Source organism: Syzygium oleosum, unplaced genomic scaffold, assembly GCF_021117445.2.
Source record: "Syzygium oleosum isolate NSW1041296 unplaced genomic scaffold, Sole_v2.1 Sole_v2.26, whole genome shotgun sequence".
Taxonomy (NCBI): domain Eukaryota; kingdom Viridiplantae; phylum Streptophyta; class Magnoliopsida; order Myrtales; family Myrtaceae; genus Syzygium; species Syzygium oleosum.
Window position 1 is genome coordinate 281,715 of NW_026607510.1, and position 60,948 is coordinate 342,662.

Here is a 60,948-nt window from a genome sequence, read left to right on the forward strand (position 1 = left end):
AGGGGAGACAAAGAGAATCGTCTTACGCAATCTTGAAAAGACAAGGACCGAGAAGGCGTCGCAAAGAAAAGAACAAAAGAGGAGGGACCGACCTTAGAGCAGTGGAAGCAGGAGCCACAGGGCATGATGAAGGCCCCGACGACGAGAGACCCAACTGGGAATCTGTGGACGATCTTGGGATCGGTGAGGGGGTGTTGCTCGACGACCTCGCCGGTGATCTCGTGGCCGACCACGCAAGGCGAAGCGAAGGGGAGCTCGCCCTTGAGGACGTGGAGGTCGGAGTGGCAGACCCCGCAGGCTTTGGTGCGGATGAGGACCTCGCCGGGCTGGGGGCGAGGGATTTGGAGGAGCTCGAGGGAGAGGGGGCGGGTGGGATCCCGGAACACGGCCCCCTTCATCGACGACGACGGGCTGACGTGGTACCCAGAGGAGGAGGAGGGCGAAGAGTAGTGCCTCCTACCGATCCCCGCGTCGCGGTGGGCGGTGGGTTCGATGGCATGATGACGAGCAGGAGCTAGCCATCTCCAGGCGGCGGCGGAGGAGGGACGACGAGGAGGAGGTGCAGCGGCAGCGGAATACGACGACCTGGACAGCAACGCCACCCTCTTTGCCAATCTGCTCATCCCTTCTTCCTTCCTCGCAATTCGACCGTCACGCACCTTAAAGGACTGAGCTTGGATTTGCTGTCAAATTTCGCAGACGACGACGACGACGGCGACGACGACCACTCCCAGGAAGTGGAGAGTGCTAAATAGAATACGACGACGACCATCGGAAGAGGGTGACGCCTGGCTGACTCGCTGTCCCCATCCCGGCTGCGGCTAATCTCTGCCGTTGGTTTTGAATTTTGCGTCCAGCGGCTCCTCTCTGCCGTCGATTTTGGATTTACATTGCGGCCCTCTCTCTCTTTCTCTATCGTGCAAGTTTTCCTCTGTTTTTTCAATTTCAATTTGCACCGGGAACCAATGATTCTCTCTTCTTTCTTTGTTATTTTATGACGAGTTGGTGGAGATTCTTGACATTTAGGATAACGATCGCTTTGGAAAATCTTTTAGAAAGATGGGAATTACTGGCCGTCACCATTGCTTTTTTTTTTTTTTTGGTCGAAGTATTACTTTCCATTCAAACACTAGGAAACGTATCACAAGAGAGAATATGACTAGAGTCAATACAAAATAAATCCCATAGAGGTAGGGGTGGTCTAGACATCCAGTTGGATGGTAGAAATCCTTTCTGATGTTTTTTGGCTATCCAGTCTGCTGCTTGATTGCTGTTTCGTGGACAGTGGACCAAGGAAATCGCCTTTAATTGGGAGAGCAGTACATTGCAATCAACAAAAAGGCTTCTCAAGGCCCATGGGCTTTCTGTCAGATTATAAGCGAGAAATACAGAGGCTTCATTGTCTGACTGTAAGCTAATCTTCTCTGCTGATATTTCCTTCTTCTTCGTTGTCTCTGCCCGCAGACAGAGAAGTGCTTCTTTTACAGCGTTGCCTTCAGTTTCCAACGGGGAGGAAGCAGACACAGATTTGGCGAACCCCACAATAATCACTCCCCTGTAATCTCTACATATCCCAGCCACCGACCCCTCTGTTTTACCTTCGATCCAAGACCCATCAATGTTGAATTTCAGAATTCCCGGTTCTGGGGGCGTCCAGCGTTCTGTCTTAGCTTTCGCCGTCTAGCTCCTCGATTCAGGTAAGTTTTGCTCCCGATAGTTTCTGTTTAGATAAATAGCTTCTTCCACAATTGTTTCGGAGCTTAGACTAATTTGATTGAATACCCAGGCGTTCCTTACCTTCCAAATTTGCTAGAGGACTCCTGCAAGCATTTCCCGACCCGATTGTACTGAGCTTTTGGGGAGTGCTTCGTTGATCCATTTGTCCATCCTTGTTAGATTTATCAGTGATACGTCCATCTGGATTCTCGGGTCTGACCATATGTTGTTGGTCCAGTCACAGAGGGTGAAGATGTGCTCCATCGTCTCAGGATGTTTTTGGCAAATTGGACAAAGTGGGTCAGGTAAGGCCCTTCTTTTATATAGATTTTCCGAAGTTGGCAGAGCATTACTACACACACACCATATGAAAAATCGAATTTTTGGTTCTGTGCGTAATTTCTATATCTCTGTCCAAAGTGAGCGGGGCTACTGGTAAGAGGATGACGCGAGTTCTGTATTTTGCTTGGAAGGAACTGCTCGAAGTCTGGAGTAATCGTGTTTTACCGAATATTCTCCTGTTGTTGCTCCATTCCATATTTGTCTATCGGTGTCCTGGATAGGATCGATCCTTATGGCCTGGATTTCGGACACAATCTCCTCCAGAAACAGTCTTGTTAGCTGATTAACATCCCACGTTTTTGTCTCTTGATCTATCAGCTCTACGACTCTCTGTGGGTCCTCCCGGTTTGCTGGACCTCCTATGACTCTCCTTTCCAACCATTTGTCCTCTCTTATGTTGATGCTCTCACCATTGCCGACGTGCCATCTCACATCAGGGCATATGGTATCCCTTCCCATTAATATACTTTGCCACCCCCACGAGGGCCGGGAGCCCTTAGTTGCTTTCCAAAAACTTCTGTTTGGGAAATAAATGCCTTTTAGTAGTTGGCACCACAACACAGTTGGATTTTGCGCCAGTCTCCACGCTTGCTTTCCTAGCATAGCCTTGTTGAAGGTAACTAAGTCCTTGAAGCCCAATCCCCCATCTATTTTCCTTTCTTTAAGGAGTTCCCATTTTTCCAGTGGATGCCCGATTTTGAAGAATTCTGTTTCCACCAAAAGGAAGCTATTTTTTGTTCAATCGCTTTGCACACGGAGATTGGGATTTTGAAAATAGACATTGCATATTGGGGAAGTGATTGTACCACTGTTTTGATTAGAATCTCCTTACCCGCCTTTGAGAGCAGCTTTTCTTTCCAGCCTTCCAACTTCATATTTACCCTTGCCAATATCCACGCGAACATCTGTTTTTTTGTTTGTCCCCAATCTGATGGGATACCCAGATATTTCCCGGTTTTCTCCATAATTGGAACTCTTAGTTCATTCGCCAAATTTCTTTTGAGGATTTGAGGGCAGCCCGCACTATAAAAGATTCCGGATTTGTTTAGATTCATTGCTTGTCCTGAAGCGAAGCAGTATTGGTTTAAGATGTTTGCCAGATTTTGGCATTCCCCTATTGTCCCATCCAGGAAGAAAATAGCGTCATCAGCAAAAAGTAAGTGTGACAACGTTGGGCAGTTCCTATTCAGTTTGATGCCTTTCAGACTCCCATCCTCAACAGCCTTTCTTAGTAGAGATGAGAGCATATTTGCCATGATTATAAACAAATAAGGAGATAGTGGATCTCCTTGTCTAATACCCCGTGATGGTTGGAAGTACTTTAAAGGCTCACCGTTCACTTTAACGCTGAATGTGACTGAGGAAATACATTGCTTCACTAATGACACCCACTCCTGGCTGAAGCCCATTTTCACCATGCTAGCGCAAAGGAAGTCCAACTCCACTCTGTCGTAAGCTTTTTGCATATCCAACTTTAGGATCGCCTGAAACTTCCTTTCCTTTCCCGAATTCTTAGTTGATGTAGGACCTCCTGGACTATGATTATATTATCTTGAATCAACCTCCCACTCACAAAGGCACTCTGTTCTGTGGCAATTAGATTCGGAAGCCAGGGTTTGAGGCGATTCGCCATCACCTTTGAGATTATCTTGTAGCTGAAATTGCATAGGCTAATGGGTCTAAATTGTGTGATGCTTTCTGGATGGGTGACTTTAGGGATGATCACAATGTGTGTTTTGTTGAGTTCTGGATTAAGGTAGCCTGATAGGAAGAAATTGCTGACAAGACTGTGTAGATCATGTTGTAGTTCCTCCCAATGGTGATGGTAAAATTGGCCATTCATCCCGTCTGGTCCTGGGGCTTTTGTTGCTCCTAGCTGAAACACTGCTTGTTTGACCTCTTCTACGGTAACCGCTGCCATCAATGCCTCATTCATCTTATGTTGGCTTGGAAAAGAGCATTGGTCTAGAATTGGGCTGAAGTTCCTGGTACCCACTGTTTCGAACAAGGATTCATAATAACTGGCGATGTGCTGGTTTATGTTGTTGGGATCTCTACACCATGTGTCTTCAATTTTCAACATTGAAATTTTATTCCTTTGTCTTCTTTGGACTGTGGCGGCGTGGAAATATTTCGTGTTTTTGTCTCCCCACTTAATCCAATTAATTCTTGATCTCATGCCCCAATATTGCTCTTCTTGTTTCCACAAATTCTGGATTTGCACTTTGATTTGCTGCATTTCTTTTCTGTCGGAACCACCATTACCTGCATTTGTAAGGGTCAAGAGTCTTCTTTTTAAGAACTCGATCTTGTTGTGGGCATTGGAGAATTTCTTTTTACTCCACAACTCTAGAGCATCTGAGGTCTTTTTCAATTTTCCAGCAAACGAAATTGGAATGACTTCCGGTACACCCCAAGCTTCCTTCACCAACTCCTTGCACTCCACATCGGCCAGCCAATACGCCTCAAACTTAAAAACTTTTTTCCTTTTAGTCCTGTTTGGTTGGAGGGACAGCAGAATAGGACTATGATCGGAACCTATAGCAGGTAAAGCGAATGCTTCCGCATTTGGGAACCTCACTTTCCAATTTATGTTGCAAAGTACTCTATCTAATCTTTCCCACACGAGTGCATTTCCTTCCCTATTGTTGGACCAGGTGAATGCGCATCCCTTACTTTCGATATCCATTAGTGAGCATCTATTTAACAGTCTTGGAATGCAACTAGTCTGTAGTGCTCCGCCCCATTACCACCTGATTTTTCCCAATGGTACAATATTTCGTTAAAATCTCCGGCACATATCCAAGGGAGGGGATTAGCTACCTTTATTACTTGTAGATATTGCCACAGCCTGAGTCTTTCCTGGAAATTTGTGGGAGCATACGGGAAAGTGATGCGCATGAGAGTCCCACTATCTTGATCTCTACACAAAATGTCTATAAATTCTCTAGAGGAATCTTCCACCACCACCGTCACCCCTTCGTTCCACATTATAGCCAAACCCCCCGCGATACCTTCGGGGTCTATTATCTCTATGTTTTGGAAGTTGGTTCTTCTTTTCACTCTGTCAACGACCGGTCTCTTGTTTTTAGTTTCCATCAGGAAGACTAAGTCAAGCCTTTCTTGAGCCACTAAGGCTCTGAGATGCTGGACTGTCAGGGGATTGCCTAGCCCCTGGCAGTTCCAGCTCAAAAGTTTCATATAATCCCCGGTGGCTTATTAGGGCTAGTCACCGTCGCTTCAAAGCATATTAAAATTCAAGAAATCTCTCTGTACAGATAACATGTATCCATGAGGGGCTCGGCCCATGTAAAATGGTAGAGTCAAATTGTTACGATTAGCGCCAGAACAGGACTCTTTCCGATAAATATGGACCCGAGCACACGCTCGAGTGGATGGTGGAGACATGTGGTTCTTTATACAGACATGATCGAAATCACAAAGTCACCGTTCTAAACATGGACCGCTACATCGATGCTGACCCAATCCGGCCACACATTCTACTCTGTTACCCCTCCATGTTGCTAACAATACCATTTTGCTCTAATTCTAGTGATGCTATTCATTTCCTTATGTTCTCCTGTTAGTGATATTAAGATATCTATTTGATTATGTATATCTCTCGGGTTTATGCATATATCTTTTGATAATGCATATCATTGATTGGTTAGATTTGATATTATGTTATCTTGTTACCTTAAGTAGTTATCTAATAAGCCTATAAATAGGCTCTCCATGTACTCTTTTATATATAATATCGAACTATAGAGAAATTTCATATCCCTCTCTTTTGCATATTAAGGTAAAAGGTACCAGAGCCTCCTTTCTATTTCTCTTTCCCTGACGATTTTCTAAGCAAAAAGTAATATTTGATAAAAACATAAAATTTCTATTCCCGAAATTGAAATTCGTTTGATAACGATGCAAAATTTCTATTCCCACTAGTCAGTGAACGGCGATGGTGGCGACAGGCGACGGCAGACAACCGGCAGGGGGGCAGCAGTGGCGGGCAGCCAATGAGCGGCAACGAACGGCCGGCAAGCATCGGCGGACAGCGAGCGACGGTAGGTGGCGATGATCTTTAACTTCTCATTTCTGTTCTAAATCTATTTATGGGCCAAAATTTGTTCCTGAAATAAAAAAAATGAAATTATTTTAACAAACGGATTTATGTTCCAAATATGTTCCCGAGAACAAAAAAACTGAAAAAAGGGAAACATAATGGTTATCATTTGTGCCCTTAGTACACCGGGTGCACTTCACACTCGGTTCACCTTACGCACCCCAGAAATTTGCCCAATTCTATTTTTCCACTTTATCATTCTCAGTGCAAAATAAATCCATCCCCGCTCGACAATGTTCATATGGGTATCTTATTTTCGTCTAAATAAGCACCATCGTGGTTGTGTGTTATGACGTCCACAACACATCATCAAGTCAATGTTTTCTTTTTTCAAGGAGGTAATTTTCATCGCATAGTAACTTTTCCCTTAGCCAAGTTTGGCTTATTCCGCTTGTCGTAACCACGCCAGCCGTATCGGCCGTGTTTAAGTTACAATCCATACAGCAAAGTCAACTGCAAAGGACGCATGTTGCTCGGCTCTAATATCTCTGATTCTCGACTTTCACTTCTCGTTTCGAGAAGCCAACTCCACCATTAGATTCGCCGCCATCAAATGACAAACATATTAAAATCTCACCGTCATTGGAAGCCTAGAGCCAACGCACGCACCCTATGTGCAGCTGCGCCACGCATCCTCCATTGCCAACCGTGCATTGCCGGTTCCGCTATCTGATTTCATGTCGATCGAAGATTTTGGGACACTGTCAACATTATTTTTCAACTCGAGTTGATTTGTTCCAATTTACTTGCATTGGAGGAATGTTAGCACTATTATGATATCTATTTAATTCTGCATATATCTCGGGATTATGCATGTCTCTTTTAATAGTGCATATCTTTGATTGATTAGATTTGATATTATGTTTATCTTGCTACCTTAAGTAGTTATCTAATAAGCTTATAAATAAGGTCTCCATGTACTATTTTATATAAGATATCAAACTATAGAGAAATTTCATATTCCTCTCTTTTGCATATTATTTATTACATTTAACTTGGTATCAGAGCTTAGTGTACCCGGTTCACCTCACGCATCCCAAAAATTTCCCCAATCCTATTTTTTTGCTTTATCATTCTTAGCACAAAAAAAATCCATCCTTGCTCATATGAGTATCTTATTTTCGTCTAAGGAAGCACCACGGTGATCGTGCTACGACGTCGACGACGCATCGTCAAGTCGAGGTTTTCTTTTTTTAGGGAGGTATTTTTCGACGCCGCGAAGACGCGTCTTCGCACATTAAGTTTCCCTTAACAAAGTCTAGTTTATTCCACTTGCTGTAACCATGCCAGGCGTATGGGCCATGTTTAAGTTACTGTCCCGACAGCAAAGTCAATCGCAAAGGATGCACCCTGCTCGACTCTTATACCTCCGATTCTCGACTTTTCACTTCTTGTTTCGAAAAGATGACACCACTATTAGATTCACCGCTGACAAATGATCAACATATTGAAATCTCATCGTCATTGGAAGCCTGGAGCCAGCACATGCACCCTACGTGCAGCTGCGCCACGCGTCCTCTATTGCCAATTGTGCATTGCTGGTTCCGCTATCTAATTTGATGTTGATCGAAGATTTGGGACATTGTCCGAATTATTTTTCAAGCTCAAGTTAATTTGTTCCAATTCACTTGCGTTGGAGTGGATGTTAGCGATATTACAATATTTATTTGATTCTGCATATCTCTCGGGATTATGCATATATCTCATTTGAACAGCATATCCTTGATTGATTATATTTGATATTATGTTTATCTTGTTAGCTTAAGTAGTTATCTAATAAGCCTAGAAATAGACTCTTCATATACTCTTTTATATATTGAGCTATAGAATTCCATATTCCTCTCTTTTGCATATTATTTATTACAGTTAACTCCCCCTGTGAAGTTGAAGAGGGTACTCGCTTTTGATTTGATATGCATGTTTTCCTATCATTTTTTCCGGTTCTATGTTGAAACCCCATAATAGCTTAAACAAACATTGATCGTCTTAAAAGAGATATTGATTTTGCGATACATAAATCACATTAAATCATGAAAACTTTGGCCTAATTCCCTAAAAAAACCCTTAACTTTAAGTCTAATCCAAATTCTATCCCAAACTTTTTTTTGTCTCAAGAAAACCCTCAACTTTCCCTTTAGTCCCAAATTTATCCCGTTGTTAACCCTTAATCCAAAGTTAACATTATTTGTCCAACGTGGCATTTGCACATCAAGAATAAATCCAAATCATTTGACTTGGATTTAAAACACTGTTCATCATTCCTATCCTCCCAACCTCATCTGGATCTTTTTTCTTTCTTTCTCTTTCCTTTTTATTTTCTTTTTTCTCCTTCTTCTCCTTTTGACTCCGCAATAGGCGACCTTCGTACGAACATTTGGAAGTTGCGACCTCAAATTTATGCTGGATCTGAGGTTGACCTCCAAATCTAGGTTTCGAAGCTTCAAGGGAGGGCTTGGGCTTGTCCCAGAAGAAGACTTTGATCGTGAGCTTGGTGGTGGTCGCCAGCTTCATATTTTGACGAGGCGGCGAAGATTGGCCAACTACCCTTTCTCGACTCCACACGAAGCTCATTTCAGCATAGCTCTTTCTTGACTCCACACAAAAGCACCACCATCACCACTGGAGAACTATAGGTAGTGGGTTGAGCCAGTTCTTGCTCAAAGAGACGAGGCCGAGCCTCGGCGGTCGGCCCACGAGCAAGGACAAGACAAGCTCGGCCAATGGCCTCGTCGAGCAAAAGCAGTATCTTTATGTGAAGGTCGTGAGGCTGGGGAGGTCTCGACGTCGTTCGGGGATAGAGATGATGTGATATCCCGAATTTGGACCTAGATGACCAAAGGTAGAATGGGCGAGCAGTCCGAGCCGAGGATCGGTAATGGAACAGATAACATGGTCGGAACGAGGTAACTGAGGGTTGGTCATGGTTCGATCGAAAGATTGCCCATGGATTGGCTTAGGGATCAACAATAGAATGACTCCCCGATCACGTAATTTAATTAGAGTAATATGTCTATGGATTGACTCTTCGACCATAAGGGCCATTAGTGGAAAGGTCAGGGATGACCATGGATCAGTACCGTGTCGGCATGCGTCGGTCACGGCTGATTCCGCACGACTATGCATCGGCCACGGATGATCATGGAATAATCTCGTGATACTAGATTCCACGAGGCTACATGACAACTAAGAGTTGACCATGGGTCATTGATACTCGAACGTGGCCCGGTCACGAATCGGCCATGGATCGTTGTGTTGAGTCGGGTAGGCCATAAACGAGCCATGTGCTAGGTCACAAGTCTAGTGGCTTGGTCGTGGACTAGGCTATGTGCTAGCCACGCCGGCCAGGCCTTGTACCTGGTCATGACCGGTCAATGTGCTCATCAGCTAGGTCACAGACCGACTACGTGCCTAGCCGTGTGCCAGTCATTGTGCCTGATCCTTGTACCAAGCAATGTGCCCGTCAGATCCGGCTCCTATCTAGTTTTGTGCCCAATAGACTTGGCCATGAGCCATGCATTGTGTCCATTCATGAGCCAATGCATGTGTTTGGTCCATGAACTGGCCCCTTGCTTGTGTGGCTCGGCACCATGCTTGGCGCACCACTCGTGTAGCCCGTGTGCTCGGCCACGCACCCGGCCATATGCCCAGCCGTGTGCCCATGTGACCCGACAGTGTGCCTGGCCCTGCGCCCGATCAGGCCCGACCGCACAGGCCACGCGCCTGGTCAATCCGACCGGCCCGTGCTTGCACCAATTGACTTGGACTTGGGCTTGGTTATGTTTGGTAATATTTGAAAGTAATCCTACACCGAACCTCAATCCGGATAGGTTGGTCGATCATTTTTTTTAAATTCGGAATTTCCTCGTTTACTTAGGCATTTTGCTAAGTATACTTATAGGTTTTGGAGGATTACAAACCGATTGTCCTTAGTGTATAATTAAACATTTTAGAAGGGCAAGAATCAGCAAGTTTTGGCCAAGCCGTGGGGAACAAGAAGAAAAATTTGACCAAGTCCATATTTGACCAATAATTGGAGGGTCATCATTAAAAGGATCTTATGACATAAGATCTTCATTAATTAAATGTGACATCTGAATTTCGATCCACTTTTGGGATAAATGAAATGTGTATATTCTTCAATGCATTTGTAGTTAAATCTCGCCTGGAACTGATCATTCTCGGGATACTAACCTTTAGGGAATGGCTACCTAGGGAAATGTACATGGACCTAAGAACTCGACCATGAGTCGACCTTTGGTGACGATCGAGGTCGCCATGACTTGAGTAACCGCAGGTCGATACGCGTAAACCTTAAAAAGTCGCCCGTTAGTCAGAGATATACTAAAGTCGCATTTGAGTGAAATTGACTGTCATTTGAATTCGAACTTGGATGTCGAATTTCTCGAAGTGTCACGACTAATTTATTTGGACGACGTCACATAAGCGTGGCCAACCTTAAGGTTTATTGGATTTGTCGGAAATTTGGAATTTGGACCGGGAGTGAAAAATTACCATTTTGCCCTTGGGATTTTGTGAATGAATTTGATTAAGTGAAGGTTATAATGGTCTTTGGCTGCCCCCTCTCCCTATAGTGTGGCCGAAAATCACAAGACAAGAATGCCCCCATCAACTTTGCTCATTTCCCTCTTTGCCCTTAGATATTTTGTGCAAGATGCAACCTTAGCCATTGATTCTTGATGGATGTGATGTGTGCTTGAATTTGGACCATTGGATGAGAGTGTGAGTGGGGTGGGTAGTTTGGTCTTTGTAGTGGGGTGGTTGACCCACTCTCACTCACCAAAGATGACAATTCTTCTAGTCTCTCTCTCTCTCACTTCTCTCCCTCATTTTCCACCCTCCCCCTTTTTGCTTCAGCCAAATTCTCTCCTCTCTCCCTCTCCCTTCTACTCGGCCACCACCAGCAGCCACCGCCGGAGCCGCTGTCCAGCTGCTGCCGCCTCTTTCTTTGCTCGGTTTGCTTAGCTCTCTAGGTAAGTGGCATTCTAAACCTTGTCTAAGCTAAGGGGTTACCAATGGGCTTATTAGGGGTTGATTAGTGGCTGTGATTAGTTGGTTTAAGGGCTAGACAAGTAGATTTGCTTGTTGGTTGTTTTCCCAGATGTTGTTGCTGTTGTGCCGCCGAGCTTTGCTATTTTTTTCGAGACTTGTGTGGGCCGAATCTAGGGTAGTGTCCTTCATGAAAGTTGTTAAAAACATCTTGAAGTATAACATAATTTAATTTGGAAATTTTTGGAAGTCATTTGAGGCCATTTTGGAAGTCCATCTTTGGATCGAAATTAGTCTACCGGAAACACTGTTCCTCCGACCTTTGGGTCTGTTCGAATTTTTATAAATTTTTCCTGACCTATTTTCAAAATACTTCCTTCACAAAACTTGTTGGGGACATTTGTGGCTATGACATATAAAAATTTCAAAACTTTCTAAGGAGATTTGGTTACTCCTTGAAACACATTTTGAAAGCCGGATGGCCAATCCGAATGAAATATTTTATGTCTAACCTTTGGGTGACAAAAAGAGGTGGTTCTAGGCAGAACTGGATTTTGTGTTCTCATAAAAAATGTTCATCAAGATGTTTTCTAGGACATATCCGAAATTCATAATTTTTGGAGTACGATTAATATTTGTTTGAAAAGGGATTCTAGAACTGTGCGTTGGCCCATATTTGCCCCGAATATGTGTATTCGGTTTTCCCTTGTTCCTTGTGGCCGCATTGTGATGCTTAGTGGCTGAATTTAATGTTGGCATGGGTGGATTTGTGTTAGTGATTTATGGCCTGATTGGTAAATTAGAGTAATGTAGGATGTTGTGGTCGAATGCTTGCTGCCCTTGTGGATGATTTGACGCTTGAATATGGGTGTTCTATGATGATTTGATAGCCGAGATTGAATGCCTTGGCGTATTCACTTGTGATTGCTGAGAGGTGGCTTAAATTGTTGATTTGGTGATTGTATCGGTGATTGAAGTGGTTGAATTGATTGGTTGGAAATTAAGCATGTTTGAGTGTCATTAGGACATGTTAATATGGTGTGGTTGGAGTGAGATACATATTGCATATAATCGATAGGCCCTGAGGCGTATTTACGCGGGGAAAGACGTGAAATTGAGCGAGGAAGTACATGTGATCCTTTAGTCCTTGATGCGTATTTACATGAGGAATTGAGTGTCTTGAGGCGTGTTACGCGAGACAATGCCTAGTGATACCGGATGATAGCCGACTAGATGCGTCTCTACGCGAGTCGTGCCGTCGACTTGATGCGTATTACGCGAGTCATGTGAAGTGGTGGACCTGAGGCGTGTTACGCGGGTTGGTAATGAGTAAGGAGTTGTTGGATTGACTTTATAATTGCATATGTTATGAATTGGTGGTATTTTGAAGTGTATGAACCATATGTGGTCTGATATGTTATTACGATCCAACTAACGTGCAGGGTTACATATGCATCGAGGTAAGGCTAGAGAGTGCCTTTGAATATTATGGCATGTTGATTGAATGTGTTGGGTGTTATTCTATTTGTCTGGAGGTACGTGTTAGCCCAGGTAGGGTTTAGGGTGTTGCTTATTGAGACTTGTCACGCCATAAACCCTATGGCGCACGAGCATCCCAACCAAGGTCGTATTTGTGCGACGTCCCAGGACGCGTCGCTAACCCAATACCCAAAGTAGAGATTAAAGCACACGCGGAAGCAACAAATAAATCACCCGTACAAATCAAACAACACAAGACTAGGGATAGCACAAACAACAAACAACAGGATTACAAATATACACTTGCATTAACAACGAAAAATATATACATTATCCATTTACACCAAAATACACGCATCAAATGCGGGTCAACAGCCACTACTAGCAAAAAAGGGTAAGTGGCCCGGGCGATTAGGGATACTAAAACTGGGAGGGGCTCCGGTAAAAAAGGTACTGGCCCGACCTATCTAAGACTAAGGCTAAACCCTACGGAACCCAGTCCGGGTCGGATCCCGAAGACTCGGAAGAACTGTCAGACAGCTCGACCTCGGAGTCTAGGGAATCCAGCTCGGACTCGGCCTCTGCCAGCTCCTCCTCAGAATCCATCTCCTCAGGCTCGCCCTCCTGCTCGAGGTCCTGCTCCATAGGCTCTGGCTCCTCATCCGACTCCATCGGCTCCGGGTCAGAGTCCCAATCCACCGGTTCCTCGTCCATTGGGTCTAGCTCGTCCATCTCCCAGACTACGGGTCCGTGCCCGACGTCAGCACTAGAACTCCTTTCGGACGTACACTCGGGGCTCGCCAGGTCTCCATCGGCACACTGGGGATCTAGGTCACCTAGCCCGTTGAACGGGACGTCAAAAGTCCTGAGGGGTCCAAAAGTCCCGGTGTAATCCCTAAAACACCAAGCTATATACTCGTGGGTCTAGAAATGCTGCTCGCCCACATCAACCCATACGATGGTAAAGTGTCTGATATACGTATCCCCGTTCCCTACGGGGTACTCGATCACGTCCTGATCTATCCGAGACGGAATCCCAAAACATACTGGTGCCTCAGACATCTTCAGGGCCGGGGGTCTGAAAAGTTGGGTTTTAACAACAATGAGAACGAATCTCAGCGAGTAAAACCCCCTAAACCTAAACTAGGCCAACATGCACCTCCTGACAGGCAAACCAAACATATAAAACCAGTAGCAATTGACAATCAATTGACCTAGGCCCTCAGGCCCTGATCGAGCACACAATTGACCCTGCAGGTTAGGCATAATACAATCACCATAATGGCACATACGCGACAGGCTTAGTCACACGTACGCCATGCACATGCTCATGCTCGTTAATGCCTGCATCACACACGAGTCACCGATACGCACATGCTTGCACAACTGCCAATGCACTCTTGCACACATATGCCACCAATATATCCATGCTCATGATCCGGCTCAATGATACACACTTGCATACTACCAATTTCCCATTTAAGAGTTCGACCCGCGTAAAACGCATCAGGTCTATATCAATTCCAACACTTCCTGGCCAGCGTAAAACGCATCAGGCCCAGTGTCTCTAGCCCACATAAAACGCATCAGGCGCAACACCGATCTCCATATACGGACCAAAACCCGCGTAAAACGCATCAGGCTGGCTGTCTTCCAGTAGGACCGGGCATCGTCCCGCGTAAAAAGCATCAGGACGGGTTCAATACCCCGCGTAACACGCATTAGAGCTTTATGTGATCACACGTGCACACACCAATTTTTTTATCTGAACCCTGCGTAAAACGCATCAAGGCAATTAGGCGATCACATGCTCATGTCAGGCACGCATACTCGCACAACTCACGATTCAAGCCAATGCTCAGCATGCGAAATGCATGGTCATGCAATCCGGCATTCGGGCAACACACCATGCACAATGAGCACTCAATTTCACTTAGGCACATCAACAATTTATGCCAATTCAACGTGCATCTCCACATGCTCAATTCACATCAAGACGTGCTCGGTTACACTTAGCATGCCCAATGAATTACTCGATTCAAATCAGCCACGACATGCCCAATTTAAGAAATTCAATACAACCTTGCATGGCACAATATCGGCCCTCATATTTCACACACTTAATCAATGGGGTACACACCAATTATTGGCCAATCGCACACCGCATCATTCGGTCACACAAAACACACGGCATGGCATGATAATATTGATCCCAAATAAACACAATTCAGCCACTACTTAGTCAATACAAGACATTCTCGGACATTCGCGATTAAACCCTAAATTGATTGCTCTTAATCCCATTTAATCCCGATATGGACAGCCACAAATCCGCACGTTCTCGGCCATTTTTCCACTTCCAAATCATCGTAATAGACCCCCGTAATCATCACATAAACAGCCTCCAACAATTAGCCACTAATCAAGCCTAATTTCACCCTAATTAACCTCTAATCTAACCCTAATCTATCTAGAAATGCTTAGTAGCCTAAATAGAGTTTAGGGTAATTTTACTCACCTAATCCTAAGCTCCAAAGGGTGGCTGAACCGGTGGGGAAACGAGCTAGTCGGACTGGATCACGGCGGCCTAGCGACGGCGACGAGCGGCGGCTTCCGCGGCGGCGTGCGGCGGTCCAAGGCGGTCCTCACGCGACCGAAGGGGAAGGAGAGCTAGTCGGCCGCTGAGGGAGGAGAGAGAGAGTAACAAGACGGGATGGGGTTGGCGAGGCAAGGCGGGGCGTGGACGGGCGGCGCTCGGCGGCACGGCGGCGGTGCTCTCCGGCGGGCTCTCACGCGGCCGACCAAGGGAGAGGGAGAGGGAATCGGCGAGAGAGTGAGGGAGAGGAGAGAATGGCCGGAGATGATGAGGAATGAGGGAGAGAGAGAGAATTGAGGGTTTAAGTGCATGATTGGTCTTAGTGGGTTAGGTGACCAACTTCTCAAAGAATGACCATCTTGCCCATCCATCAAGTGCTTTGATTAATTCTAATCAAAATATCTCGGGGCAAAATTGTCTAAGATTTTCGGCAATGAGAGGGCTGAACAAGACCAACTAAATCCCCAAAATGTCCTCCAATAATTTCTAAAATTCGGAATACAAGGCATAGGCTTAGGGGCAAAATCGTAATTTTCCGATTCCGGGGCCGAATTTCCATTTTTCGACCGTACTGCTCCCAAATATAGCTGGCCACACTAAAATGACGTCGTCCTCGCAAAAATAGTCGCGTACGTCCACGAAATTTGACGTCCAAGTCCGGATCCAATTTCGCGATCAAAATTGCTCCATTAAAATTTTAGGGTCTCTCACTAACGGGCGTCTATTTAGGGGTTACGCGTATCGACCGAAGGTTACTCGAGTTGTGACGGTCTCGATTACCGGGAGAACGCGAGGAATTATCGCTAGTTCCGGAAGTCGCAATCGCTCGGATTAAGTTCAAGATTTGTTCGCCACGCGTATTCTCGGTCATGCGGAATCACCCACAATCCGATCGTACATCGTTGATCAAACCAAATCCGTCACTTTCCTAGGATCGGCCCACATTGGCCCAAAATATTTTCTTGTCGTTCCTCGTAATCGGTGCCCGATTCGCGTTCGGGTCCCTGGTCCACGTACCGTTTTCCTAGTTAGCCATGCCCCATCGGTTAGTATCCCGATAGTGATCAGTTCCGAGCGAGACTTACTAAAATTAAATGAGAAATAATATCTATTTCATTGATCCCGGGATTGGGTCGAAATTCAGGATGTTACAAGACTCGTTCTCATGGTTATTATATAACCATTTCAGACCCTCGACCCCGACCATGAGCAATCCACCATAGCATTTTGGGATCCCGAGGCATACTGAGCACTCGGTGATGGAATACCCCGTAGGAGACGGGGAGACCTATATTAAGCATATTACTGTGGTGTGGGTAGACGTGGGTAGACAGACATTGCAGCCTAATACGTATCGGGCTTACTGTTATCGGGATTTGTACGGCACTTATGGTCCACTTCGGAACTGCGATGTTCCGTTTAATGGGGTAGGTGAGTGGGACCGCTCAGCGGTTCTCGCTCCCGACGGTGTGGTCACGAGCCTGGATGCTGCCCTTGAAGATTCCAACCCCCGGCCGGTGATAATGGAGTCCAACTTCGACGAGGAGTCCATGGAGTCAGAGCCGGAGGCAGAACCCAAGGAGGCCGTCCTAGAGTCAATAAAGTCCGATCCTGAAGAAGAGCCAATGGAGGAGGAGCCCGAAGAGGAACCCATGGAGTCAGAGCTTGAGTCTGCGAGTTCCGACTCGGTTTGAGAGCTGTAGCGGTGTTTTAGTGCTAGGTCTAGAAACCCTTTTTAGTGGACTCTTTTTGTATAACTAGGCTAGCCTACCCGACCACCAATCCCTTTTTTATGAAAGTAGAGTTTAACCCTAGTGGCCTAACGTGTGTAAAGCTGAATATTGTAAATGTGTTATTGTATGAAGTACGTTATTGAATGTTCAAGTGTTTTCTCTACTACCCTTGGTCTTTAATCTTGTCTGGGTGCTTTTAATCGTTTTCACTTGCGCTTTATGTTTTGATGTTCGTGTGGGTCGGCGACGAATCCTGGGACGTCGCATTCGAAATACGACCGTGGAGGGGTGTCGCGAGCTCGATAGGGTCCGGGGCGTGACATTAAAGATCTTCTTGAGTGCCCTAGATGTACCTCACACATAGCAGCTTAGAGGGTCATAATAAAGATCAAGGCAAAGCCATTAATGAAGAGATCAATAATAGAGGCTTAGGTGTCCCCTTGAAATTATTGCATGAGCTTAGGTGTCCTTTAGGACATTAATGCCTGGATGACTCATGTATCCTAAGATAGGGCATAATGACCCTAAGAAGAAACTTGGAAGCCATGTGAAGCATCATATAATTAGGCCTAAGATTTAGATAAGATTTCTACTAGATTGCCTCTAATTTTAGGTACCACCTTAATACATTTGATTGGTCCATTTGGCAAGACAATTATGAGAGTTTGGCTTATAAATAGGAGAGACTCCAAGCCATTCCACCCTTTCCCCAAAACCGAACACCATCTCCTCTCCATCTCACTTTTCTCAGCCTCTCTTCTTTCTTTCGGCCATTGTCCTGACATCATTCTCGGTCACACCCTCTCACTCGGTCACACCCTCTCACTCGAACCACCATCACCAAAACACCCTAAGACCCAGAGTAGTAAGTGAATTCCCTATACTTTGGTTAGGGCGTAGTGTTGCGCATTTGGGCTCGAGAAGTGGTCTTGTTTATAGTGCATGTAAGTATGTTTTGCATTGTGGCCGTGAATCAAGGCACAACCGAGGCGTGAAACGAGGTGTCGTATGATCTCGTACACATGTTGTGGTGATCCGAGACGAGCTTGGCTTGGTGCACGTTTTACATTACGGCGTGTAGAACCGGGCCAAGTCCAGCTTTGAGCCAGCACTTGGCATGGTGGACCGAGCCACATACACTCGACCGCGCACCGCATGTTAGGCAATTTTCCCTAGAGAGCATGAACTACACGAGTACCGCATGTCTTTGTGCTTTATTGCATAAGCTAATTAAATCAAGATAAAAACCGGAAATGTTTGTTGTTTATTGCATGATCACACGGGAGACTATGGCCATCGCCAATGGATTTTGGGACGTTGCCGCCGCTGATAGATTTTGGGGCGATGCCGTCATCGATGAATTTCGAGACGATGTTGTTATTTGATGGATTTCGAGACGATGCCCGAGGAAAGCTCGGATGCCCGGTGAAACCGGTAGGACTGATGGATTTTGGTCATGAATAATGAATCCCGTATGTTGATCTTTGCATGCAACATTGAAAACCACGCTTGAGGTTCTCTTGTTTGTTGAACATGCCATGTTTAGTACATAGACAAAGTAAGAAATATTTGCTATTGATCTACCATCGACAAGTCAACGGTAAAGTTTATTTCTCTTGTTCAATGCGAGGCTATTTCTTAGCCGGAGCATAGTGAATTTAATTTACTGAGTGTCGACTTACTTATTATTATTTTCAGCTTTGTAGGTATGGCTACGCCACCTCCCGTCCGTTTTGGTCATCCCGTAGAAATGCATGTTCGGGTAGTAGATATCGTTGATGTAGAGGCCGGTGTCACATATCGAAAGTATAGCACGACCGTCTGGGTTCAAGTGGATGCGAATGAGATGGTCCCTCATCGTTATCTAGCATGGTTCGTTTTGATGGATGGAGATGTGATCGGACCCATTCCGGGGTATAGTGGACCACTCGAGGCCGGCGAAGATGAATCGTAGTGAGATGATCAAGCTTGGGAGGAACTAACTGTTTTGTTTTTGTGAAGGGACGATAGTGAAACTAAGTTTAACCCAACCATGCGGAGTATGTGAGCGGATAGCACCGGACGAGATCCGGGTGTAATCTAATGGACGCATAGGCCCATAGTGAAAGAGAGCTTGTAAAATAATCGTCTATCATGTAAATTATGCGTGTTTGTATAATATGCTTACTAGCTCACTTTGTTGTGTTCTTGTTATTGTTTGATAGTTACTTCCGCTTGTGCTTAGTCAAACAAAACAATAACGAGACGTTGAGACAATATCCCCGAAACAAAGCCAAAACACGACCAGGCTAAGGACCGAACACCACGGCCTTGGTTCAGGGCGTGACAGGCGAGTTGGTGGCTGAGGTAAAGCTCGGTTATAGGGGAATCACGAAGAGGGTCGATTCGGATTCGAGCTCGAACGATGTCGAATAAACCAAGACTTTGCCTTTCCGAAGGATTGCACACACAATCCTCGGTTGTGGAGGTGTTTGTGAAAGAGAGTAATAAAAATGAGTTCTTGGGTCGTGTCTGGTTCAATCTCGATAAAGTCCCTCGGAGAGTGCTGCTACGACCGCAGTGGTATTGGATGGAGGACAGGAAGGGCGAGAAGGCAACGTCTAGGAGGTGATGTTGCAATGGCACGAAAGAGACGTCATGGAAGCTCATGACCAATTCCTTCATTTGGAACAAGCCCAAGCCCCCTATACCGAAGCTCTGAAATCCACATGAAGATGATGAACAGTGTCTTAAATCCAAGTCAACAAATGATCTGGATTTATTGCTGATGTGGAAATGCCACATTGGACAAGCAATGGTGACTTTGGATTGAGGGTTAACAGCGAGATAGATTTGGGATTAAAAGAAAAGTTGAGAGTTTTTCTTGAGACAAATAAAAGTTTTGGGTATAACTGGGACTAGACTTAAAGTTAAGGGATTTTTAGGGAACTAGGCCTGAAAACTTTTACTTCTCAATGCACTTTTTTTGTTGTGTACTTGTAATCGACATCTTTGATGTCGTACCTCGATCTACTGGGGCTTAAACCTCCGCACCTAGACTACAGACTAGGGACCTTGGAGCTTAAGCTTGAACCTCGAGGTGGCCGCTTTTGGGTTTAGGGTGGGGGGTCTCTATAAACGGACATATTTATAGTTTTTGTTCCTTATATCTATTGATATTTTGCAATGAACATTGGAGGACTAAATTAGTATTTTGACAAAGAAAATCTCAAATTATTAATGGATGTGATATGTATACTTTGGAAGCTTCAGTCCCGGGATCATGCGATGTATGTATTTCACAATTTTGTTATACAAATATCTGATAAAAAAAATTCGTAAATTAATAAAGACTTTCAATTCGTTCGAAAAGCCGAATTAAAAAAAAATCATTTTCTTAAAGATAAGTTGCCGGTGCGTTCCTTTTTACAAACAATTAATAATTTAAAGATAATTTTCTACAAATAATATTTGAATCTTTCAGAAGAATCAGTCAACAAAAAAAATATCATTATAATTAACGATTTATGTCAAAAATATTTTCGCTCACAATGAAAATGTTTTTTATTAAATATTTTTTATAAGGAGTATAAACCATAAAATGGGAAAAATGTGACTGGGAACTTGAGTGAGTACGTTTACGAGGTGCATACACAATAACATATTATTCAGTCAGTCCTCCGCAAAAGAACAATCTCTCTCTACTCCACCACCTCCACCGATACTCGAAGATCTGAGATTCTGAATCAACTCCCGCGAATCGAGTTGATACCATCGACAAGGCTCCATGATGGCGTAGGAATTAGGTGGGGAGAACACGAGGAAGGGGAGGAAATGGGATTTGCCCATGATCATCATCAAATCATTGGGTATGTTCTGAGCCCAACTTTACCTTCTCCTTTTATCTTCCACGGGCGTTCGGGTCGAGAGCACCCGAGTTTCAGCGCTTTGTCCCGGCACGAGCTCTCTCTGTGTTGAGCTGGGTATCCGTGATTGTGGGGTTTTGTTGAAGCGCCTTGATGGGTTCTTGCTTTGTTGCTCTCGTTTCAGAGTAGGGGCTGCACAGGGGAGAATGCTGCTGCTGTAGCGTCCGCAAAGACGAGCTCTTCTTTCGGGTTCTTGCTTCCTTTCCCTGTTTTCTTTTCCCGATATGGTCATGTTGTGTTTGGCCTGAATTCTTTAGGTGTTTCCATTTACATCTCTATGAACCAATGTTATTTTGTACAATTAGCTGTCCTGAAATTATACACCAATGAAGTACTGATTTCCTCTGAGCGAACAGTTGTTTCTTTCTGGCTTTCCAAATGATGATTATGCTTTTGTGCTTCTTTAGAATCTACCCTATTGCCGTAAGTTATGTCATATGATCCGTCAGGTTGATTTTCTTTTCTTGTTTCCCTCGTGGGTATCATTCTAGTTGTTATGATTGGTGAACACTATTAAGCTTTACTTCATGTGTGCTGCATATCTTTGACGACTCCTATAGTGCTTAGGAGGATTGACAGCTGACTGCTTTGATCTTCCTTGGCTCTGAAACCCACGTGATGCTTTGTCAGTAGTTGTCTCTATTTGCCTTATCAAGTTATTGAGTGCAACTTTGGATGGTTTCATAGTGAAGTGGAGAAGCCATTCACAATCATAATTGAAAAACAACCAATCTTGGCAATCCAAACAAATTTAAACCTTGCAAGTAAAATCTTCATGTTCTTATGTGATATTCTTGGTTGGTTCTGTTGCTGCAAAATATGCTCATCAATAAGCATGGTCCTGCTTTCTTTAGTCTACATGGGAGTTTGACTATATGCTTTAAAATCTAGAGGGTTCTTCCAGTTCCTCTTTTGAAGTCAATATATAATTGAAAGATGGCTGCTGATCTTGTCAACACGGCCACAAGTAATAAATTGGCAGAAATGGATTGGGCGAAGAACATCGAGATCTGTGAGTTAGTTGCTCATGATCCAGGGTAAGTTTTTTCTGGCTTTGGTTTTTGAGTGAAACACTGCGATTGTGAAACCTAGATTTATCATCTGATTACTGCTGTTTAAATGGAAATTTTTGTCAAATTAAATAGAATAATGCAAAATTCGGAACTTTTGCTATTTAATGGCAAGCTTTTGTTGTAGCAGAAAAATTACAACCTTTCTAGCGTATCCTCACTCAACTGCATTGGTGACAAAAAGTGCAATTGAATTGTGAATAACTTAGAAACGTCATCCTTGCTATGAAAACTTGCAATTTCTTAACTGTTATTAAATTTTCATGATCATTGGATCTTTCAATTTATACTAATTTCGCCTTGTTTTTTTATTAGCAATTTTTATGTGAAGTTTTTGCATTGAAAGATGGAGGTGGTGACAATGCAATCCTAGCCACACTTGGGATGTCGCTGGTGTAGACTTTTTGCTCGGAGGAGTTGGGAAAATAGAGGATAAAGGATTAATGTCGTAGTGTCTAAAAGTGAACATATATATATATATATATATATATTTTCCGTTCAACTAGTTCTCTTAGTGCAAGTAAGCTGACGTTCTTCCATGACCATAAGTGAAGCTACAAATTAGCTGAATTCCAAAAGTGCCATCCCCTTAAAATGGTTATTAGTGTCATACTTACCATGTTGCTTTAATAGGTTTCTTGCTCTTAGTGGACTAAATTGGTTAATATACATGTTATTGCCATAATGATCTGTATTGGCCCATTGTCACGCTCATGTTTCTAGTTAGTATTTACCCATATTGACCTTTAAAAGTGTGTTCAATGACTTAGAAAACCTTTTAGATATCAAATATGTAGTAAGGGGTCTGTTAAGCTTTTAAACTCTCACACGCATTGTGGGTCTAATTCCCTTTTGCTTGAACTTTTGGAAGAACAAGGGTCCCTTTGAATTACTAGAGCATCATTTAAGAGTTTGAATTCTTGCAATCTCTCTTGTTTCTACTTTGTCTGATATCATGTTTTTGTGTTCCTGCCTTCCTGTTCTGTTTAATGTGGTTAGGTCCATTTCACATGTGAATCACCACTTACATGTGAGATGGAGTGGTAAGAAATATGCCCCACTTACATTCTGAAAACCATTTCATGACAACTTATGCATTTTCAGAAAAAAGAAGTTTCTTAATATCACCTAGTTTATCCATATGGATCTTCTCAGTTTGATATAAGTGCTGTCTTTTCGTTTCTTTGTCTAGAATTATTGTCACACCTTTTCATCGGATTATTCTACTTTGATATGCTTTTTGGTTACATTGTGCAACGATATGACTTTGCATTTGAAGATTTAGTGAATATCATGCCTTTATTATTCTTTTATAAATCATGAAGGTAAATTTTTGTCCCTCCATCTTTACTTATTTATCTAATTAGAGAAAAAAAGTTTCGAATGGAAAAGTACTCATTTTCTTGTACATTGTTTTTGTTGGCACAACATATAGATGTAACAGGTAAAACATTATGCGGTTGCCCTTTTCAATTATGAAAAAAGGAGATACAAGATCTAAAATGGAGGCAAAATAGAGTGAACTAAAGCTGGAATATTGAACCAATAAGCGATAGTATAATGAAGACCTCAGGCAATTGGTTCTCATATCTCTTCTAGGAGTTCCATCCTTTCTTTAAAAGCACATTCTCAATGTAAATTGAATGTTCAATGAAGCTACCATGTATTCTTGGGGAAAACTCTATAAAAACTATTTTGAATTAGAACAAACGGTGGCTTCTCTGTTTCAAGTTTATATACACGATCTGAAGTCATAATTGATTAGAGACACTGAAAAGTATCAGCTATTTTAAATTTCTAGGAAACATGGACTTCACTGTAATCTTGGCCTAATACCCTAAAAAACCTCAAACTTTAGGTTATGTCCCAATTCTATCATAAAGTTTTTTTTGTCCCATGAAAAACCCTCAACTTTAAGTCTTGTCCTAATTTTACCCAAAACTTTTTTTGTCCTATAAAAAATCCCCAACTTTTTGTCTTGTCCCAATTTTACCGTTCAATCCCAATTTTACCCTAAAATTTTTGTAGATTCACAAAAAACCACAAAATTTTACTTGAGTCACGAATCTTCCCCCATCAACCCTCTGTCCAAAATTTTTTGTTGACAACTGAGAGATGGAAAACTCCAAAGCACGAGCTGTTCGAGCGTTCTGAGCACAAGCTCTTTGACCGCAAGAGAAAGCACAGGAGAGCAAAGACTGAGTGCAAAATCACTAAGTGCGATTTTGACGGAGGGTTAATGGAAAGCAGATTTGGGACTCATGTAAAAGTTTGTGATCTTTTATGAGACCAAAAAAATAGAGTTAAATTGAAACTGGACCTAAAGCTGGAATTTTTTATGAGACAAAAAAGTTTCGGGTAGAATTAGTACTGAACCTAAAGTTGAGGGGTTTTCATTAGAAAAAACAAAGTTCAGGGTAAAATTGGGACTAGACCTAAAGTTGCGGGTTTTTTATGGGATAAAAAATAGTTTAGGGTAAAATTGGGACATGACCTAAAGTTGGAGGTTTTTTATGAGACAAAAGGTAAAATTGGGACAAAAGCTAAAGTTCGAGGGTTTTTAGGGTATTAGGCCCTGTAATCTTTTTAGGAAACTTGGGCCAAAGTCAAATTTCAAGAAGTTTGTGGGTTAGGGGAAACCCCCCCTCCCCTCAACACTCCATCCCCCGCTAGTTTCTTCCTTTGCATTTCATTTTAGGTGTTACTCATGTGGTGGTATATGAAACCAATTCAATTGGCGCTCTTCCTAATATCATGGTTCAAATGTTGCTTACCCTCTAAGTACATTATTACTTATCAAAACATTCAACATTGAATTAGGGCATGTTTATGCACAATCCTGGTATTAAACGGTATACGTCGCTATATTGGTATGCCAAATAGTTGACCATATACTACATCTACAGTATGTTGTCTCAGCTCTAATAAGCGATGAACACGATATCTTCAATAACCATGCAGGGTATCGAAAGATATTATTAAGACCATCAAAAAACGACTGGGGAGTAAACATTCAAATGCACAACTCTATGCAGTCATGGTTAGTGTGATTCTTTTGTTGCCATTCTATAACTTTTTTAACTGTTTAATACAGTTTTATAATTCGTTATTCATGTATTTTTTGTCCTGAATGCTGTTCAATTTTTTATTTTTATTTTTTGCATCGATAGTTTTCACAGCAACACCTGCCATAGTCCTGTCCTTTGCTGTTTCTTAACAACTCTCTGAAGAAGGTCTATTGTGTTGCAGTTGTTGGAGATGCTGATGAACAATATTGGGGAACCTGTTCATAAGCAAGTCATTGAATTAGGGATTCTACCTATTCTTGTGAAGATAGTTAAGAAAAAGGTTTGCATTTGATGTCACATATTCTAAATGACTCGATAAAATTGAAATAGTGTACTTCATGGAAAATTTCTTTTAGACTGACTTGCCGGTACGAGAGAGGATATTTCTCCTTCTAGATGCCACACAAACATCCCTTGGTGGTGCTTCTGGGAAGTTCCCTCAATATTATTCTGCATTCTATGACCTTGTGGTAAGTACTAGTCTTTCAAATTGGGATCTCAATTTGGATGTTATATTGAAAACCTTTGTATTTCCATACTTCTGATTTGCATTGGTCGGAAACTGAGGCATTAAAAATCTATTTGAACTACACTCAGAGTTCTGGAGTTCAGTTTCCCCAGAGGTCTCTGTCCATATTGTCAGATAATGCTCCTGCACAAGTTGTGAGGAGATCCTCACGTCATCCTACTCCAGAAGCAATTAAAAAGAGTCCTTCTGACAGGGAGCCAGCATCTAGTAGACAGGATGGATTTTCTCAGCAATCAGGCACACATTCCGTCTCTGAATTGAGGTATGTTCCAACTTCCATCAGAAAAGGTTATCTCCTTTTGGGCGATTAGCTCATCAGCTAGATGTCCTTTTCCTCCAGAAAATCTCTTAAGCCATTTACATTGAGCCCCTTAAGTTGTTATATTGTTAGAATATAACATAGCAATTTTAGTTAGCGTTTTCCATGATTTGTGGAAGCTTCAAGGCTAATATGCTGAAAGCATCAGGCATGTAATCCAAAGCCTATTTAAAATTGAATTTCCTGTCAAAATGTTCCTTTCTTCTTGGCATTTTCTCTTAGTTTTCTTGCTTTAGTCGACCGCGGAAGACTTTATGTAATTAACATACTTAGCTTTTCTTATACTTTTAGGACTTCAAACTTTCTCGTGTAATATCTTTTTCCTTCGTGGATTTAAGTAGTTCAGGCAGAAAACAATGTATAACATCATTACTTTGGTAAAATTAATATGTCAATGTATTTTCTGCACAAGTATTTGCAATATTTAGGAGTTCTTTTTTCTTAGGGTTAATACCACGAAAAATCCGAAATTGGTACACTTGTGAGAAATTTACCCCAAATCGGTACACCAGTGACAATTTTAGCCTTTGTTAGTTTTCGTTAAATTTTACCGTCAAATTTCTAAATTGGATGATGCGTGGCAGTTGACGGGTGTACCAGTTTAAGGTTTTACTCTCCATCTGTCACAGATGTACCATTTTGTGGTTTTTCGAGATATTAATCCAATTTAACGGAGGGCAAATTTGTCACAAATGTACCGGTTTGGGGTTTTTTGTGGTCAAAAAATTAGTTTAGGGTAAATCTGTCACAAGTGTATCAGTTTGAGATTTTTTATGGTTAAAAAATTAGTTTGGGGTAAATTTGTCACAGGTGTACCAATTTGGGGTTTTTCGTGATATTAACCCTTTTTCTTAATGGGATGAGATTGATCTCATAGAGATTAATTAACCCAGTTCTTAGTTCGTCTTGTTCAATCTGCGTAAAGTCATGATCAACAATGTCCATGTCAGAAATCTCTACAATTGATTAAAAATCATAGATAAAGTAAACTCTGCAATTTTTAGTATCATGATGATGGGACCGTCATTGACAGATAAGTTGTGATCAATTTAGGAAAGATGGAGGGCTGTCATTGTAATTTATCGTTGTTATTTGCGAAAAGAAATTGTCCAAGTCTCTAGTGGACTCTTTTGCTATATTGAAAGAAACTGAAGTAAGTTTTCAGCTTTCAGGCGTACAAAGCGTGGCAGCTGCTGAATTTGCTATGTAATTGAGAAATTAATAGCTGGTGCAATCTGTATAATAAATTGATTCATTCAGACCATCGGATTACTTTTATGTTTACAAAAGTCCACTTTTTAAGAGTTGAAAGACTTGTGCTCCTATAGACTACTGATTTTGCTGTCAGTCCATCAGTCAGCCAAAAAAAAAAAATAGCCAGGTCATTACAAGTATAGGAGAGTGATTTTGGGATTTTCATGGACCCTTTCTCATACTTGTGAGGAGCATGATAGAAACACGTGACAGGTCCAAGTCCTCTGATGATTTAAATGTGGTTTGGTCTTGTGGTTTGTGTTAGGAGGACCCAACCCTGCCTCATTTGACACCCATGAGTGCCTCTGACAGTGGTGATCCCCCTTGGCTTAGCTGATAGCAGTTGAATGCTTCTGTTGGTAGCGTGATCTACACGGTTTGGAGTCAAGTTATAGATGGAATATCTGCTTCTTTTATCAGATGCATGAACTATGAATTGATGACTTCTACAGCCTCCACCGAAGGAAAGATAGGTAGTTATATCATAGTGTACTGGACGATGACTCTATGTATTGGTAGTCGCCCCTCTTGCCCTAATTGTCTACATCTTTCTCAGTGAACTTGACAGGCATGGCTCCTCATGGATTTGACTGAATTTGGGATGAGGATGACAGCCTTTCCTTGCCAGGCATTAAAGCAATGGTAGAATTGTGTCAGTGAGGATGAGTGGTCATTTGTCTTTGATATAATATAAGTGACAGGTGATCCATGGTGAGTCATTTCTCTGGAGGGACACATTGGTTGATGATTTTTCGTCATATCAATGGGAAAGATATTAGCAAACTTTTTCTTTCTTGAAATAGATTGATTGAAGTCTCAGTGCAGGAAGGAGTTGTAGAACCTTATGAATGGGCTATGGAAATGAGAGATGCTGCCCAAATTGTGGGGTTTGGATTGTTGTAACATTAGTACGACAGTATCTTATGCCTACGTGGTTAAGAACATCAAAACTAATACGGCACTCCCATGTTTGAATTCTCCAAACTTGAAGCTAGAGCTGTAACCAAGCCACGCCAAGTCTAGATAGTTTACTTAAGCTCGATTCTACCTGGATATTTAAGGATCAATACTCGTCAAATTTGATTTATCTTGATTTTTCTAGCTCGAGTGTCACTTCATAAAGTTTTTCATGTGCTTGAACTGACTCAACTAAACTCTAATTGAGCTTGAATCAAGCTCATGCAACATGCAAAAAAATAGACAGTATAATAGGTATGTTTCTTATTCTTTAATTTATGTAAATAAAGTTAAAATGTGGGAGAGTAGGTTGAAAGTGTTAGGAGAATGCTTTTGTGTTGTTTTGGTTGGGCTTTTAAGCTGCTATGTAATGCTCTCATAAAGCCATATATGCTCCGATTTATAAAGCAGACCTTTACATATGGAGATCCTTTGTGCTCTTTGTTTTAGGTTCCTACAAATGGGTCTCCCTCCTTGGTACCTAAAATGAGATTGCAGTTTTAATCTTCTTAGAGAAAACGTTGGCCATCAACAGTCAATTTTTCCTTTTTGTTTGATCTTCTTTTGCATGTGTGGTGAGAAAGGGGGAGTTGGGTGCGTAGGTGGAGGGAAGACAGAGAACCATTTTCATATCTTTTTTTTTTCTCATAAGGCATTTAGCACTCGATCAATATTGTGCAGTATCGTTCAGAAGGCCCGTAATGCATTAGAGGTTCTGAAGGACGTACTTGATGCTGTTGATGCTCGACATCCTGAGGTAAGGTGAAGTTGAACTCTGGATTTTATCATTTGCATTGCACATAACACCAAGGCGCTGCAGATTTGGCATATGGACATAATTTTGTTACGCTAGTACACTAAAGCTTTGTACGCATAAAAAAAACTAGACAAACATACCTTTTAATGAGATAATCCTAAGTAAGGATGAGTTACCGTAACTTGACTTTGAATAGTGTATTACCATGTTGAATTTCACTGATCAGAGCCTGATAATACAATGCTTTTTATTGTCAATGGCCTGATAGATTGCAAAAGATGAGTTCACACTTGATCTCGTGGAGCAGTGTTCTTTCCAAAAACAACGAGTAATGCATCTTGTGATGACTTCTAGGTGAGTATTCTTTCTAGATTAAGTTTGAGTTAGTATCTTTGGCCAATTATCTGTTGCACGAGGATATCCTAAAACTGTATGTTGGGCCAAAGTAATGCTTCTAATACTAAGCTTACCCTTGCTGACTTTAATAATCCTGTTGAAACATCCTAGACCGTACCTAAAAAAATTTACAAACTGAAATTGATCTTGTTCTTACTTGTTTAAGTTACAAATTTTTTAATCGGTGATCTCTTTTTCTTGAGTCAGAAGATATATATAGTTTGTCCTGCAAAGACACTAGATTATCAATTGGTTATCATTTAGACGAAGCAGGACATTCTATGGGACATGACTGAATTTAGTGAGCTGATGGAAAGGTATATTTGATCATTACATGGTCCCACTGGACCATGAAGGAGGAGAACGATTGGAAGTTATCCAAATATGTTGTCAAAGACTTGCCCAACCTTCTGATGAATTCAAGTTTTGAACTAGAACAAGGGGCTTTTCCATCATCATATTTGCTACATTTTTTTTGACATATTACTTGCTACATTTTTCTTTTTGGTCGGATACTTGCTATTGAAAAGGTCTATATTTGGTGATGTTAATAGATTGATACATAGTCTCCACTCATGTTAATTGTATTAAGGTGCGGTACTTCTTGATGATCCAGAAATTCCACCAATAATTCATGATTCCTGGATTTAAGGTTTATGTTACCAGGTTGATTGGAAAGTTGAAGAGATCTTTGGTATTTTCTAATATTTCATGTCAAAATGCGCTACTAAACTGAATCAGAGATTTCTCTTGTCCAGGGATGAGAAGGTGGTTTCTCAAGCAATTGATTTAAACGAGCAGCTTCAAAATGTTCTTGCACGACATGATGCTCTCCTCTTGGGTAGGTCTGGCACACCAGCCAGTCATGTTAATTATGAAGAGATTGAGGAAGAGGAAGATGAACAGCTTTTCCGAAGGTTTGTTAGCAACCCTCTCTTAATTTCCCAAGTATTGCTATAAGGAGGTTCTCCGCTGGATTAATTCTCACACTGCATGGTTGGATGGAACTAGGGAAGCAATTGAGTGAGAGAGCCCATGCTGTTGAAAGCTCGAACTTGATTCGAATTTAGGATATTATGTGAAATGGAATATTATGTCTACTCATTTTTAAGATATGATATTTCTTAAGTTTCTTATCTAAGTGTTTCCTTGGGGGAATAGGGTCTAGTAGTCTACAAAATGCTCTTCCTTTGGTTGTGAAGTATTTTGAGTAAATAAAATTTCAGCATTTCTTTGGTAAGAGTTGCACAATGCAATTCTCCCCTAGGTGTGATGCTGCGGGGCTTTGCGTGAGAAACCTAAAGATTTTTCCTTTTCATTCTACCTTTCTTCCAACATCTCCCAAACTCTTATCAATTTCTCTATCATTCACTGATCGGCCAATTCAAACTCCGCATTACTGTTCACTGGTGCTGTTCATGGGTACTATCCACAGCCCCAAAACAGTACTTCCAAATCTGATTCAACCCAGTCGGATTGTCCTACATATTAAAACTAGTCTTTTCAATACCACACCCGGACTTGCTGGTGGCCTATTATCCACTTCTCAGCCTCATGTTGTTGGTGGTCAGGATTGGTCTGCTGCTTCAGATGAAAGTGGATTCGACTGGCTAAATGTTGACAGGATCTTGACTTTGTAAAAAATGAAAAGTGGATGAAGGGGACGGGTCTTGAGTCTTTAAGCTGATGCATATCAAGCAGGTGATGCAACAACTGACTGAGGAAAACCTGTTGATATGCGTGGCAGACAATGTCTTTAAATTGATGCTGTTAGCTCTTTTGAAGAAAGCTGTTTAGAAGGGTTGAATTCTTGCCTTTTTTGAAAAAAGATGCTTAATTGTGTCCTTGGCTGGATATGGTAGATAGAACTCTGCAGAAATACCGGTTCTTCAAGTGATGGTGCTAAAGCTGTGATTTAACTGCCGTATTATTTGATTTCCTATTTCATGTGCATTCTGGTTAATTCTAACTATAGCAGGTTACGGAAAGGAAAAGCTTGTGTGAGGCCTGAAGATGAAGAGGGGACAGTGCAAAGGCCATTAGACTTGTTTGGATCACATGTTCCCGGAGAAATACCGTACCGTCCACTTATACGGTCTCCATCTACAACGCTATCCGGGGAATCCAATGGGCAGGGTCCAGCTGTGGCAATCCCTCCTCCACCAGCAAAACACGTTGAGAGAGTAAAATTTTTTCAAGAAAAGAAGTCGGATAGTTCTGCTGTGGCTGGACACATGAGGGGGCTATCATTACATAGTCGCAATGCCAGCAGTTCACACAGTGGAAGCATCTTTTCCAGTGACTGATCTTTTTCATGCTTCGGTCTGAGATGGGTGCAAACTCTGCCATCATCTGATGCGGAGCTATATACTTCTTTCTGAACCTCAACTCATGGATGTATGCAAGCTGCTCCTTTGTATTGGCAACAAGAACACAATGACTTAGTGATATGGGCTTTGCATCAGTCAAGCGTCTCTCACTGTGTTGTGTAGTCCACAATGCAGGTAATTGCATTGGGGGAGAGCTTCAGATTATATTCATATGCGGGAAGTTATGTTATCAGTGTTTTGCCTTTGTACTGTTTTTGTGTGTAAATATGAGAAGATCATTAAGTCAATCTTCACAGTCCACAGAAGAGTAAGAACCCCATGATTTAGGATGACAGAGCCCTCTCTTCATAGAAACCTTTGGCCCCCACCTCGCCAGGAGCAAAAGAAAGGTGAATTGCATACCGAGTTGAAGAGCGTTCTCCATTAGCATCTAATGCATGGCAAGGGTATCAGCCAGCAACCAATCCACATAATGGCAACAAACATCGGGCAAGAATTATCCAACTAAAATCAGTCATTTGATGGTTTCGTAGTGCTATTGTCATTGTCGAACTCGTGATCTTTTTTTTTGTTTTACGAGACCTTGATCAATCCACTGAACACAGAGAGAGCAATGTGACATATTTCTTAGCATCGTATAGCCATGACCAGCTGAATTGCCAGATTGTGAGTTGTGGCACCGTGTAGGTTAACCATTGCAAAAAGTTTTACCATGATAACATGGTGTAGCAATCGATCTTAGATATGGCTTATGCTGGGAGCTACTAATGCTTAGGTATTTCAGATAAAAGCATGGGATTGTTGCTTTGCTGTGATTTTCGGCCGGTGCTAATGGAATCCCAGTTCTTTATACCAGCATATTAATCAGCCGACCTGGAGGAGATGCAACCTATACCAACAGCATAAAAGTAACCACTGAAGTTGGATGAAATGTGGGTTTGATCAACACCCATTTCTTAGCGATTTGACAAGGATAGAAATACCGCTGATTAGGTGGACCGGGCTCGCTGTTGCGCCTTGCCCAACAGCTCTGTATTCCACTCTTCCGAGGGAAAACTCCCCTTGCCTAACCTCCCACAGTGCGCAATTATGCATATACGATTACATCTACAATGTCCAAGAACGCTATCAGAAAATGAAGCTCATAGGGATGAGAGCAAAAGAGGACATCATAAGTGTTAAGCATTTGCCGTTTTGCTGCATCAGATGCGGTAGGCAAACAACGAGAGTACCTGCACTGGACGAGGTGGGTCACCAACCTCAAAAAGATTCTCTCCCCTTTTCTTAATTCTCTTTCTTTTGCTTAATGTTAATTTTATTGTATTCCACACTCCCCCAATAGTACTTTAACTCGTTACCCTTCTAGAAGGAATGGATGGCCGTCTCTCTTTTTATATATACATTATATGTGAAGGGGGGTTGGTCGAACCGTGAATGCGACCGCAAGTAATAAACAAAACAGATTGAGCATCTCTTAATTACATCATCCATGTTATCTTCATGCTTTGCTCCAAATTAATGCCTTGTTTTCTAGCGGACAATCTAGACGTGACAAGGTGAACCCCCCAATTTAATTACGAACTAGCTAATTAGGTGTCTATTCTTCAACAAATCATTAAGATGTGACTCCGGATGAGCCAAACATTATTGAATTCGAGTGGGAAGAAGCCTGATAGATCAAATTAACTTGCGTTGGACACCATGGACATTCAATCTTGGCTTACAAATAACAAATGAAGTCTCTTTCTCCGGGAAAGCCCAACAAATATTATAAAATAAACAATTTCAAGAAAGAGATCAGAATGGGATGCACTTGAAAGAGTGCAATGGAGGGAGGATACCTGGTCCAATCAGCAATCTGTGTCAGTGAGAGTAGGAATATCAGCAAATTAAAGTTGATGTCAATCATGGAAGGTAGGTAGGAGATTTTTTAGTTAATCTTTTCTCTGGTCATGAATTGACAAGAGTTAGTGGAGCGAGTTGGAATGGGTCTTCTAGAACCTCAGCAATATAAAAATGGAAGAAATCCGGGGAGGTGGAAGACAGTCCAAGAATACATTTTTGTGTTGCAGAAGAATATGGTTTTAGTAATGGTACACATCATGTCATGTATAAAAATGTCTGTGTGGGTCACTTTCTAAGGAAATGGGGAGAGTGTACAGAAATTTAATGTCTTTGTGTGATATGCAGAATAGGAAGTTGATGGTTGGTAGGTCCACTGAAAAAATCTACTTTTAATTCTTTGCTCTGTATGCCCTCAAAATCTGCAGTAATTACGCATTCTCGGCATCAAACCATCGAAATATATTTGCTTTCGAGTCCTTTCGAGTCGATGACGAAGAAGGACGGCAACTCTGTATTCTTGATTAGTCTCTGAAAAAACCTCCGCAAAGTATTTACGGCTAAAAGTCTAGTAGGTTTGGATGAGAATGTTGAGCATGAAAAATGGGGAAAATGAGTGTGATCCTGAGTTCAATCTGCCAGACCCAATTTTATACAAAGATGATTTTTTTTTTATTCTTGAGAAATATAAGATTTGGAGGTACCTCCACAATGCAAAGTATTTGCGGCTGAGAGGCCGGTAGGTTTGGATGCGAATGTTGAGCATGAAAAATGGGGAAAACGAGTGTAACCCTGAGTTTGATCTGCCAGACCCATTTTTATACAAAGATGGTTTTTTATATATATATACTTGAGAAATATAAGATTTGGAGGTAGGTAGTTGTGGGTGGAATTGGGAATAGAGGAAAACACAGGGCCCTACACAAAGAAATAGTGAACTTCAACTTAGAAAAATATGCAGGCAGACTTTAAGAGGATACAACATAAAAAGTAGAGCTACCTACCAAACATCCATCCATCCGTCCATCACCACTAAACTTTAATTGCAATCACCTCGTCTTTTCTCAACACCAACTTGGTCAAATGCTTAAAACGAAAAACTAAAAAAGAAAGATGACGTTTCCTTCCTTCCCCTCCCCACCACGCTCTTCTATTTATCTCCTTTCTCTCTTTCTTCCTCCATAAGTAGTCCTCTTGAGGTTTGATGCACCATTTCAATTCAATTTCAATACATAAACGTCTTGTGTTGGGCAAAGGGTATAGACAGAGAAGGAGATGGGGAGGTCGCCGTGCTGCGAGAGCGAGCACATGAACAAAGGGGCATGGAGCAAGGAGGAAGACGAGCGCCTCGTCGCCTACATCAGGCACCACGGCGAAGGCTGCTGGCGATCCCTACCCAAAGCAGCCGGCCTGCTTCGCTGCGGCAAGAGCTGCCGCTTGAGGTGGATCAACTACTTGAGGCCCGACTTGAAGCGTGGTAACTTCTCCGACGACGAGGACGAGCTCATCATCACCCTCCACAGCCTCCTCGGCAACAAGTAAATGACTAATATATATCACCTCTTTCTTTTCTTGTTCATGTTTCGGCCAAAGTCAACTAAGAGCTGTTATTCGCGCATGCACATATAGATGGTCGCTGATAGCAGCACGGTTGCCGGGAAGGACAGACAACGAGATAAAGAACTACTGGAACACCCACATCAAAAGAAAGCTTCTCGCACGCGGGATCGATCCCCAAACCCACCGTCCTCTCGACTACAACGCTGCTGGTGCTGGTGCTGGTGCTGGAGCTGCTGCTACTCATACTATCTGTACTAACGCTAATGACAGCAGCAAGAAGGCCAAGTCTCACTCGACAACTTGTGAAGAATTATCGTCATCGTCATCGTCACCGCCTCCCACAGTGAACAAAAGATTGAATTCATTAGCCAGCGCAGTGGTGGCAGTGCGAGAAGAAGAAGAATCGACTAATAACAGCATGAGCAGCGGCGTGACGACCACCACCACCGCAGAGGAAGTGCAACTCTTCAATAACAAGAACGGAATGAATGTGGATAAAGACAGAGATGCAGATGTAGACCTCGACCTTTCACTTTGCATCTCCATTCATCGCCACCAGACCATCATCAGAAACAACAGCACCAGCAGCACAGCAAGTACCGAATTACTAAGTAGTGCTACTCCTCCACCAGCTCACAAGCATCATGAGATGTTCTTGAGTCTAGGGTTTCATCCCAGCGCCCGACATGCTGGCAGCGGCACTGGCTGCAGTGCAACCGCAGCCACAACTCTTGACTTGTTAAGCGACCCCTCTTCACACCCCATCTCTAGAGCCTCTTCTTGCTGGTTGTGATGTTATGTAATCTAGTCTTAGACTATTGCTAATTACAGTCCCCCTCCCTTCAAACCCTCGAAACCACTTTTTGTGGGAGAGATACCACAGCTTAATTTTGCTCATTTGTTTCATGTGACTGATGCCTTCTCTTTTCCCTCTTCCTCCACTAAATTCTCATAACACAGGTAGATGATAACAGTATTGTAATTGTGGAGACCCCTCCTATGCTAATAATCACACACATACGCACAAAGTGTGGCTGAGACAATTCGAAGTAGAACGATAGGTCAATGGACGGGCTGAAGCTTTACCAACAACTTTCATGGTAATAATGTATATATAAATTGACTTGGCAGAATGATGGCCTTCTTTTTTTGCCAAGTTCACTACCTAAGTCTAATCTCTATGATGAGACTAGATTATGACAAAATCTAGGGGGAAAACCTCCAATAATCCCCCTAACATGTTGTTTTATTTCTCAAAATTGACCCTAAACATTACTTTGTTTCAAAATATCTCTAGAAATGCTATCGTTTTGACTCAACAACCCCTATGAAGTGGTGCTTATTTTTTGAAATTTCGCTCACGTTCAATTCTATTTCAAAATACCTTTTGAACTAGATCATTTTGACCTAAAAGCCTCCTTGAGCTCGTCGTTGATGAACAATAATGGTTGGCCAAAGAACATGTGCTCATCACGTGCTCATTTCACGTCTTTCCAAGGGGCATTTTGTTTCAAATGACCACCATAATTCTAAAATTCTAAATTGAAATTAAAAACCTCAACTGACCTTACCCCGTACTTCTCACACACAAGAAAGTGCCTAACCGGTTTCGGTTCAATCCATGGCATTCTCATAACAGCTCTCCTCCCACATCTATAGTGATCCTTGATCTCCATTTTCTCGATCTATGCTCGAGCAACCCTAACCTTTTTCTTTATGATATGTGAAGTTGGGGCAAACTTAGGGCTTTAGGATGTTTTTGTATGTACACCGGCGTAGGATGAGAGAAACATACGTTTTTCTGATTAAGATGCCTCGGGAAAATGGGCGGAACGTACATGTGTTTATCGAACAGTCATTATTTTCAACAGTGAAAAACCCACATAATTATTTTGTCAAACTTTAGGACAAAGTCAAGCGTAAGGAGGAATTTCGAGAAAACGGCACCATTTTAGGGGGACTTTTGGAATTGTCACGAATTTAGGGATTCATGAGGAAGGAGCTAATGTTGTTTTTCATTCACACTGCCATACCCAACTTAGAAAGGCCATAATTTTAAGTAAACATCTACCGTTAAACATATACCTCATAGCAGTTCACATCACAAGCACAACAAACACAAGCACTAACTTAACCACACAGGAAGACGAGCCTAATAAATGAATGGACATCTAAGTGTCATTTGCAAAGGCTAATAACTCAACACATTGGAACCAGGGGAATGGTGTGGAAATATAAGCGAAGGAGGAGAAAAGATGTAAGGCATTAGCCAAAGACAACCAGACAACTATCCTCTGCTTCTTCCCATTCCCACCCCGATTTGCAATGCGCTCAAGGCCTATTACTTAAGACCCCGATAATCCCGACTACTAATTTGATTAGAAGAAAAGGGATAATAACACAAATGATCCTTAAACTTTGGTCCAATATGTAATGTCGTTTCTAAACTTTTAATTTGTGTGTTTTGGTCTTTGAACTTTAACCCAGTGTGTAATATATGGTCCAGATGGGCGGTTCTCACCTTGGAACTGGGAATTGCTCACTAAGGACCGGTTCCGAAAAATTGAAATAGGGAATTGCCCGTTGGTTCCATGGACCCACCTGGGAACCAGACCACCGGTCTGGTTCCCGGGTGGGTCCATGGAACCGGTCCCATCAAGTTTCACTCAAATGGAGGTGACCGAGAGCGAGAGAGGGAGGCAATGAACAGCCCAAGACGCAACCGTGAGTCGATGGACGTTGAGCTTGAGAGTCGAGGCCGTGAGTGAGAGATAGAGAGACAACTCAAACAATGTGAGAGTGAGACAAGAGGAGCACTCAATTGATGGGTGTTGAGCTTCAAATTTGGGATTTTAAGGTTTTCATTTTTTTCTTAAAATTTCTTCCTCTTTTAGTCAGAAATTTTTCTTAAAAATTAAATTATATATTATCGGTTTGGTCCAGGTGGGCGGGTGGGCGGTTGCACACATGGAACCGGGAACCGGACCGGTACCCACCGGTTCCAAAAAATTATAATCGGGAACCGAACCAGTTCCCTTGGGAACCACCGATTCTGGGCCGGTCCGATCCGGTTCCGGGCTGTCTGAACGGTTCCCGGTTCCTTTGCATACCCCTAATATAGTCCCTAGACTTTTAATCTGTTTAATATGATCCATGAACTATTAGTAAATGTTTAATATAATTTCTAAATTATATGAAAATATTTAAAAGTTCATGACCCATATTAAATAAATTAAAAGCTCAGGGATAATATTGCCCATTGAACTTAAATTCCGGGACCACATTGAATAAATTAAAAATTTAGAGACGTACCGTATATTGAATCAAAGTTCATGAAATACTGGATCAAAATTCATGAAGTATCTGTACTATTTTACCAGAAGAAAATCATCACCCGCAGGCAATGTGGGGGTGGTGGCAATTTGTCAAACCCCCCGAACCCCTCTCTCTCTCCTGTTGGTTTATTTTTCTTTCCTTTTCTTTTTTAGTTTTTTAGTTTTTTTTTAAATATTTGCATTTCTTATTTGTCCTTCTGTTCTAAGAATTGACCTTTTCTCAGTTAAGCAGCAACGCCACGACAATGCCATATATGCTCAAAATAGTAAAAGAACGCCGCATCGGACTCCGACGTGCCACGTCGACAAAATTGGCTCAACAGTGATCGGAATGACTTAATTGCACCAAATTAAAAAACATTTACTATTTGATCATACAATTTCAAATGTTTAAGACTTGACAAAATGTTTAAAATGTTGATACAATTCTCCTAATTTTTTAACATCATGAACGTTTCTCGTTTTCTTAGAATCTACTTCTTTTGCCACCGAGGTCTCTCACTTCAATGGCTTTGGCGTTCACATGTCATCCGCAAGGGCACTAGCCAGATTCCTAAGAGAAGGACGAATTTTGTACGGAGACTCGTCCATCCTTGCACAAGGAGAGTCCTGATCCATTGGCACGTCGGTGGGACGATGGTGCCAAACTTATCAACCCCGAATCTCTTCCAATACGAACAATGTGGAATAGCTATAATTCAAATCGAATATTTCTTAGCAAGTGCTTGAACTCCCCTAGTTGCGCGCGAGGGGGTTGCGATGATTCCACCAACCTTTTCATCAACTAAAAAAATCAAAAATGTTCGTTGATCAATTTATCTCCAAAATGGTCAAAATGGACTCAATTCAATTGCATGTGAGGCTTAATGCTGCTGGCCGGCCATGTGACATCCATTGAATCTCGAGTCACCTACATGTGTACTAAACCTGGAAAATTGTTCACCTATATAATATTCAAAAGGTACCATCTCTTGTCATTTTTTTTTAAAAAATTTCTTGCCCAAATGTCACCTAGCTCTTTTGTCGTTATCCAATTTTCTTCATTTTTTTTTAATTTTCGACCAAAAAATAATTAATTGTTTAATATCAACAGATGCTATTACGCCCACCAAACAACTACCCTTTTAAAATCCCTAAAATCGTTCAATCACATCTATAAATGCCTCCCTCCTCTTCTATCTCGTTCAAATGGCATGAACAATGTCGTACATCTAGGTTCTCCGAATCTTAATTTTACAGAGATCTGAAGTGATGTGCAATCCTTAACAGTATACTAGAAACAATGCATGCATTTCGTTGCAAGGTCATGATCTGCGTAGGTAACATGTCTAACACATAAGAACTAGGCAGCTATCGATGCACAAGTACGGATCGCAACGATGTCCAAGTGATGTCAATCACCGCCGCAGTAATCACCAGCCAGCAGGTCAGAAGAACCTGTATCAAAGAAGGCTCAAAATCCGCTCATTATCGTCGGACCTTCTAGTTAGCGCTGGAGTCACCGCCATTTGACGGAGCTAGGGTTTTCACCGCTTTCCATTAAAAAAGTCTCGTCATCGTACAAGGGCCCGAAAATTCATAACGACCAAGAAATATTCAAACTACAAGGAGGGGATCGAACTTGAAATAGGTTCATGTGGAACCTCCACAACCAAATGTTGAATACAAGGAGCATTCCGGCAGGATCTGGAGGATGAGCAGATATACATGTACCAATGCAGCCTAAAATGCATTAAAATAGAGGATTATTCAGACATTCACGACGTCAAATGGCACGTTGAGATTTTTTTAATTATGAACGATGGTGTTAGACTTGCTTTCACCCACATTCTGATATACTTAGCAATAAACAATCAACCCCCTCCAACTTATGAGAGATTTTAATGTTTACTGCTATATATTGAATTAAGGGCACAAGTTTAGCTATTTCCCTACAGCAAAACCTGGGGCTTTTAAAACAGATATTACACAGCACAAAACAGACATGTCTGAATCATGCTTAAGATCACAGGTTGGACATCAGACCTGAACAGCAATTAGTGCGTATTTGCCAACTGCAAATGTTTCTGTCAGTGACCAGACCTCCTCTAAATTAAACTAACGGGAAATTTGTCTCTCAGACTAGTCGATTGACATTGCAGGAATATATGATTTTTCTCCTAACTCTGAATAATAATAATAAAAAAAACCTAAGAGCATCTATCAGACATCCAACTGATAAAATAGTCCGTATTCGAAATGCGCATGACCAAATACACATACAAAATGCAACCAAGTGAACTACGAAGAGCATAAATGCACACACGATGATGGGAGGCCTACCGCATAGGATGCATTCACGACACAAGGCCTACGGATGAGTGCCCCGGGTTGGACGACAAACGTGATTTCTTTTCCGAGCATGTTCCTCACTGTGGTGCTGCGTCCGACATGCATATCCATACCAACAATCTTCTCTCTTGGATGCATCTGGTGGTAGAAGCTGTGAACATGCACATCAAGAAGAGATTAGACGATAGAGATTCTTTAATCAGGACTTTACAAGTATATCAGATTTGCAGCATCATGAGAAGACCATATGTCCCTTCAATTTTTTCAGAGATCTATTCAATTGCTTCAGTCATTCCCACTCTAATTTCAGACAGAATATCATGGTCCACAACCAGCTGATTATACAACCAACCCTGCAATTGTAAGGAAGGCAAATGACAGACCAAACGGAGACTTTTCATTGTGTTCAAGGACAATGTTGTTATCATCAACATATATGAAGCACTACTCCCTCCCTCCCTCCCTCCCTCTCTCTCAGTAAAGGCTACCTCCAAATACAACCCTGAGATTTAACTAACCTTATTATTCTCCGTGGCAATTTATTTCTAAGAGAAATTGAAAATTACATCATCAAGTGAAAGTACATGTGCTTGCCATCTCAATTATTCATATGGTTGACCTATCATTTTGACTACAAAATCGCTGGACTTCTTATCCTATGACATACTAAATGAACTGCTTTCACCTTGGACAACCTTTACACAGTGAAATGAGTACCATGGATTTGAGGGACTGCAACTCAAAGCGATAAGTCATACAATTCTAATGTGCTCTAATTCTAGAATCTACAAATATTACCAAATTAATGGTATTTTATCATTTAACTAAGAGTTCGTGAAATTTCCCTTCAATAATCCAGCTGAGAGTTTAAGATAACATTATGTACTTCATGGACATTTAAAACCCACATTCTATTTCGATTTAGAATCGACTGTCATTTGGATCAATTATTTCTCTCAACGACATCTGAGATAATGGTTATAATCTATTAGCTATAAGCTAATATTGAAGTAATGAACAACATGCCACAGTAGTGGAATCTTCACAGGTAAGACAATAAAGATGCAACGTTCTATAATTTGGACATCAATCATCACATTAACACGATAAGGTCCACTCATCATGCACAGGATGGAGATAAACATAAAACCAAAAAAGAGATCATCTTAATGCTTAATTGTAGATACTTACACATTTAGGCATTGAAAAGCGGAACCAGTACAAGAGGAAGGATACCAATTTGTCGTAACAATCACTGCATTCACCACAAAGACTCAGGGGGAAAAACAGCACATATGATAACATGGGGCAACAGTAATCTGCTTTACACACATTACAATTAATTGAAGGAGACCGGATTGATACATAATAGAAATGGTGTGTCAGGTCAGGAAATAGGCCAAGCAAAGTTGTGCTGTTCATTCAACGGGTTAATGGCAAAATGCAGAAGGAACATCTTAAGTCATGCTCCTAAGAGCTGCTAGAGATACAAGTTTATAGACAAGTACATAATGTACTTCATTAAAAGTTTGGCTAGCTCTGAAAATCTAAAACACTCACGACATAAAGGATCTGACACTCGACTCGTCTAGGCATGAGGACTACCTTCAGCAACTAATCACTAGCAGAACATAATGAGCAATGTCGCAGCCTTAAAATATATGGCAAAGATATCATGCACCCAAAAAGTTGTCGAACTGACAGAGTTGAAATTTAACCCTTTCAAGAAAAGATAACACCCAGTTCAGACGAACATTTATGTTAAAAGCTTAGTGACAAAGAAAGGCCTCACACAAAGTAGAAATGATAACTCACTTGCATATATGTGTTGCAGCAGTTATCATCTCAGCATGATTAAGTGGCACCCTGGATCGATCTGGTCAGATAATACATATTCTATTAGATAAGGACACAGGTCAAGTGTGATTAGATTATTGATTCATAGAAGGGTACTTTGATGTTGCGGGAAATGTTTTTCAAGCTAGTTCAGGGAAACTTAGTTCCGCTTTCCAGTGCATGGACGTACATCTAAAATGAGACGGAAACTATTTTATGGTGTTTGTCACCCAGTAGAATTAATCAAGGTGCTATCCGGGACTGGCATTAGACAGTATTCTGTAAAAACATAATTATCTTGAACAAGATGAGGGGTCCAGCGTTGCACGTCCCGGTTCAGGCATCGGGGATCAACCCAGACACCAAAAACTTGGTCTGGGTGCTGGATCCTTGGCCCTGACACCAGGGTCACCGGTTGAAGTGCCTAAGTCCTGCATCCCGACCCCAAAGTCCAGAATTGGGGCACATCAATTTCTAGTGTGCTAGCTGGGGTCCTAGGTCTAGGCAATTGGGATGGCCGAAACCAGTAGTGGAGGTTGAAGAGAATTACAAAAAATGATTTACTAGCAAAAATGATTTTTTCGGCATTTAAGCAAGTTCTACTGACCATGAAAAATGTTTCCCTTGACTCGTCTTCCTAAGCTATGCCAAAGGACTGGAAATGGAGGAAATATTTTCAGGTCACTCTTTTTCCACAAAACAAATGCACCCTAAGTAAACAATTGACTCCATAAAGGGAACCCAGCATAGAATTTACAGTAAAATAATCGTAATTAGACAGAGAGTCAAAAGACGAAAATTCAAAAAGACAAGTATTTTTCAGCACTAAGAAAAACATGCAAGGCTCCGAGACTCTACACTGGCTTTTCATTTGTCAAAATACCTGAGATTTGGTTCTTCATTTTATCTACTGAAGTTCATATTCTAGGGATTACATCTACATCAACCTCTCCATCCTTTCACAAAATTGATCCGAGCTCATGAATTAACTCAGTCCTTGGTACTATATCGACTACTCATCACTGCTACATATTTCCTCTTCTCAGAACTTGCGCTCCATGTACTCTACTTTGCACCTATTAAAACAAAATTTTTGGATTCAAAGTTTACCACAATAGTCTGAGCTTCCCATCTAAGATTATCCGAGCTTCGTCTATTAAAACAGTACAGAGTTTACATAGGAACCTTATGCTGACCAATACTAGTGATAGTGAATTCCCCCACTACCAAGAAAAGAGGTACAGTTTTAACAAAAAATGAAATTTTCAAGTAGCTTTATAGTTTTCGACCAAAAAAAAAAAGAAGTAGCCTTCTAGTTGTGCGAACTTATATATTCAATGTGCTTTCACTGATGTGAGAACTACATCATTCATGCCTTTATTGCTTGTAAATGTGAGGCACAATCCCCTTCCCTCATCACTACACATGTCCTCATAGTTTGTATATGTGAATGACACAGAAAATGAAGGTACTCAACTAAAAGAGAATGTCAGCAAACCATACATTAATCGTGGTTAAACATGAACACTTGAATCGACTCACCTATTTCACGATTGTCAAATTTTCCAATCCATTCAGAGATAACATCTTGGAGTGTTCTTCCCAGTTGTCTAATTGACCTCTCTGTGATCTACAGAATGTTGAAAAAAGAAAGTTGAATAGACTTGCCTTCTATGCAAAAACAGTAGAATTACCGATGATGGAGTTCATACATCTTGCTCACATCTATTTGTTTCATGCGCAGTGAATGGAATTCTCGAGATAGACCGCTCCATGATCTGCAGCAAATGCCAATAGTTGTATTTGTGGCTCAAGAAACCAATTTCTCATTGATATATTTGCATAGGAGATTAACGAGAAAATACTGCAAGATATCATCCAGCAAACAAGCAACAAGTGGCTGCCTAGACTCTAGATCACTCCACTCTATGAGTAGCATGACTAAAGTGAAAATCCTCATATTACAAGCCAACAAGGAGAACAGCAGAAAGATAAGTATAAAAGTAGTTGAAAAAAGTCGAACGAAGCAAGAGTCAATTGGAGAAAAACAATCCCAATAGGACAAGAATGGGAATGTAGAGAACTCCACATACAGGTTTAAAACTGGCATACACGCAAAGAGGGTGACCTTCAACTCTTGCAACCCCTTGAGAGTGCCAGTAAGCACCACAAAATGCTCTATTGCATCCCAAACCTGCAAAAGAGGTACGACATTCCAGCATGTCCAAAATAGCCACAGCATATCTATGTAAAAAGGAAACAAGCATCAATTCATTACTGAAATCTTTTAGGGTCCACTTTAATATCTATCTTTCCACGCAAGTGCTCATTTGACAACTGCCCACTTCTCAATGTCAAAACATTGGATCGCATTGCATTTCTGTGAAAAAAGAATACAGCATTCCAATGAAACTGTAGCAGAATCTTAGATCGTATCACTGCTCAATATCCCATAATAGGACAGTTTGCAGCCGATGGCTACAGCAATTAGACCCATCCTTAAGTTGCTAATTACATCCCTAATTTACTGCTATTTTCTGTCGTACAGAGTCATCCATGGATATGCTGGTCTTTCAAATTCAACTTAGCTGATGAAAAATAATTTTAAGTAATCAACTGCCAAATTACAAAATGACAAGAAATAACTATACAATCACAACAACAAACTAAGTCTGATCCCAACAAGTTAGTTCTAATATACGAGTCCTTTGATATCATTGCCTTCGATTCTATATCAAGTCACCAATTGGCCGGCATAAGAAACTGGTCTAGTTTTCCATTTTCATATGCATTTAAAAAAAGAACTAAAAATAAATCTGATCACAAACTGAAAACTATTCAGATAAACGGAAGGGGAAATTGTTCACTTTTGTAACTACAAACTGAAAAGAAAATGAGTTGTTTTCACTTGTTTTCAATTTAAAACTAGTTTTTAAATGAAAATGTGCATCTTAACCTTAAAATCAATACAACCAAACATGCTTTTAACATTTTTATTCGTGATGAGAATTTTATTTTCACAAACCAAACATGTTTTAAAAAAATGGAGAACTGGAATAGCGAACAGATTTCATTTGCTTTTCCACTGAATATAAAAATCCAAAACAGTTTCCCGAACCAAATAGACTGCTAAGCTCTAAGGCTCCATTGGTTTTGAGAAAAATGAACTTTGCTGGAAAAAATTTTCATATGTGAGTTTGTTTTATTAAAAATCAAATATTTAAAAAACATTATTCTAAAAAGGATCCCTTACAAAAATGAATGAACGAAAAAATTGTTGCATTATCAATAGAAATATATAAACGTAGATTGTTGTGGACAGTCAAAACCTTTTTTATTGACTCATTTTTCAAGCAACACAAACAAACATTGTTAGGAAAATATTTTCCAAATCATTCATTTTCCACGAAACAAACAAACTTGAAGTGCTACCGGAAAAATCAAAACACACTTGAGAAAAAAGACTCGAGTACAATGATGGGACCAAGGTCCAGGTGACATGGTCTCAAGTCTCGACCACCAAGTCTCCTATTCGGGGCTGCATGGACCTAGGTCCTAGCATCGAGACCCCAAGTCTAGGCCACAAAGACCCAGGGCCAAGGCGTGATGGGGTCGTGGGTCCAAGGAAATTTAAGTATAGCTTTGCAGATCTGGGTCTAGACAATAGGGACTTGAGTCTCATTGTGGGTCCAAGGGCCAAAACATGTTGAGGCTGTTGGGTCTGGGTGCCAAGGTCCGAGTCAGGGCCTTGAAAAACTAAGATCAGGCCACTTGAGGACCCAGATTCAGGCATCGAGGTCCCCAGGTCCATCAGCTAGGCAAATGGTCCAACCACCCAAGACAACTTGTGGATGTGGAGGTCATGTTGTACTCTGGAAAATGATTTTTGATTTAAAAAATTGAGTCATTTTCCTTATTTTAAGTGTAGATTTTTCGTTGACTCGTTTTCCTAAGCAATCCTAACACCGGAAAACGACAAAAAACTTTTCCGACGACTAAATTTCGGAGAAATAAAAGTAGCCTTATTACCAAAAATCGGCCAATGGATTCAAAAGTATTGACAGTTTAGGAGGAAAATTAAGAATGGCAAAAGGCCTAGATGGGGATGAAACTAAAGCCAATACAAGAACTTTCCGAGCTCAAATAAAGGAGTGGGCTGGTGGATGGTTTGCTAGGTGCTTACAGTGTTGTGGTACACTAATGTTTGATCTGGAAGGCATCATTCCTCCACATGCTTGACATGGTATGTGGACGGTATCCTGATTGCAGCAAAACCCACCATATTCAGTGCCTAATTCACGCAGAAAACTAGTCAATCACATTGCTGCATCATATATAAATCTAAATTAAAAAAAATTAAAAAAAAATATCGCAAGGTAAACTCGTTCCTTTTTTGGGTATTGAGGGGACCGTAGATGCAGTCAAAAGAGATGCATAATTAATGCATAATCTTTCTAGGGTACAAATTTAACATTTAGAAGGCTTTTAACATGGGAAAAGGAAATATGCAGAACTTGAAATTAATGCAAGATACAGAAAAAGCTTCTCAAACATAATACTTGGTTCTGTCATGGAAAATGATACTTGAAATTAACGCAAGATACAGAAAGAGCTTCTCAAACATAATACTTGGTTCTGTCGCGGAAAATGCAAAAAAGCGTTTGATAAAGGAAAAATTGATTCTGTCAACTATGTTGTGCCGCAAATGGAGAATCAAATTTTTACTACCACATTGTGGGCATGAAAGATCAAGACCAGAAGTTTGCGCATCAGCTGCCAAGGGAGGTCTTTTACGTTTTCTTCCACTGCTTATAACCTGACAAATTGCAAAATAAAGACATAAATTGATAAAGCTATGATCTCAGAACTATGCTAAGTAGGCGTGTGCAAATAAAACTTGAGGCCCGAAAACCCAGCCTGGCCTGATTTTTTGGGCACAATAGTACCAGGCCAGGCTATACAGCCTGAACATGTCTTTGAGTTCGGGCCAGACCAGCCTGATTCATTAAGCAGAACAAAAAAGATATATATACACTAATGTCTAAAACCCTAGAACAGCAGATCCCTCCCATTTTCTTCTCTCAGGGGGCCGCCTATGTCATTTCCCTTTCACACACACATCTCGATCTCCCCCGTTCTCGTGTCTCACGCTTGCTGAGTCGTCCAGTCACCACCTTACCACCATTGAACCCCACCACTCACCATATGCTCTCCCTCCCTTCCTCCCTCACTCATGCTCCCTCGCGCCCGCTCTTGCAGTCTCTCTCTTTCTCATGTCTCACTCCCACGTCAACGAGCTACAACACAAACGATAGACGCACTATTTTGCTCATGTCTTGTTCTCCCTCACTCTTTAACAATAGCAAAACAGGTACTTACAAGCCTGTTCTGATGTCTTCAAGGTTTTTGGTTTTAGTACATGCTATTTGAAATTTTTATGTAGGTTTTTGCACATGAAAAGTAAAAAAAAAAAAAAAGGAAAAAGAAACATTTTTTAAATTTTATGCTTTGGCCAGGACCAGCCCAAAATGGCCCGATCTTGTTTGGTCCCGACCAAATGGCATGGCTTTGGACTGGCCAGGTCCTTGGTGGAGAATAGCCCAAGCCCGAATATTCCATACCAGGCCAACAAATTGCTAAAACATGCCCCCGGCCCAGCTGTGCTCCACGCTGATGCTAAGAACCAAGGAAATGTCCAATCTATAAGTCCGAAAGAATTTCGGGAAGTATGATCAACCAATTTACAGTGAAATAGGCTAATAATTCATAAGCCTGTGAGATAAGTGTATTCTCTTCAGCACTTCTATCTTTCAGTCACTAGGAACGTCCTTCTAGACAAGTGGAAGACAAAAAGGACCCACAAAGTAAACAAAAAAAGCATGCAACAAGTGAATAAGGACATTTAAGGATGGCAAGTTCAAATATGAAAAAGAAGGATTAATGCCTGCAAATAACATGGTTCTAATTAGACAGACTTTCAATAGCAAAATTCTGTTGTCCAGAAAGAAGAGCGTGTCTGTTCCTTCTATATCCAAGAGTAGCCATTAAACCTAGAAGAAATTCAAGGGAGCAAAGGACCAAATAACTGAAAAGATAATGGAAAGCATACAACTAAAGGAAGGAAAAAAGAGAAGTCAGCCACAAAACTTTGGACATGAAATTCAGTAATATCTTTTAAGATGTGTTATGATCTTTGAGGAAAACAATAGACAACCCAACCCCCCCCCTCCTTCCTTCCCCCTCAAAAAACGTATAAAACCCCAACATAGCAGCACATAAACATGCACTCAATATGGAGAGAGGGATGTGGGACATATAAAAGGTGGATGAGAAGAAATAAACTATACTGCTCTATTGAGAATTGTTGTGGATACAGAAGGAATGGAAAATCCTAGGGGTTAAGAAAAGTAGTATGCAACATCCACGGTCATTTCGACCAAAAAAAATAAATAACATCCACGGTCATGCTAATTTTATACAAACCAGTTCCACAGTCCACCATCTACAGTGCTGCCAAAGCATGACCAAGACGCTGAGACGACTCAAGTAAACGACTACAAGCTGAAGCAAAAAATTCTGCCCCAATCAGGTCCCTCTATTTTGCAAGTAATCTTCAAATTATTCGATAATATTCTGTTCTTGAGAGATCAATCTACCTCAGCTAGTGATGGAAATTTCTCTGTGAATGGATGCTTAGATGCTGTGAAGAAAATAATAACTGGCACACCACGACCACAAAAATACAGCAAAAGTTTTTTACTTCTATAGATGGTTATTATGATGATCTCTATAGAAAGTATCATTTCTCCTGAATACTTACTAGATCAAGATCCTTTAAGTTATTCACATAAAAATTATTAGCCCACCTTACTCCTTTTCCAACCCAAAATGGACATCTTCTCATCGAAATATACTGTCTCTTAACATGTCCAAACTACCTTGACTAGGTTTTTCCCACCATATCTTCAACTAAAGCCACCGGGACATTCTCAGATACTCATTTCTTGCTCTCAACTAAACTCATGTTATATAAGTTCCAATACTTGAGGCCCTGAACGCTGCTGATCATAGAGTATAAAGCCTTATAATGGTCCCATAAAATCTTTATACTTACCACTCTTTCATCAGACAAAAACAAATCCATTGACCCCTTCCAAAATGGACCAAACATACTGAAATTGTTCACTTGTTGGTACTTCTTCACCTTTGATTTTTACTACTGCCCCACTCTTAACTCATCCTTAATTGATCTTGCTTCCATGTACTTCATTCTTGACCTACTTGCCAGATGCCTTTTGCTAAGGGTTTGCTCCACCATCCCAGCTTCGCACTCACTCCTGTCCCGATATTAGTGGTGAATACCATAAAGCACTCTATACTGGTACATTAAGCTCATCCACCAATGAGGGAAAAGATGAGAAATCAAAACAGCTTCTTTAGACTGTATAATACGTACCAGATTTGATTGGATCAACGAGTGTGAATCTAAAATGGCAACGTCTTCTTTAGACCGTCTTAGGGAAGTATCAGCTTGCAGTATATCCTATACTCAGGAAGAATTGCAAAAGCAAAGAAAGAGAAAAATTAGCAGTAAGTACGGGAGCTCCAACTGTCAAAATTAGTGCACAACATGCTCTGAAGAAAATATGGCATTTGATGGAATCAAAATTCAAGGAATGCCATGAAGAAAACCTTCAGAAGAGCTAGACACATATATTTAATATATTGAGTTCTTATATTGGCCAGCATCCAAAAAGGCCAAACTGAAACATGTACCCAATCCCCTCATCAAAAGGTGCTTTTGGCAATAAGACTCATTCTTGGCTGGTAGAGCAAGTCCAATATATAAGTTATGGCAAGAAACAGTCTTAGACCATGTGATAACGCCCAATTTCACATTGTGACATACTCTGTCCATTTTTTTTTTGGACATAATACTCTATCCATTTCCCAACTTCAAGAAAAGTAACATTTTGCATTCACAAGTTCTCTACTATTTTAAAGGACAGAGCTTTAACAGGAAAAAAGGGGCAAAAAAAATTGCTATTTGGCATATCAATATGCTTAAACAAAGTATTACCTCCACAACCTCACGTAAAAAGTGATTTTTCCCAGCAAACTGCACAACTGCTCTACACTGGGGACAGAGTACTGTCACATGTCTCTCTTGAGTTCTCCTTAACCACTCAGAGAAGCATCCATTGCTGCAATGCACAAGGACAGGCCAATTGATGCCCAGGTACCATACTATTGACCAGGAAGAGATTAAGTTCCAGACAGACCAGAAGTTATGAAGGCAAGGGGCAACGGAGATGACGTCGTGCCATATGTTCAAGCAAATGCCACATTTTGCATTTTCAATGTCTATAGAGATCTGGAAGACCAAAATGCATACATTAACTGATCTAGATTCCGACAGACAGCCAAACATTTATTTACACACCCATAAAGACATGATTCAATATTTAATAACCTTTAACCGCTTCTCACAACGCTCTGCAGCGGGGATCATTTCAAATCTATAGCTCAGATGCCCTGCATAAATAACGCATTCGACAATGAAAAAAAAAAAAGCCAAAAGTTGTCCATTCGAGGTATTTGAGAATCGTACGCACCACACAAGTACAAATAAGATGATTTAATGATCCAAGTCTGTAAATGGAAACAACAATAGCGTTTAATTAGATAATAGCAGATGCATTAACGCCCTCCATCCAATACTATCATTTATTAAGCCCTCTGATCGCACCAAATAAGAAAAATAAATTACAAACTTGAGCAGAAAAATGTTGCGAAGAAAATCATAATAAGTTAGACAAAGCAGATTTCAGTGTAAAGAAAACACTAAGCTGACCTTCTCTATCAGGCCCTGGAATAATTTCAGTTCCAGACTGTATGAGCATAATGTCTTCACTTTGAACAATCGCTCCATCAATAAGAATCGTGGTTGAGCTACATCAGCCAAAATCCACCAGAGATGAAACCTTAAAATCAACAAAGAAAAGGGGAAGGAAAAAAAACTAAAGCAGCAAATAACATAATCAGTCAAAGGTTTCAACAATAGCAGAAGTGCAAATATGGGAAAGGCTGCAGCAACAATGAAAGTATAGATCCATGATAGCAATATTCAAAATGAATCCTTGTGAGAGCTACCTAAAGCAGATTGTTGACAAATTACCCCAGTAAAACTAAGCTTGCTGCACGTATTTGCATTTCCCTAACTACAAAATTTAGTGTAAGACATTCAAGGATTTAAGAGCCAAGCAAAGTAATCATTTGGTTTGATGAAAGCCAGTAACTTACTACTAGAAAAATTAAATTAAATAGTACAAAAGGAGTTTACATGATGAAATGGACGGATTTCTCATTGTCCTATCCACCCTTTCATTAAACAATGCCAATCAAATCCTTTTCTGGAACAATGTTTAGCATTAAGATGTCCACAGAAAAGCAGTTCCTAGAAGTGTAAAATTATCCATCAGCTAGAATGAAGTATTCATTTCCATCCTCTCTCTTTCTCAGTACAGACTCAGTGCTCATCTATTGAAAGAAGAGTAACTAGGAACGCAACCATTTTTTAGAAAACCACCCTCAGGGTTAAAAACAATCGTTTTGTTTCTTCACTGCCTGTTCTTCGTTTTCCTTGTACCATTTTTAAAATACCCTTGTCTCTACTTAAGTTATCTAATGATGTAGAGGATCTTCATTAGGTACTTTCTTTGTGTCCACGCCATGGTTTCTCCAAAAGCAATAATATGATTTCCCTCTCAATTCTTGCGGAAGCCATAAATTTGACAAAGGAATAAACAAGATGGAGTAACAGTGGAAATTGGTCTATGAAGAAACAATTGATTTAGCCACCTCAGTTAAACAATAAAAACAAATAGATGACAAACAATGTCTCATTTCAAGGGTAAAAGCAACATTGGCAAGAGCACAACACGCCATTACATTGAAGATAAAAAGGAGCAAAAACAAAGTATCAAATAAACAAAGCAAGAAACTTTTGCTCACATGCCATGGATTTTTACTATACCTCTTGTTCTGAATCATAGCAGAAGATTTATTTAAACTCCTAGTTATTTTGCACCACTCATGCTTGTTTCTGGAAGAGCATGAGATCTCTGAGTAGACAACAGTCTCATTTGATCCAATGTCAACAACTGAGTACCTTGAGTCTGCTGGAACTGCAATTTGGAACAGAGCAAGTCAAATCTGGCATCTGGCATCAGACATAGAAACCATACTCTGTAAGTAAATGACACATGTCAAACAGATTCTATTTTTTTCATTGGATCCTTTACATTAAAGATTCCCTTCTCAAAAGGCATGAAGTTAAGGATGCCAAGGCTTTTCAAGTAGCATGTTGAAAACCTATGTGTCGTAATTTGCTTGACTGCAATCTCCAATTTAATTCTCATTATGGCTAGACAAGAAATCTGTGGACAAATTTCATGAGGTGACATGCATGCCTACAATTATTTGTCCCATTTGCCAGCTTGGCCTATTTGGAGAAGAGATGTTTCTCATAGCAAATTAGAACCAAACTTGTTTTTCTCATAACTATAGCACAAATCATTTCCACAAGCAAGGTTAAGAAGCTGACTGATGCCCAATAGTGGACTTTTCACAGAAGCCACATTAATGTTTCCCAATCAAAAGTGCCTGCCTAAACCATACTTTAGACCCATGGTGCTAGAAGAGTAGATATTTGAAATCCTTAGGTACAAAATGTTTCCATAAATAAGAGGTTTATGTAGCTCATCCCTTCAAAATTTGTGATAGAAAACAGTGAATAAGTAAACTATCCAATGGTCTCAGGTGACATTCAGCTGATAATGTCATTTTCTTTAAATCAGCTCCTCGATTCTCTTCCTCTCTTTTGTTATTGAGCTTTCTTCCTCATCTAGGCAAATTAGTTTCCTTCAACAGTATGTTGACTAAGTTGCTTAAAACACAAGATGTATCAACTTCTCAAGTTTAGTAAAGTTCATTTGCTTAATCCTATCAAGCGGGCTTGCCCTCTTGCCTATGCTTGTAGCTCTTCATCTTCTTTCGCTAGCTCAACTCCAACAATTCGGACCCTTGATCATTTTCTTGAGACAAAAATAAATGTGGCAATAAAGCAAAGTGCCAACCCTTTCCTCGATGCCAACTAACATCTCAGCGGTACTTCCAACGAGCCTTTGGTTCCACCTAACCCACACTCCATTTATGTCCGTAAGCTTTCCTTCGGTACGCGCATGTCAAAGAGAACGATAAATTGCATGACAACCCAGAAAAAAAGAAAAAAAAAAACACGTGAAGATACGGCACTACACAGTTCATTCTTCTTCATAACAGACGGATATCCCACAAAGACCGATACCCAACTAAACCACGAACGCAACAGCCTTGGCAACTGACGAAAAGGAGGATTCTTTCTCAATCACGGCATGCTCTTGAAGTGAACAAAGGGTAAAAATGAAATCTTTAACGAGTACCGCACGCTTCCTGGCAAAAAAACTGGGAAAAGAAATGGAAAAAGAGAGAGAAGGAGAAGAAGAATACCAAGCTTAGCCCAGATGTCAGCATCAAGACAGGGTTTTGAACCAGAGGATTCTCCCATTCCCACCTTATATGCTCTCGAGACCGATCGAATGGACTCAACCCCAACAAAGAAGGGGCGCAGAAATATTGGGTGTGAGAGAGAGAGAGAGAGAGAGAGAGAGAGGGAGAGAGTTCTTTATACTGCAATTGCAAGAGAACGAGGAGCAAACGCGCCGAGGAAGCACAAGAAAATCTCCCCTGTCAACAATCTGAATTTTGAATTTATAGGTTTAGGAGGGGTTGTGGCACTCCACTCTCTTCGGTGGGAGTTCTTTTAATTCTCTTAGTAAGAAAGGAAGGGAGCCGAAATCTTAGCCATATCTGTATAGAAGGAAAATTATCTCCTTTCTTGAGTACCCTTCTCTATCTGACCCAAAAAAAAAAAAAAGTACCATTTTCTATCATTAATTTTCATGTCTATTGATGGAAGATCAATCGAAATATGGTATATATCAGATCTAATAGACTAAGATGTAAAATGACATTATAAGATCTTCATACCATGCACGGTACTTAAAATTTGACTCGTCGGACTTTCTTTATGTAAAATTAAATATATTCGGAAAAAATTTTATGAGTAATTATTGTGCCAATTAGGAACTTAATCCCACGTTACTTTGGTGTGCACAAGTATAAATGTATATATGCATGGTCCTGCGAAAGGTAAGATAGTCTAAGCCTTTATTTTGATGCGTCTGAGAGGCTGACACTTCATCTTCATCGCTTAAACCTTTCTATTACGCGAGATTAACACAACAGTAATAACAAGAAAATGGGAAAATTAAACCCTGGAGTACCGCTCTATTGAAAGTGATTTTAACTTTTGGCTTTTCCTTCTAATATTATGACTCGCGATTTTACCCTCATTTACCACAAAAAAAAAACCCGAAACCTCTTAAAACATGCATATATTGATATTCTATTCAATACTTTTTTTCAATTGCTTGGAAAGTTCTTCTATTTCAAAATTTGGGAAAAAAAAGTCGTGAGTAACCAGTAGAAGGTTACTCGAATGAACTGGAGTGGAAACTCCCGTAAGCTAACAGAATGAATCGACATGAGAGAAGCTCGCCGATGATGACAAACAAGCACAAACATGAATAGGTCATAGTAAGATGCTGCCAGGGGAACACTTCAAATCTGGCGAAAGATACCAAGTGAAACCACAAACAATTGGTGTCGGGATCTCAAATGGAAAGTTACAACCCTCATCGCACATCTTCGATGTGGTTATAAAGTCCGGAAGACCGAGAGCAAACTATGGAAACTTTCTGCTTTCTTGATACAGATCTCCAAGAAATTGGTTGGACTGCCCGATTGATCATTTCATGCCATAGTTCAAAACCGATTAAGAACCGCGGTTCAATTCTAGCCTCTATTGTTAAGGAGTGAGCGTATTATCCAATCAGACAACCAATATCAAAATCAAAGTGAGGTGCAGTGTGTTAAGTGGGCAACCTAACTATTTGAGCCAGGAACGTCCGGTGAAGTCACCCTCACTCGATGAGACCTTCAAAAACTCGATATCGGTTCCTCTAAGCTCGTAACCACTGATCAACTGTCAAAAGTAGCAAATCCCACCATTGCTCTGCTGATCACATTCAAAAACCCGATTCCATGTTCCATCCACGATAAGCATTGACAAATAACTTTACCAAAAAAGGCCATAAAATGTTTCATCAGAAGGACCAAATAAGTTAACATATCCAAACAATCCAAATACTATCATAGGGAAACTTTGCAATTAACTGATCAGCTGACATGAAATACCTACACAAGTCACAGAAGCTGAAAGGTCACTTCTTAACTTTATAGCATCCATAAGAAAGTTGCTCCGATCTGCACCAAATCTTCGCATCTATGTACCCTCAAGAGTTGGTGCAGCTCCTCCGGCCGATCAGAATTGCGACTCCCAATATAAGTTAGATGTTGGTCCTATTGGCTAGGCACTGGTAACTGAGGCAGCTAGTAAAGTCCTGTACAAAATCTAAATCCTACAATTTCCTACTGTTCTGTTTGCCAGTTTACTTCCATGGCCTAGAGGCCTGATTCCAATTACAATGTCAGATTTCTTCACAGATAAAAGGTTGATGGTCCAAATGAAGTAAACTGCCTCGCTGTCTGCATATTACTAACAGCATTGGTAATCTCCATCAGTTGCTGCTCCACCTTGCCTTTCCATTTCGCCAACTCCTTGAACATTTCCTTAATGAAAACAAGATTTCAACATTAGATTTGCATAAACTAAAACGCTGAATGAAAGTCAAATTATGTGCATATAACCTACTTGTATATTGGACCACATAGTCCAATTGAAAGGCTTAAAGATTTTACCTGCAACAGAAGGAATGAATTATCGAGCTCCACTTTTGAGTTCACGGTGAAAGCACCTTGTTTCCCGTTATTGATAGCTCCATCGTGCTTCCTGGGTACAAGATCCCACGAATCTCTGACCATGAAAGATATATGGGGTGAATCTCAAGTAACATGTCATTTTTTGATCCAAGAATCCCAAATTTTACCTGAACATAGCCATTTCTTCCTTTGCTATCTCCAACTCCCTAGCACACGTTGAATTCTGCAAGGGACCATCAATGGGCTTTGGTCGAGGCAGAGAAGGGAATGGATTCTGCATCAAAACTTCCCTCTCGAAATTTCCAACATCAGCACTCTGCAACCAAGGTCCGATATCCTCTGCTTGAATGTTATCCAAGTTAGTGCTCTCCAACCAATCTTCCCATTTTTCTGATGCCGGAGGACTCAGAGCTGTCTTGTGCTGCTTCGCAGCCATGATACTCAATGAATTGGAAAGTTCCGTGAGTTGTTGCTCAGTTTTTGTTTTCCATGCAATCAAATCCTTGTACATCCCCTGCTAGAATATCAAGACACTAAACCCCGAGAATCTATGTTAATAAAAACTCATAGCAACCAAACAAGTAGACCACCTGCATGCCACTCAAAGAACTAGATATTTCCATCAAACGCTGACTGGTCTTTGCTTTCCAGTTCATCAATTCTTTGTACTTCTCCTGCTAACAGAAGAGGCAGATATAGAACAATATAAGGCAAAGAGGGAAGGATATGAGTACTTATATTTACTGATGATTAACAGGCACCTCCACTAGATTAAGTTGTCCCTGCCCAGGCTTCTTATCCACCAGCTCTTCGAAATCTCTGGCAACACAACAAGAAGGAACCACTTGTTACAAAAGGTAAGTTTCTTGGCTGAGTCAATCCTTCCAAACAAATTTACCTCTTCATACTGGCCATTTCTTCTTTAAGCTTCTTGAATTCTGCAACTGAAACACGCTCCTCTGCAGGAGTATCCCCAGGTTTCCATCCTGATGGTGGAATCCAATAAGGATCCTCCACTCCTGCTTCACGGCGAATATCATCTAAATCAGCACTTTCCAGCCAATATTCCATAACTCCATCTGTATTATGCCATCGCCTGAATCGATCTTTCCCACCTGGCGCCACTTTACCATCAACATGCTTCAATAAGTGGTCAAGCAGCCCAGTATCACCAATTCGTCGACGACCAGCTAATCTGAGTTCTGGTCGTCTAATTGGATTACCAAAAACAGCCCCTTCTGCCTTCAAGATCTCCAGCAAGCTTTGTTCCGCTTGCTTATACCTTCATAATCCAAAAACAAATAATAAATAAAATTTCTCCAAAAAATGGAAAAGCCGAATTATTAACTAAGAATTCTGATCTCACCTCTCTGCTGACCATCTGTCAACAGGACGATGACGCCTTTTTGCCTTGGGTTTGACCTGTGTACTCTTCTTTTGCTTTTCCTTTCCACGTTTATGTGGTTTGACATCTTGAAAATGATGCTTTCGTTTCGCATTTTCCTGCATTGCGAGGGTTTCCGCAGTCGCAGCTTCCCCCTCATCATATCCCAGATCATCCTTCGCGATGCAAGCAGAAAGTTTAGGCTTCCTTTCTCCATCCTGATCGCTAAAAGGAGCTTGACGATCAGAAACCCACTGTGCCATCCCAATGCGTTGCAGTTCAAACCAACAGAGACCCTTTTTAGAAGCCGCTTCCCATCCTGCAGAGGTATGTCCTAAAGAGCACAAGCATACGAGTTCAAAACACCGCAACAGAAGTCCAACTTAACTTGGAACATTACATCTAGACAAAAAAAAAAAAAGGTAATGTTCACGCCAGGGTGACATGAGTGAACGTTCCTTGAAATGGGACTGACTTTCAAGAGGAAAAAACACACCCTTTATCAATCGTATGAGCACCAAAGCACCCAAAAGGAATAGAAAGCAACATAGGAGAACACACGCATGAATGTGTTATGACACGACAAACACACATGACGAATACTCAAGGCGAGAAACAAAATGAACAGGCTTTCTACTTTGACAGCATACGCTCGTCCTAATGAAAGGAACCACGCTGACGGATACCTCACTTCACAAAAGTAAGAAGAGATTTATACGATCATGCAAAAAGATACGAATGCCTGACCGCCACAGTTAGATTTGCTCCAACAAAGAGCTTGCACAAAATGAATTTCCTCACAAGCCAAATCGAAACAGTTCAGTAAATGAAAACAAGTCCCACTGTGGGAAAAAAGGTCAAACTACATACATCACAGCAAGATCTTGCTTTAAATGCATGCCCACACAAGCCATATCGAAACATTTTGGTAGACGAAAACAGGTCACTTTCTAGAAAAGAAGTCAAACAACATACAGCTAACGAAGATCTACTTAAAAGAATAAGAGTGTACTTCATGAGGACAAGTCCACGAACCCAGCATCATTGTGTGTCAACGAAACAACCAGAGAATGAAAAATCGATGTTCTTTATAAGCCACTTCCACCACAAGGCCCACAGCCAAGGTCAAACAAGCAGCACGGAGGATAACAATAGGAAATATATGGTTAAAAACCTCTTTCCTACTTTTTCTAAAGCCTAAACAGCCATATATCTATAAGAAGAGGCAATTATGAACTATTCCTGCACGCAAAGAAACCAGGGCTAATGTGGAATCTTCCTCATACAGTGGACCACACCTTCGAGTTTGCAAGCAATGATATGGTCGAAGTGGCTGTCTTCACATGACCTGAGCATCAGATGAGCAAAGAAGTTTCAGTATTAAAACCACAGTTTTCAATATGCTCCAGTGCACTCCTTCCTCTCATTTAGCAAAAGATGATTGAGGAAACTATGTAGCACTTCAAGTGCTTTAGACAACTCAAAAGAAAGATGACCAATGAATCGGAAGCATGGTTTACACATAAAAAGAATCAAACGTTTTCGTGCTAAGTGGGTTCGGTACTAAGGAAGAAAGTAATACTGGGGACAGGAGATGGTGAAAGAGGATGGGAATTTATAGCCGAAATCCTGTTCGATCGGATGCTTTCTGGCAAAACAAAAATTATTTTGCAAGCACTTTCGAGAGTCCCAAGTGGGCACGTTCTCAACTTTTTCTATGTTCGTAGCATCGGCGGCTTCCCGTATTTGAGATCAATCACACATGAAGAGAATCAACCGACACCGTCATTGATTATTCGATTTCCACGGAGATCCCAATGAGTGAGTAAAAGCAGGTTATAGAGGCAATCGTACGGCCTCCGCAACGACAAATTAAGAGCAACAAGTTAGAAACAGTCGTAACAGTCACAGCGACAAGCAAACTTCCGAAGGTACCACGAAGATTATACCGAACATACAGATTCTACGTAACCGAACCGACAACCTCTCGACCAAGAAAGCCGATATAAGGTATTCCGACGCATTCCGTTCCGTTTTCCCCTTTTTTTCAGAGCAAAGGCGCAGCCTCCGCGGCATCCGGGGGTCAGGCTTCGAACGCCGTACCAGACCTCCCGAAACCCGCGACGCAAGGATCCCCGCAAACCAACACGGCCAGCAGACGAAGCGCGCGCGCACAGAAAACCTCACACACCCACTCAGCGCACCACACACAATGCCAACCCAGACACGCGAGGGGGGGCGCGGGCGCGCGCGCATTCATCGCGTCAACAAGCAGATAGGGCGTCGCGAGCGCCCAAAAAAGGGGATCCGACGACCCCGTGCACAACTCCAAGGCAAACAACAAAAGGGGGAAAACCGACGCCGCCCTCCGTAAGAAGAAGAAGGGAACACCCCCCGCACGAAGACGCCCAGGCGCGAGAACAGCAAAAGAGGAAGCTCAAAAAAACCCAGGGGGGGAAGGGAGACACCGGGACGTCGAATCGCACCTCTCCGTCCTCCCTCGCGCGGGCCCGCATTACCGCCGGTCGCAACGAAAAAGAAAGGAAAAAAACCAAAAAGAGCAGCGACGATGATCATGATGGAAACGAGAAAGAACAAGAGAAGGCGAGGGGAGGGGAGGGGGAGGGGAGGGGAGGGGGGGGGCGGAACAGGTTACCTGGAGCCACAATGCGAGACCTTCAACATCCAAGAAGCAATGGCGGCAAAGGGCGGGGGGACACAAACCCTAATCCCCCGAAACACCGCAGGGTTGGGGGTGGGTGGGGGCGAAAATCCTCCGCTCTGCTGTAGAAGACGCCGTAGGAGCGAAAAGGAGACGGCAGGAGGAGGTGAAAAAAAAGGGAGAGCAGCGAGCGAGCGAGCGAAGCGAAAGCGTTTTGGCCTTTCTTTTTTTTTTTTTTTTTTTTTGGGGGAGGGGAGGGGGAGTTACCTTTTAGGGTTTTACAGTGGGCGAGCGAGATGACCGCCTCCCCCCCCTCTTTTATTTATTTTTTTTTAAAATCGGAGTGGAAAAGAAGAAAAGGAAGGAAAAATCGATGATGAAAAGAAGACGAACGAAAAAGGCGTGTGGCGAACGGACAAAAAAGTCGACGTCGTTTTTTTAAGTATTTAAATGTATTTGACCCGAAAAAGAAA

General features: G+C 41.4%; 5 protein-coding genes and 1 long non-coding RNA gene across 18 annotated transcripts in view; 3 read left to right on the forward strand and 3 right to left on the reverse strand.

Moving 5' to 3' along the window:
- LOC115682645 (uncharacterized) overlaps nt 1-888 on the reverse strand; it is a 4,981-nt gene extending 4,093 nt beyond the window's left edge. The window contains exon 1 of the mRNA XM_030606927.2: nt 93-888. Coding sequence (XP_030462787.1) covers nt 93-623 — 531 coding nt within the window. The 5' untranslated portion in view covers nt 624-888. The remainder of the gene's footprint in view (nt 1-92) is intronic.
- Nucleotides 889-1,568: 680 nt separating this feature from the next.
- Nucleotides 1,569-2,117, forward strand: LOC130135017 (uncharacterized). Its single transcript, XR_008814513.1, has 2 exons — nt 1,569-1,697; nt 1,787-2,117. It is a non-coding gene; the product is annotated as an uncharacterized LOC130135017 (long non-coding RNA).
- Nucleotides 2,118-20,601: 18,484 nt separating this feature from the next.
- On the forward strand, nt 20,602-31,824 carry LOC115682647 (TOM1-like protein 5). Of its 4 annotated transcripts, none has more exons than XM_056303174.1 (11): nt 20,602-20,844; nt 21,026-21,090; nt 21,806-21,938; nt 24,933-25,011; nt 25,221-25,319; nt 25,396-25,509; nt 25,637-25,830; nt 28,780-28,855; nt 29,124-29,209; nt 30,010-30,168; nt 31,230-31,824. In XM_056303174.1, the coding sequence occupies exons 3-11, from the start codon at nt 21,838-21,840 to the stop codon at nt 31,555-31,557; spliced, it is 1,236 nt and encodes a 411-aa protein (XP_056159149.1). In that variant the 5' UTR covers nt 20,602-20,844; nt 21,026-21,090; nt 21,806-21,837; the 3' UTR covers nt 31,558-31,824. The 4 variants fall into 4 exon arrangements, with proteins under 4 accessions (XP_056159149.1, XP_056159150.1, XP_030462795.1 ...); XM_056303175.1 differs by having other exon boundaries at nt 21,031-21,090; XM_030606935.2 differs by having other exon boundaries at nt 20,603-20,844; nt 21,793-21,938.
- A 2,710-nt stretch (nt 31,825-34,534) lies between these two features.
- On the forward strand, nt 34,535-35,889 carry LOC115682648 (myb-related protein 308-like). The gene is made up of 2 exons (XM_030606937.2): nt 34,535-34,961; nt 35,053-35,889. The coding sequence occupies exons 1-2, from the start codon at nt 34,699-34,701 to the stop codon at nt 35,774-35,776; spliced, it is 987 nt and encodes a 328-aa protein (XP_030462797.1). The 5' UTR covers nt 34,535-34,698; the 3' UTR covers nt 35,777-35,889.
- Nucleotides 35,890-39,470: 3,581 nt separating this feature from the next.
- Nucleotides 39,471-54,178, reverse strand: LOC115682644 (uncharacterized). Of its 9 annotated transcripts, none has more exons than XM_056303206.1 (16): nt 54,036-54,178; nt 52,522-52,672; nt 51,340-51,437; nt 50,959-51,020; nt 50,768-50,859; nt 50,566-50,689; nt 49,942-50,028; nt 47,214-47,301; nt 46,669-46,776; nt 44,579-44,679; nt 44,198-44,263; nt 44,028-44,115; nt 42,465-42,525; nt 41,841-41,904; nt 40,641-40,800; nt 39,471-39,755 (listed from the first exon to the last, which is right to left on the reverse strand). In XM_056303206.1, exons 1-15 carry the CDS (start codon nt 54,091-54,093, stop codon nt 40,669-40,671), a joined length of 1,380 nt encoding a protein of 459 aa, XP_056159181.1. In that variant the 5' UTR covers nt 54,094-54,178; the 3' UTR covers nt 39,471-39,755; nt 40,641-40,668. The 9 variants fall into 9 exon arrangements, with proteins under 9 accessions (XP_056159181.1, XP_056159180.1, XP_030462785.1 ...); XM_030606925.2 differs by lacking the exon at nt 39,471-39,755 and adding an exon at nt 39,834-40,040; XM_030606924.2 differs by lacking the exon at nt 39,471-39,755 and adding an exon at nt 39,834-39,885 and having other exon boundaries at nt 40,640-40,800.
- A 1,546-nt stretch (nt 54,179-55,724) lies between these two features.
- Nucleotides 55,725-60,591, reverse strand: LOC115682627 (protein DYAD). 2 transcript variants are annotated; one of them, XM_030606905.2, is made up of 9 exons: nt 60,470-60,591; nt 59,112-59,161; nt 57,796-58,147; nt 57,328-57,711; nt 57,191-57,248; nt 57,020-57,103; nt 56,597-56,943; nt 56,409-56,523; nt 55,725-56,279 (listed from the first exon to the last, which is right to left on the reverse strand). In XM_030606905.2, exons 1-9 carry the CDS (start codon nt 60,496-60,498, stop codon nt 56,148-56,150), a joined length of 1,551 nt encoding a protein of 516 aa, XP_030462765.1. In that variant the 5' UTR covers nt 60,499-60,591; the 3' UTR covers nt 55,725-56,147. The 2 variants fall into 2 exon arrangements, with proteins under 2 accessions (XP_030462765.1, XP_056159203.1); XM_056303228.1 differs by lacking the exon at nt 59,112-59,161 and having other exon boundaries at nt 57,020-57,106.
- Nucleotides 60,592-60,948: the final 357 nt, after the last annotated feature.

Coding starts and splice junctions, on each gene's coding strand:
- LOC115682647 (XM_056303174.1), top strand. CDS start 21,838: ATGGCTGCTGATCTTGTCAACACGGCCACAAGTAATAAATTGGCAGAA. Junction 28,856..29,123: donor TTGATGCTCGACATCCTGAG/GTAAGGTGAAGT, acceptor ATGGCCTGATAG/ATTGCAAAAGATGAGTTCAC. Junction 29,210..30,009: donor CATCTTGTGATGACTTCTAG/GTGAGTATTCTT, acceptor TCTCTTGTCCAG/GGATGAGAAGGTGGTTTCTC.
- LOC115682648 (XM_030606937.2), top strand. CDS start 34,699: ATGGGGAGGTCGCCGTGCTGCGAGAGCGAGCACATGAACAAAGGGGCA. Junction 34,962..35,052: donor CACAGCCTCCTCGGCAACAA/GTAAATGACTAA, acceptor ATGCACATATAG/ATGGTCGCTGATAGCAGCAC.
- LOC115682644 (XM_056303204.1), bottom strand. CDS start 54,093: ATGGGAGAATCCTCTGGTTCAAAACCCTGTCTTGATGCTGACATCTGG. Junction 52,673..54,035: donor TGACATCTGGGCTAAGCTTG/GTATTCTTCTTC, acceptor TCCAAATTGCAG/TTCCAGCAGACTCAAGGTAC. Junction 44,264..44,578: donor TGTATGCCAGTTTTAAACCT/GTATGTGGAGTT, acceptor CATTTGCTGCAG/ATCATGGAGCGGTCTATCTC.
- LOC115682627 (XM_030606905.2), bottom strand. CDS start 60,498: ATGTTGAAGGTCTCGCATTGTGGCTCCAG. Junction 57,712..57,795: donor GACAGATGGTCAGCAGAGAG/GTGAGATCAGAA, acceptor TGGATTATGAAG/GTATAAGCAAGCGGAACAAA. Junction 57,249..57,327: donor GAAATGGCCAGTATGAAGAG/GTAAATTTGTTT, acceptor TTGTGTTGCCAG/AGATTTCGAAGAGCTGGTGG.